We start from the raw sequence: 72,089 nt of genomic DNA, 5'->3' as shown, positions 1-72,089 counted from the left end.
AGAAGCATAGTGTTGTAGAGAACCAGGAATCAAATATGCATATAAGTATCCATCCCTTCGATATATAGAATAGCCTTGGGATAAAAATATAATCATTACACGTGTCATGTATTTGCATAGTTTCCAATTTTGGGTAATAACAAAACTCAGTTTGAAGAGACAGGGACTGATTAGGTCTTTCTGCAAAGCAGATGCCCCCACCCCCATGCCTCTAAAGCCTGTTTTCCTCTTTTTCTGAAACACCATGCTAATTTTAAAAAGCAAAATAATAAAAGACATTTGGGGTGGCAAATGGAAAAGTTTCAAAGCTAACAATGCAATTTCCCCTTGGAACAGCCCTTGGGGAGTGAGAAGAAATGGGTACACTGCCTTTTAAAGAGGAACCCTGCGCAGTAACCTTAGGAGACCCAGAGAACCATGGGGAAATAAATCACACAATTTTAGATAAATGGAGTCTAAAGGCTCCATTGATTAACAAGAATGATGTCAGCAGCAGACCTTGAGTCACTCAGAGGTGCCCTGTTCCCTGCTTCTGAAGAGTGTTGGCAAGAGCTGCAGAAGGAAGAAAGTCAAGGAGTCAACTCCCTCCTCAGACTGTGCTTTGGCTTCCTCTGAACTCCCCTGCCTCTACTCTGCACCCAAGAACAGGAAGTATGCCCAGTTTCACCATTGCATGCCTTTAATGTAAACTGGGCCTGTCTTTGGTAAGAGCAACTAAGAAATGCTTTTTTATTTCCCATAGGATTCCTCCCACTTCTAGTAAGCTCTGCATACATTAATTTAAATTACTGCCCTGAGTTCTAATAAAAATATTCCTTGTGTATCCTCCACTTGTGCTGCAACTATGTTTACAAACTCCATTTAACTTCTTCTTAAAAGAGTATCTTCTGGGCTAGTCAGTAAGCTGGTTGCTGCAAAAGACTGTGACCCTGAGATTGAATCCACACCATTCCTGTAAAAAGCCAGGAATAATATATAATAAATAATAATACAGGAATAGTGCATGCTGATCCCATCACTAGAGAAGTAGAGACAAGAGGATTCTTGGAGCTTGAATGCCAACCAGTCTAACTAAATCAGTAAACTTCATGTTCAATGAGAGATATTTTTCATAAAATAAAACAAGAGAGAAATAAAAATACTGACTGCAATGTCTGGACTCCTCTCTCACACACACATATGTGCATATACACACACACAAACACACATGCATGCACACATGCATGCACATACATAAAAAGAACACTTTGTAACCAAAAAAATGTAATTATGATATGTAAATCTTTTAAGTCATCAACAGAAAATAAATTCATATAAAGTAGTGATGAATTCAAATTAAATTATCCCTCTTCATTTCACTTTGGTTATCCACAACTTTGACATAAATACACAAAATAGTGGATTTTCTGAGGTATCAACGTGAGATAAGCTATGACTTGGTTTCATGATGAATAGTTACGAAATGTTACAGCATACATGTTCTTGTGTTCTAGTTTTTGCTCAGGGGGAATAAATAAAAAAAATCCTGAATGCACTGGGGTCTTTTCAGATTAGAACAGTTCTCAAAACTTTCTGAAAGGTTGAAGAAATACTGATGCCCCTCTCACTAGTAGCCATGTGACTCCTCAATTATCTCTTCTACAAAAACTGAAGCTGGTCATATCTGCTTCTTAAGGTAATTGAAAGGATGAAGTCAAGTTACCGGTTGCCTATGTATACTGCAGTTCCAATGTAAATAAAATTAACATCAATGGCATTAGGATTGGGAAAAATTCAGTATAATAACCATGAGGAATCTGTAACATACATGATGCAACTGAGGGTCAAACACATCAATATTGAACTGGACTGCTAGACAATATAAAACCAATCCAGAGTCTCACCACCAGATATGTTCTAACAGCCAGCCCTAAGCCTTGTAGTGCTTACTCCCTGTCTCTCTCTGGCTTCCTCATTTACAGTTTTAAAGAGTTGACTTTAATAGACTATAATGTACCAAGAGCACACATCAAATCAATTTTGTGGATACTCCAGGTTAACCATGGCTCTCACACAACATTCAAGATATCTAATATCTTGTGTGTGACCCAATATTTAACTTTGTAAGGAAATAACTAGATAGATCATATACAGACTTTTATAGACAATGGTGATGACAGGACATGATGTCTCCCTAGTGAACTGTCAGCAAGACCACTTGAACGAACCTTTTTCAAACCACATCCTCCTAGGCAGTTTGACCCAACCTCAAGTACATTTATTTCTGTTATGAGGAAGAGGCTACTGTGAAAGTAAATGATGAGCTTTATCTCTTAGGGCCCTGCCATGCTTCACAGATGCTATCAGTGCCCCACACTTTGTCGTTAAGAGCAGTTAGTGCAAAAAGTCATTCTGATGAGTAATCTAAAGCACGAGCAGTCAAGTGACTTCGTCTTTAGTACTAGTGATCGAAGTAGGTGTCTACTCCCTGTGCATTCCTTGAGCCTCCTAATTAACTCAATTGTTGCAGTCCAGGCTGATGATTGCTGTTATGAATCTTTCCTCTGGGGGCTGATGCAGGGGTCTTACTCTGAGGCCCCAGTTTCTAGCTATGCATCCTCCACCTGTTCCCATTCTACTGCCCTTCATCCATGCAGAAACGTCACTCTCGGCAGCACAGTGTTTGCCTTCCACACACTGCAGCCTAATCCAATGCTCCCTTGATATGTTTTGCAACTAAATCATTAGTTGTATTATTTAAATGGTTTGTCTTTAAAGCCTATAATAAAGAATTTTCAATTAAACACTATGTTTTGCCTTCCAGTATCTACCTCCTAATCTTTTATGACTTTTTCCAGAAATATCTGTGAGATAATACGTGGAGTTCAATGCAAATGAAATGAAAATGAAGAGGACTCTGTTTAAAGTATATTGAGAATTGTAAGAGACAGATAACAGGTCGTTGACCCTCAGGGGCCATGTGGACCATGAGTAAGAAGTGCCAAGCACTCATAGAGCCAATGTCTCACTTCTATGACACCTCTACAAGGGCAAGCTCTGGTGTCTTCCTCAGCAATAAAGCACTGTCCCTCTTTCAAAATAAATGACAGGAATGTCTTCACCAATATTTTGGCTGCAGAGTTTTGTAATGTAGTCTATTGATATTTGCTAGTTTTCTCTGTCAAATTCTCAGAGATAATGCCATGAACAAGATAACTCACTGGACCACATGAGTCTATCAAGACCTGGAAGTCTCATACCTATTGTCCCATTCAAGCATGATTTCTAAAATCTTGGCTACCTTTTTAAGTGATGAACCCATCCCTAGTTAACCAGGGAATTCCTGTTCACAGGGAGAGTGTGAATTGTTAAGTTACCTTGCAGGTGGTTCTCCTAGAAATAAGGCTTGACCCTGAACACAGACTCTTCAGATAAGTGATTGACTTCGTGGCAGACAAAACTTTCAAATTCTGGAGCGAATGGCATGTCTGTAGGCTAGAGCTTGCTCTGCCAGCTAACAGGGGCTACAGCCTGAATCAATAAATGGAACCTAAAAATAAAGCCACATGATCCTTTTGGGAAAATGCTTGACTTAAAACAGACCCAAGTGGAATATTCCTTAATTACTGCTGTTTTGTAATACTGGTTGACCCCTTCTGTTCAGGCATGTTGTGGCTCCCCGGGGTATTTCTAGGCATTATACTTAGTAATTTAAGCCTGCTTCCAACCTGCTGATAGCATCATTTCTTCTACCAAAAAAACTCTGGTTCTTGGCAGAAAGTAAAAATGAAATAAAGAGAAATATACTAAGTATATTATGCATTCTACTTTCAGATGCAATTAGGGTTTCGAAGTGCTAGAGTTACTTAGAAGTCTGAGTAGAATTTATACAACATCCAATTTAAATGGATGCTCTTTATATCTTGTCATTGAAATGTGAGTATCAACTGATTCATAACTTTAAGCTAGAATTCATTAAGGAATCTTGATGGGGATCTATCCTAAAATAAATCATATTTTGTTTTGTAGCGATCATTCCTGAGTCTCTATTTTCTCTCATGCAGTTTATTATTTTCTGATGTTAGTCAGTACTGCATTCCATTTAAGAACAGTGCTCCAATCTTTCTGCCTGACAAGTCATAGCTGAAAGTATATACCCTTCATTCAACCAAGTAGAGTCAAAGCAACAGCACACGGATCAAGAGACCATTGTCTCAGTGTGGAACTAAATTAACTACAACATATATGGCTCAGTGAAAGGAGGCAGAATTCATGTAAACCTAGGACTGGTGTCATGTCTCTCTGGTAAGAAAAGTGAACATATGTGAACATAGGTACAGACGGAGAAGGGCAGATGTGTTTCCTTGATTTTTTTCAAAGCAAAATGACAAACTTTGTATTTAAAAGCTATCAGAGCACCTTGGTTTTAGGGGGTCTAAGATCAACCTTACTTCCACCACAGATCCAATGAGCAGCAGGACAACACATAGGCTGGTTTTTTTATCCAACTACACTGAGCCTTTAAAGTCACTTATTTAAACTTTCTTCAAATTCTAAGTTTTTGGGATAAAAATTCTATTTTAAAATGGAGTTAGGAAAGCTGTTTCTGAAACATATTCTCCTGTTTCCTGATTGCACAACGAATGTTTAAGTATAAAAATACTCCCATTGTTGTAATAATCAACTCCACAAACCAGTTTCGTGAAGATGCAAAGAGAGCAGATAACTGTTAAAAATCTTCATTTCTATTTCCCTTCTGCCTACTCACTTGGGGTAAACTGGAGTAACTGTCCACCTAACTAGAAAGAAAGGGGGAATTTTCCTAAACTTCTACAGATGAAAATGTTTAATAAAGTTAAACTAATTTTATCTCTTGTTACAATTGGTTTCTGTGAATTATGTATCTAGGAAAAGTAAATATTTTCACTTTTTAAATTAAAGTCGCCCTTCTTGTATGTCTTGGTTGTTTGCCCTCACTCTACATTCACTCTGCTTTTCTCTGCTTTATCTGTAACACTAACTCGTGCATCTGCCCTAGCCACAGTGTGCATGTGGAATGTCTTAGGTGGCCTCAGAGTACCCCCAGGATCACGTCTCCTCACACAGCATTCAGTATTCATTTTCCTTTAGATATAATTTTATCTGGGCAAGATGTTTTTTCCTTCACATAAAAATTTTTGGACCACATTTTCTTCATATTAGAAAAGAAAAAAAAACATTTACTTAATGTTTAGTTTTAGTTTTAGAGCTGCTAAGGGGCAGGTCCCCAACTATTTCAACTGAAGGGGAAATTGTGTACATTTTAGTGAAAGAGTATTCCAAGTAAGTTTCTAAAGCTTTGAGGATTGCAATGTTTCCTTGCCTTTCCTAAATACTAAAGTTCTGTATCCAATTTTATTTGCCTATCATGTCCCTCCAGAGGTTTCAAGACAGAATTTCACTCTGTTATTTTCAGTCAAACACTGGCTCTGTGTTTTATTGTGTTTCCTTATTTGATAGTCTCAAGGACTCTGTTGTTCAAATTTGCATGCGTTATGAAAATGTTTATTTGTGTAAATTATACTTACAAAGTTTAGTATTTCCAAATGTGTGTCATAAAGACTACACGAATGATAGGGCATGAAAGATTAGAGCACCATAGCAGGAATATCCTCTAGGAGGGGATGAGATATGGATAAATAATCCTTCTCTAACCTCACTCCTAAATTGTTGTTATTTTTGTCTTTTTCTTTTTCTGGAGCTGAGGACTGAACCCAGGGCCTTGTGCTTGCTAGGCAAGCGCTCTACCACTGAGCTAAATTCCCAACCCCCTAAATTTTTATATAGGTAAAATGAGCTACAAATAATGTTTTCCTTTATCATGGGTGAATTCTTTAAAGGAGAAATGCCCATGTTCATTGTTCAAATGGTTATTGTGACTCAACTCTACCAGTCTCAATATCATATCCATATGTGCAAGGGACACATCACATTCATCGGAAGTGGGAGATTCCTTCTCCAATTACATTCTCCAAAGAGTTCCTTTTTTGCTATCCGCTTCCCTGAGTGAATGGGCACCATATGGGATTTCTAGAAAGGATGGGGTGCCCCCACCACTTATCTTTGCACTGAGGGTAAATTTCCTTCAAGTTTAAGACTGTAAATAGTGATCTACCCAAATTTAAAAAAAAAAAAAAAAGGAAATGTAGTGTGCATTTGTGCTACCTGCCTGCCTTGTTCTACATTGCCCATGAAAAGCAAAGAAAGGACAGTGAATTGATTAGGTCATGTGAAAACTGATCGGCCTAAGCTTCTAGCTACACATCACTGAGCCCTCTACACTCAAGCCATTTCTCACTTGAAGAGAGGAAAAATCCTACTTCCATCCATGACAGCCAGCAAGTGCTGGTGTTCCACTCTCCTTTATGTTTCACTGCATTTGGTCTTACTTAAAAGTAAATATATAACATTAGTTCATATAAAGTGAAATCCAGAGTTTAGAGGGCTTAGCATATCTTGTGACATCTGACTACTAAACACCTAAAATTACAAAAGGGAAAAAGTTCAGGGCTAGGAGATGACGCAAGGTAAAACACTTGTTTGGTGAGCACAAGCACCTGACCTGAGTTTGGGTCCTAACGTAAATGTTGGGCCATGGTGATGTAACTGCAATCCTAACACGTGAGAGGCAAAGACAGAGGACCCCCAGAGTGATGGGGCTAAGTAAAGGAGCTGAATCACAAGCTCTGTGATCAAGTGAGAAACTGCCTCAGTATGTAAGGTGAAATCACAAAGGAAGGCAGCCAATGTCAGCATCTGGCCTATACATGAACACATACACATGTATAATTTACTGCACACACGCATTCTTGTGCCTACATGCATATAAACACATATACACATATGAATACCACACAAATACACACATAAAATATTAAACATCGGGCGAATGTACAGTGAAGTTTGCAAAAGAAAAATGCCCTAAGAATCAGGATTCCTAATCCCAAAGAGTAACTTAGATTTAAAATACAGACGATACTGAAATATTATCCAACATTAAAAAATGTAACAGTCTCATCTGAGGTAAGCTGAGCAGTAAGTCATGTGTTCATTCATAGCTATCGACATTCTTGAATTACAGTGGCTTGATTGAAAATGTTGGAACCTTCATCTACGTTTAAAGCCATTGTTGTCAGTCAGTGAGTTACTTGATAACCCTGTTTCCAACTTCTTAATTTTCAGTTTGAATAAAAATTCAGGTTTCCTCATAGGATCATTGAGAGGGTTAAGTGATTTGACACAAAGAAAAAGCTATATAAGTGCCTGACATAAATGCTTACTGTGTTAGCAATTTTTATACTTTCATTGTTCTCAATGCTGAACAAATCTGTGGGACTTGATGATAGAAATTTATGTCATACTTAGTTCCAGTATCATTTCTGTTCAATTCTCTGAAATATTCTGCATAATATGTTTTCTTTTACTATTAAAATGTTTATTTGTATGTGCAAAAAAATAAAATACAGATGAGCTGAGCATTTGATAATCTCATTGACCAGAAATCCACATTTTAAGAATCTTTTGTACCCACCCCAGGCCAAATGACATAAGTCTGTACTCCCTCTACTGTAGAAGTTGAGGCCTGAGTGTCACTTGAGTCATGGTATTCAAAGCCAGTATAGTAAGAGAGCACGTCAAAATATATTAATAAAGAGAATTCCTTGCAAACCACAAAATTTGATCTAAGTATGATAAAAACTGACTTTAATATCCTTAAACTAGGGGACTGACGAGATGGCTCAGAGGTTAAAAGCACTGGCTGCTCTTCCAGAGGAACCTGATTCAATTCCCAGTACCCTCATAGCAGCTCACAACTGTCTGAAACTTTCACTTTCAGGGTATCTGACACTCTCACACAGACATACATGCAAGTAAAATGTCAAAGCACATAAAACAAGAACGTAAGTAAGTAAGTAAATAAATAAATAAATAAATTGTTATATATATATATATATATGCATGCATACATACATACATACATACGATTCTTAAAATAGGCTGGAAAGATAGCTCTGTATTTAATATTACACACAGCTCCAGCAGAGAACCAAAGTTCAGTTCCAGTAACCTACATCTGGTTGGTCCCAACTACTGTCATTAAAGTGCCAGAGTATCCAACACCCTCTTCTGGCATCCATGGGCATTTGCGCTCACATCCCCATACCACCAAAATGGGCAGGAAGAGAGAGAATTTTTTATTTTAAAATTTTAAAGTCCTTAAACTGTTATGCATTTAGTGAGAGAAAGACAGGGAAAAATAGGAAACTAACCTGCCAATATTGATGACAAAGACTCTGTGATCTTCTGAATTTATAATTTAACCTACCCTTCCCATGTGGTTCAAGAACTCTACAGCAAACGTAAATATAAAAAGTAGAAAAGCAGACTTCCCATGCTAATGCCTGTCTCCCTGGCAGAGCCAATGCAAATCATCTTCAGAAGGGCACATCCATGACCCAGTACTCTACCTCAGAAAGGAAGTCTGAGAGAACAGTGAGATTCTAACTAATCACCTAGCATCTGGTTACAGAGCCTGGGTGCTCTACTGAGTGCCCCAGAGAAAGTGGTAATTAAGTCCTACCATCATCATTCTTTGCAAGGCCAAAGGCCAACAGCATACCTGTGCTGGAAAGCCAAGAGAATAGCTTCAGGAGAAATTAAGAATGACTGGAGTTAGTGACTGATCTTTATGGAATGGTGTGATGCACGGAGCCATATTGGATTTGGGCCTAGCTGCTTTTTGACTGCATGGCTCAAAGTGGCTAGGTGACTTTGGGCTGTTTGGCCACAGAGACTCACCCCTAAGATGACTGCATTAAGTCTTAAGATTGTTGAATTAAAGCCTCTCCCATGAATTTAAGGCACAGGAAGATAACATTCAAGGGATGCCTCAGCTCCCTTAGCAGATACCTGTTACCTCCTGAATCAACACCCAGTGTCTCCACCGCCTGACCTCATCGTCTACCGCCTGACCTCTTTGCCTCCAGCTATCACTACCTGTATCCGCACCGCCCCCTCCTCTGTGTTTCACAAAGGACACTCCCCCTACCTGAAAGCCTTAAAAGCTGTAACATTCACCCCAATAAACGAGACCTTGACAACAGAATCTTGCTTGGTCTCCTTCTTCTCTCACCCCCCATTTAGGCCCAAGGGTAGCGCCCCTTCGGGACCCTGAATAACTGGGTCCCCGCTGGCGGGGACAAGTGGCGCCCGAACAGGGACCCCAAAGTACGGCCAACTACCGGACGACGGAGACAGGAGATCCGCGGAGAGATTGAGGATTCTTCAGGCTGCATCGCTCGTGCATCGCTGGAGAGGGAGGTAAGACCGGTCGAATAAGTGTCGTCCCATCGCCATGGGGAAGGTATTGTCTAAGGAGGCTTGATTCATAGGAGAGATCAAGCGCTCATTCAGGGAGAGAGGAAAGAGTTAAGAAAAAGGATTTAATCAATTTTTTTTGTTTTGTTGATGAAAAGTGTCCTTGGGGTAAGATGGGCTAGAAAAGGCCTTGATGATTTGGGCTAGCGTAAGTAAAACTTGTAATAAAAAAGGGACAAGGTAATGGTAAAGTATTTTTGTGTATGCGTTCTTTTAGAGTTATGTTTTAGTCTTTGGACCCTGACTAGAGATAGTTTACACCCTAGACATGAGAGAGAATGGGTTTGGGAAAAACAGTCCTCCCGGACTCTCCGCAGATGCTTTGGAGAAAGAGAAAAACCTTTTCAGAGCTCTCTTAGGAACAGAGGGAAAGCAGGAGACGTCCTGCCTCTCTGCTGGTTCCTATTGGAGAAATGCTTATTTCTGGTTCTGGGTTCCATAGGTAGGATATGTGGGACACCATCTAGTTTTTTCCCTCTATGTCTATTGTCTGTCCTTGGTGCACCAAGCTGTCCATGTCTGTCAGTTTATGTCTGTGGTTTTTGCTTCTCGTTGCTTGAATGTTTTGTGTTTCATGTTTAAAAGAAAAGGTTAAAATTTTAAATGCTGGTTGATTCACGCATTGATGTAGTTTTAACTCCTTTCAAGAAAGGTACAAATAAATAAAAAGTTTCAATTGGCTTTTGGAGCCTGCATCTGTAGCTAGAAGCCTAAGTCCACTGGGCAAGCTCCCCAGGGGGCTGGCTAAATGTTTACACTAGCCGATCCTAAAGGCACTAGGAGCTTCACAGCTTCTATGGTAATGAAACTGATAGCTGTTTCTCTTAGAAAAATCCCTGACTTATTATTTCACTTAGCAGGTGACAAGGTGCTTCTCTTAATATTACAGCTAGAAAAAGTAAAAATGGTGCTTGGTCTAAATATTAAAGATATGTATAGCCACTTCAATTTTGTTTCTGATTGGTTTTAAATGTATAAATATGCTCTACACGCCTTGGTTATGTACTATTGGCTTTTAAGTTATTAGATATGGTTAAAAAGGTGTAACATTGGTAACAGAAAGTTGGCTTAAAATTGTAATTTAGATGAAGTCATTCTAGATAACATGTGACATGGGCCTGGTTGCCTTGTCACTGTTTGGCCTTAGCCTTAGATTATAGGATCAAAAGCCTCTCCCTGTAATTTACTGCACAAGAAGTTTACATTCATGGAATGTTTTCAGCCCCAACAAGACCCTTCTGGGTCTCCAACAAGGTTTGACCCCTGCTGAGCCCTGCCCTTGCTTGTGGAAGCTTTTTGTTCCCAACTGGCAGTCTGGCCAGGTACTTCTCACCTGAGTCAGAATTAGGCTGGCCTTCCTGGTTATTTCCCTAATTTATTCAGGCCACATAGTCTGTCCTTTGTTACCGAAGTCTCAGCCAGGGTTCCCCACTGTGCTTCGCAGGTACCTGCTAAGTGCTGTACTTTAGATATATAGTTTGGTCCATAAAGAAACCAGAGGCCTTTTCCTCTTCTGGCTTGACACAAAAAAAAAAAAAAAAAAAAGAAAAAGAAAAAAAATCAAACAGGTAGAGATTGTTACAAGACTTAGGAAAGATTGATGAGGTTTTAGAACTTGTGAGAGCATTACAGCCAGTTTGCTTACTCCAACTGCCATTTCAAGATAGATTTAGAGGACTGATTTTATACAATTTGTTTACGTCCTGGCCATTGTGAATTTTCATTTCGTGAGCTTGCTTATAATTTTAGAGAGCCCACAAAGTGATATCATTAAAAATTTTACAAAAGAATGGCTAATAGCCTTATATTATGTAATTTTGTCGCTTCTTCAATGTAAGAAGTTAGAACCTTAAATCTTTCAGTGTATATGAAAATTTTACTACAAACCTTTGCTCTCAAAATGAGCTTTAATATTTGGGGAGTAGCTGTTGCAGAAAAAAATATTTGAAGCTAATTTTAAGCTTCTAAGGATATGTTAATTGGCTAACTACCTCACCTTACCAGAGGACTTAAGCCTTCCTTTGTTATCCTCATTGGAGATAAAGCTTCAGTTGTGTTAATACAGAATTGTAGACTAGAGTCATGGAAGTATTTTAAAAAAGAAACCTGGTAAAACATATCTTATTCCAAACAGCAATTAAATTGGTTATTACAAAATACTGATATTTGGCCTATCACATATACAAATCTCAGGCAAAATTGATAATTTTACTCTTTGCATGCTTTTGTATTTCCTATAAATTTGTGCATACAACCCATAGAAAATGAGCTTACTATATTTATAGGTGGTTCATCTAATGAAAAGGCTACATGTATGATTGGATCACTTGTTTATTCTCTTCAGTTTCCCCTGCTTTAGCACAGATTATTAAATTACGTGCTGTAGCCACTGTTTTAAAAAAAAAATCAAGCTTTTAAGTCATATACTGATAGCCAATGTATGGCTTATGGTTTACAGTTGATTAAAAAGTTTCCCTTTTTAGATACTACTAGCCCTCAAATTATACAATTACTTAATGCTATATTAGAGACAGGTTTTCTACTTAAAATGAATGAGTGATTTCAGTGTGAATTGTCTGACAACTCACTGGCCTTTCAGTGCTCTGGCTCAGACAACTAAACAAAACCATAGACCCAGCTCTTTAAAAATGGTAATAGAGTTGATAACACACCCTCTTGAAAAGAGGAAGACTCCATTTGCTTACTTTCAACTCCCAGCCTCACCCTGCCGGCTCAGGGATTTCTAGTGCGACTAAATCTGGACAATATTTATAGGATTTGGCATCTCTAATTAATGCTTATGTTTAGGTAAATAAAGCTGGTGAGGGGCTGGAGAGATGGCTCAGTGGTTAAGAGCACTAAGTACTATTCCTTTATAGGCCATTTAAGAACTCAAACTGGATTGCCTAGACCCCTTAACAAGGGAGGACAATGATCCAGGCAGATTATAGGCCTTACATAGGAATAATTAGTCAAATCTCATTCTTTATATCACCAAAACAATAATGCTGGAGATAATAATTTGGTATAAAAGTAAATTTATAAATACAAGTGCTCAGTGTCCTCAATTTAATCCTCAAGGACTTATCTTAATAAATAATATTTTAACAATATTTTAGTAAATAAAAAGGGGGAGTTATCCCTGTATGCTAAAATATGCTCCTTTTATTTCAATTTTAAAATTTGGATGCCAAGGAACACTCTGAGTTTATGGCACCCTACAGCTAGGCATACTTCTGCCTAGGTGAAATAGAAAGATCCACATATTGGCATGATCCTGTTCAGATATTTTATATGGGGAAGAGGGAATCTTTGTGTTTTTTCTATAGGAGGCTATAGGAGTGTGCCAGCTGCCCGAGTGGCTGGTGAGCCATGCTGATCCTGGGAGCATGAAGATTCAGCTCTCCTGGTTCAGGTCCCTGGAGTCATTCCTGTGTCCTTGGAGGAATATGGAGGATTCCCACTCATCTTTTGTCATCACAGAAATTCTGGCGTTGCTGCAGTCATTGTGTCCCGTCCCACCACGGCCTGCGCTCTGACCCTCTGTGCACTGTTGCTTGGTGGAAGCTGCTGTGGACTGGGGAACTCTGCCCTGGTTTTGCAGATCTCAGACATGGTTCCATTGCCTGCTGGTTGTTCCAGAGAAGAATGACCGATCCTGAACTGTCCTGGGAAAGACCTTGGCATTTTCGCTGCTATTGTAGCAGCCATTACTGCTGCAGCCATTGTGTCTACAGTGTCTGGAGCTACCCTTCCCCAATCTATTGTTAGGCAAGCACAGTGGGTGAACTTTCTGGAGTAGTTGCTAACAATTGGGAATTCTAAATTTTATTACAGGAGAGGCTTGACTAGGTCCTTGGTAGTATGGCCATAACAGCTGAGGAGAACCAGTGAGGTGCCCACTACTTATCGGGAGAGGCTCAATTTCCACAATCTCTTATATTAATGCCATCTGGCTCCTACTCTTTCGCCCCTGGGCTCAAGTAAGAGGAATGAGAAGATGATCCAATGTAGCTTTCCTCAGTGACGGGCAACTTCCTCTGACCCTTGACCAATCTAGACATGGAGCCTTGAGGGCGAGAAGGTGGTCCTATGACAGAGAGGCTGGGGTTTGAGAGGTCGATCCTAAGACAGAGGTGGCTACACCCCGTTTAAACGTGCGGGCCGGTCAAATGCTCCTCTGCCCAGTTTCTCCCCCAATAACACACACGTATAGCCCAGAACGGTGTGTTACAGCATAAGTTCATTCCTAGCCATTGGGGTGCAGTCCTAACTGCAAGAGTGGCTCACCATGGCCGAGCTGGGTACTCTGTGAGGCATATCTGATCTCTCTCAGACCACTACTTCCACCTAATGGTCTTTTATAAAAGAAAAATGGGGGAGATGCATGGAGCCATATTGGATTTGGGCCTAGCTGCTTTTTGACTGCATGGCTCAAAGTGGCTAGGTGACTTTGGGCTGTTTGGCCACAGAGACTCACCCCTAAGATGACTGCATTAAGTCTTAAGATTGTTGAATTAAAGCCTCTCCCATGAATTTAAGGCACAGGAAGATAACATTCAAGGGATGCCTCAGCTCCCTTAGCAGATACCTGTTACCTCCTGAATCAACACCCAGTGTCTCCACCGCCTGACCTCATCGTCTACCGCCTGACCTCTTTGCCTCCAGCTATCACTACCTGTATCCGCACCGCCCCCTCCTCTGTGTTTCACAAAGGACACTCCCCCTACCTGAAAGCCTTAAAAGCTGTAACATTCACCCCAATAAACGAGACCTTGACAACAGAATCTTGCTTGGTCTCCTTCTTCTCTCACCCCCCATTTAGGCCCAAGGGTAGCGCCCTTTCGGGACCCTGAATAACTGGGTCCCCGCTGGTGGGGACAGTGTGATAATGGTTATAATTAAAGGCACCTTTAATTCAAGTCTTTGGAGTAAATACAGATAAAACTGGCTGCTAGCTTGCATGCTGTTTATATGGATTTTGTGTAGTTAATAGTGTTGAATACCCAGTAACCTAATTATTGTTGCCACTATGTTTGATGTGTATACAAATCAGAAACCAAAATAAGTTACATTGTGTCTGTTTATCAATAAACCAGAGGAGACAAGACTAGAAACAAGTCTGTACTCTCCTGGGTCCAGACTTTCAGTGGCAATTGTTTGGGCCACATACTGAGCATCTGGACATCTGGGCAGTGTGTCAATGTAGACAGGCAGTAGTTGTTCTGAGAGATAAGACACTGAGAAAAAATATTCAGCAGGAGGAGCCAAGATTAATAGAAGGCTAAGAGGCAAGGGCCCAGAGTTCAGGAAAGCAGCAGATAGCAATCTCCTTCCAAACGTCAGCAGCAAGTGCCTGCTGGGTATAGCTCGCTAAGACGTCTCTAGTGTCTAAGAGCTTACACTGCTTGCAAAATCAGTTAAAATGTACTGAGGCAGAAGAATGGGACCAGGAGTGCGATCAAAAGGCCTTACATAAAGCCTCACAAAATTATCATATTAAACAAACGAGTTGACAAAGAGGAAGGCTGGAAAACCCCCTCTGCCAAGGTTGAATGGGTTCAGCTATTGACAGTCCCAGAGCACTCTTGAAAGTCTCAAGGGGATCCACAGCTCTATGTAGTACTATAACACCTAGCCTTGGGTAGAGAGGAAAGATGCTGGTAAGATATGAGAGGCATGAAATCGTATGTAGAACTACATGTAACAGCAGCCATGGAAGACACACTATACAAATGATCAAAAGGCCTGAGCTATGTGACATAAAACCCTCACCCTTAATGCTGTAAGTCTGCTGAGCTACTCAACTTGTCGTGTGCTTGTGCCCACTTTCCTCAAGCCTGGAACTGTGCTTTGCCTTTAAAGTCAGGTTCTGTTGCAGCTGTCTCTATTCAATTGTTTAAGCACAAGGGATTCATGAATCCCATTAGAGGTGTGCTCCACGCCCTGATACTAGCTGCTATCTGTGCTTTCTGTGGATGCCAGGCAAAACCTATACAATGTCACTAAAATGCACTGAAAAACGAGTTTATTTACCAATAAGCCACTGGTAGTGAAGTAATCACAAATCTCATTTTGATGTAATTGTTAAAAATGGCAAAGCTTGTTATTTATAAGTTCCCAAGGGCCATTATTCTGCTCTTGTAAAATCCACTTTAAATTCTAACTATATAAAATTATCAAATAGCCCCCAAGAGAAATATTAAACAATTGCTAATTGTACATGCTTTAATTGTTATGACGTTGGACTTGACTGACAGAGAAATAAAGGGCTGATCACTTGGGAATAGAAACAGAGTCCCTTTCCAGTCAACCACTGATCATCCTTCAAATCTTGAGGTTTGAGTATAAAACTTGGAGTAACCACAGAGGCCTGGAAAGCAAGCAGGGATAAGGGAGCAAGAAGAAGAAGCTTTAGACAGGAGGATGGTGAGATACGGGTCCCTAAATATTTTAAGAAGTGCTCATTGACATCCTGCTTCTTCTTGCTATTTTATTATTTTATTCCAGCATTTCTATAAGAGGGTTCTAAGAGCGCGCGCGCGCGCACACACACACACACACACACACACACACACACACACACACACACACACACACACAACATAAGACAACAGCTAGTCATCCCCTTATAGTCTGAAGCACTGTGTTCAGTTCAAAGTTAGTTTAGCTGGCATGTCAACAGACCGAATAACAATCAAATCAACAAACGAATGAAAACAGTCAAAATACTGGCTCAGAGGAACAGCAGGGAGAAGTATGAGGTTAAGCCAAAAAGAAAATAAAAGAGAGAGAGCCCTTAGGTTGTTTCAGATCCTTAATCAATTGACTATTGTGAACAGGTTGCTGTCCATAGTCCCCATGGCTCCATAATAATGGTAGTCTGTCTGTTCATTTGTACTCAGATTTTTTTAAAGGGGATTTTCCTTTAGGCTGCACACTGACAAAAGCTTGAAAAAAATTAATTATTCAGAGGAGAAGTTTTGACTACAGCAGTTGAAAATTCTCCAGAGCTGCTGCTCCCAGCCATCTGGACATGTCAGATGTTCTGATAAGTTTAGATAAAACCTCTTTTATCAGCAAGGCATGGCAATGCCACAGCACTAGTTTCCATATTCAAAAAACCTCTCTTTGCATAGATATGTGTCTGTAAAACTAGAATTTCATAGCACAGGGACCCGGAGTGCCATAGAAGGTAATTATAGAGACAGTGGCGTGTTTTTATGCCAGGAAAAATAAAATACTTGGTGTCTCGTGCAATTTCAGAGCCTGATTTCAAAAGGATCATAACAAGGAGTAAATAAAATGCAGCTTGGTAGACTGCTCCTCGGGATATATTTGTGAGTATGAGATTCAGTAAAATAATTCGTAAATAGAAGAATGTTTTCTTGATAAATAATTCCTAATGGGTACTGACTTCAGTAGCTGAGCTGTAGCAGTTCATGTAAGGTGGTTTTTGTTTTTCTGTTCCAAGAAATAAACAAAATTGTAAATACATATTTCTTTCTTGACTTAGATTTTCTGTACCTCAAAACAAGGATTGCTTTCTATAAAAATTAAATAAGCCAGCAGTAGATGTACTGCATTTTAGAATATGTTCTTTTCATGTGGTTTTTATGTGCATGACAGAGATATAAAAATCAGAAAATTTAGTATTCAAATCACTGATCGCTAAACTATTGCTTCTATCAGTTTATTAGCTCGATTAATTCTCGTGTTGTTGCTTTTTTTCTTTTGGATAAGGTCTGTAAGAAGCCCTGTTAAACATGGTTTATAGAGTATCTTCCTTCCTTGTGCTGTGCCTAAGGACAGCTTCACAAAATTACTGTTCCTTTAAGGGCAGGAATTCTTGTACTATTGTCAAAAAGAGTTTGTCAAAAGGTAAAGCCGTCCAGGTTTCTTTAAACTGTATTTGACCAGCTCAAATGAAAGAGAATGGGGTGAGATGTTCTGTTTGGTTGTTTGTTTGATGAACAGAAAAAAAAATTATTGATTACCTGTTAGGACTAAAATGGATACATTTTAAATTTATTTATCTTTATTTTGTTTTAAGACTTAATTTAAAGCCAGGAGGATATATAAATCTATTTACACCATAGTATATCCAGGACTCATACTACTAGCATTATATTTATTAGCAGTCTATTGATGAGATGTGCTCCTTTAAAAAAATAGTTATTCAAAGAAAATATGAAGAACGATATTTACCCTAAATGTAAAGAATTGTAAAAGTGGGGTTGAAGATTAACTCAGTAGTAGAGCACTTGCCTAGCAAGCAGAAGGCCCTGGGTTCAGTCCTAGGCTCTAAAAAAAATACAAAAGAGTTGTAAAAATATCATTAATTTTACCAACAGAGTATAGAAAAAGGTCAGCAAATTAATATATAATTAAAGTAATCACAAGACAATTAAATGCAAACCAATGAAGAGACAGAGTTCACTTCATGTATTTTAAAATTATGAAATAATGTAAAAGTTATAGGTTGAAAACAAAGGCAAAGTACTTGTAGAAACCCTTGTAAAATATTATATTTTCACACTAATCTTTCTACTTCCACTTATGTTTGGCATTACTTTATTCTTAGGTAAATGGTATGTTTCTACATCACTGCACCAACATGAGAAAAACAGGATCAAAGCTGATTTGAACCCTGGTGAGTTTATCCACAATACAAATCAGTCTCACATCACATCAATTTAGGTCATCCTAAACTGGGATCTCTCTCTCTCTCTCTCTCTCTCTCTCTCTCTCTCTCTCTCTCTCTCTCTCTCTCTCTCCCAAAATAGAATTCAAGTTGTGGGGAGAATTTGAGGTTACCTTTTATTTTTTTATTTGTGCTCTAATGTAAAAAATGTAATTTAACTAAAGATGTGCTTAGCTGGATTTATCCAATAAAACAAATTTAAGTTTACAAATGGAGTACTTTAAATGCTTATTACATTTCCTTTAAAAATTAGAATTTACCATTTTTTAAATACTGACCAAAGTTCCTCTATTGTAAATTTGAGAACACTTGACCCTGCCATTTCGTATTTTGGTAGAGACTAAAGGTAAAGATATATGATTTAATGACGAAAGATTGTCAGATGTGAAGTGAGCACAATTTCTTTTTATTTTTATGTTAAAAGTATTTAGAAACTACTTCCTTTAGCAAGTCTTTGTCCACAGATTGTGAGTTGTGTGTTCTTCATTTGGTCAAATGAAATTCCAAAGTTTTTCTTCTCACTTTCTTCTCACTTTAGAGGTCCCAGAATTTTAACATTACCCTCTATCTGCTTCCTAGCTTCCAAAACAAAGTATTTTGTTATTTTTCCTTCTTTCTTTACTCTGTTTCTTCCCCTTCATATTTAAGTATTTTATGTTCTTTATCTCTCATTTTACCAATGTTTTGCTTGGAAGAGTGTGAACCCAATTGGTCAATCTGACCGTTTTATTTAAAATTCAGTATTTGTAACTTGCTTCTTTACTTCGATCCAGAGAATATGGTGAGATATAAAAGTGTTATTCTCCATCCCAGCAAAGTTATGGTGCATGGTCATGAATCCAGTAACAAATAATATGAAGGCACACAGGCATGTGGGTAGGCATTTAGTTCTAGAAATCTTTTTTTTTATTGGATTTTTTATTTGCATTTCAAATGTTATCCTCTTTCCCAGTTCCCCTTCCATAAACCCCATATCCCATCCCCTACCCCTTCTTCTATGAGGGTGTTCTCCAACTCATCCACCCACCCCTTCCTGCCTCCCTGCCCTGACATTCCCTTACACTGGGGGGTCGAACCTTGGCAGGACCAAGGGTTTCTCCTCTCATTGGTGCCCAACAAGGCCATCCTTTGCTACATATACAGCTAGAAATCTTAATGTGCAAAAAAAACGACCAAAGGTTCCTAGAGGACTGGAAACAGACTTGCAATGCCAGGACTATATCCATCAAGTCCTAGCTTGATGAAAGTCTGAGAATATCATAGAACACAATTCTTCTGTGGTCTATGTTTTCTATGCTTAATATGTCTAAGTATTTTCTGAAATTTAATCATTGGCAATTTTACAACATTGTATTCTATTTATATTTTGTAATCTAAAAATCTTTGTGACTTGGAACACATAAATAGTATGAAAGCAATTGCTACAAATTTTTATTGAATAATATATGAAATTACTTAGAATAGTAACTGATAAGTTAGAACTTTAAATAACATGTAATATGTATATCCCTTCAAGTGTTGCCCAAGTAATGAATAGCTTGTGCCACAGAACATTGTTCTGTATCAATCATCTAACTGAGCAGAGGGTACTGTTGATCTAGACAGAGCTTTGCTAGGATTAGGAAAATTAGAACCACGTATGGGGTCTTGTAGCTTCTTGGGGTCCTGTAGCTTGGCAAGGGTGCCCATGTGGATCTAACTCTCTTGTTTCCCTTTGAACTGTGCATCTACATAGAAGAGACAACCTGCACAGTTAGCTTCAAGAGCACAAACTTAGGGAATTGTTATCTCTCACCATGCCACTCTAAACCATTCACTTAACCATCCACCATTCCACTTAAACCTCTGGCCTTGCAAATCCTATCTTCCGGCTTCTGTCCTTCATATGACACATTACTAGAAGATTCTAAATACCTGGAGCTGACTCATCCAACTCCATCTTTGAACTAATTTCTAAAACAGTAAAAATGAGATAGCAGTAAAAAAATAATTAATTAATTAGATAGATAGATAGATAGATAGATAGATAGATAGATAGATAGATAGATAAATGGGAAAAGAAACAGTATTTGCAGAGAGTATATTCACATGTAGAAGAATGAGCAATATTAATAAGGAAAAGTAGTCATCTGAGTTGAAATTTAAAAAGGAAGAAGGAATATAGTCTGATAGTATGCATACCTCCTTCCTACAAACGGGCTTGGGAAATACTTCCTGGGTGACAGAGTACAAGAAGCTAAAGGTCAGATAATCCGGAACAGAAACTTTTCACATGCATCTATTTTTCTAATCTTCATTGTTCCACTTCAGAGAAAAGGAAATAGATAATCTGAGAGGTAAATTAATACACCCAAGGTCACACAGCTAAGAAAAGCCTCAATTCAAGCATGTATTATTCTAGTTTCAGAAGCCTGAGCTATCTGAATATACCGCTCCCAGGAGCTCTGGGAAACCCCTAAAAGCAAGTACACTCGCAAAGTACCTCCACCGTGCATCTGACCTCAGTGACTGTTGTGCACTGACTGCTGTGGTTTTGTCTGATTCCATTATACCTACTAAGAATATTATAATGTATAATATATATATATTAGAATTACAGAGATGATAAAACTATGAAAATATGTACACATGGCTTTAGTAGATGGAGTGAAAAGACAATGAAACAAAATCAATTGTTGAAGAAGAAATATTGAGCCCTCGTAGGCGACAAGGATGAGTAGTTGCAGTAACAGTGAGGATGTGAGTCAAGAATAAGCAAGAGATGTTCGGTATGGAAACTTAGCTTCACCAATAGAGTTCAGGGCCCAATTATGTACAGCATCATTATAAATAGCCAGCCAATGCCCTGCTTCTCTTAGCCTTAGTTATTTCATTATTATCATCTTTAATCTCAGACTTTTTTTTAACAAAAAGACTTCTATTTTCATTGCTTTGATATCTTAACACTTTGGTGAACTACTATTAACCACAGTTTAAAATGCCACTATTCTTTCCTGCACTTACAGTCATCTAAAACCTAGTTGCGTACACAGATAGCCGCATAATAAACTTTCATGTCTACATATGTTTCTGTATTTGCAATCAATTAACCTCCCTCCCTCCCATTTGTTCCCTCACGTATATCTATTTGGCTGCACAATGTTTATTCTATTACTTTTCCCACTTCTCTCATGTTTTCTATTCCTGGATATCTTTTAGCAAGTTCACACTGTCACACTAACAAATTCACTGCCACACACTACAAACACACAAGCTAGAATACTCAAGAGAGAGATTCCTGCCTCTCTATCCCTGCTGTATCCTTCTTCAATAGTTTTTACAAAAGACGGGATGTTATTACTTTCTCCACCTTGTTGCTGCCCACTCTGATCCATGTTGTTCATGAATGACATTCTAACAGAACGAGCAGCATCTTCCTTCCTTTCTTCAACTAACCATTGCCTCCTAGTCGTTACCTAATCAAGGCCTCCTCTATTCTCCATCTCAGCATATCCCATTGGCCCCTGCTTAGAACGTACCTTACTGGGATGGCTTCACCGACTATTCTCAGCTCTGACTCAGTTCTCCTCCTACTATTGATACAGCCCATACAAGAGAATCCCAATTTTTTTATCTTGCCCATAATAACAGGAAGAGGAGAAAAGTGGTCTCTGTAGATCACTCACTGACACCGAGAGCTCTGGACACTTTGAATGAGTCAATAAAGTCACAGAAGCTCACTATTGATCCTCAGTGATTTACTTCATCAAACTACCTATGTATAGTCAGTAAACTATTTCCAGATTTTATATAAAACATGTATTAAATTATCTCTAACATGTTTTAGCTGTTTTTCTCAAAGTTCCAAGTTTTAAAAAGCCTACATGGCTATATATATACTCAGCCTAGACTGAGTCAACTCTGTCAGAATTTCAAAGTTACAATGTCCAAAAATGCCCAAATTTATGTAACAATTACTCTTCTCAGAATTCATTCTTAAGGAGTTTCTATTTGGCTGTTTATGCTATTTAATTTGACTAATTACAAAGAGGCAAGTTTTCCTCATATACTTAGGAGCACTCTAAAAATAAGAATTATCCCAAAAAGGAAACTTTAGAAGTTGGTAAGTTCACTGTCAGTGGCTTCTAATTAAAATACAGTTCTCAGAGCTCTATATTTAAAAAAAAACCTGTTATTAATGAGTAAGTGGGTAAGAGGAATTCCAAAGTCGCTGAGAAATCTAATCACTTATATTCTTATGGAATATGTATGAAGTGAGTCATCCCCCCTATTCTTTCTTCATGACCCCTAGTGACGGCTAGTAACTTTAAGAATTCATGGGTTTTGTGATTTATGACTTTATATGTTCTTTGAAAATTGACTCTCCCAAGTAGCCATTTTATATGACTAAATTATATACCTATATACTTTTTTTTTTTTTAGAAAAAATGAGCAGGCATATCTGTTGGATTTGTAAGCTATGCAGACATGAATCTAAGAGACTCCCTTCAAAGTAAGTAGCTCTCATATGTTATAGCCATTTAAAATAAGAATTCTTAGTCACATGATAAATAAGTACATATCTACTTGATTTCGCTCTAAATATATTTTGTTGAGAAAGTAAAATTTTCATTTACACATGAGAAACTCCACCAGAGAAACAATCATGTTTCACAATAAAATTTATTTCCATAATTCATGGTGCACACCTGAAAACTTGCTAACTTTAATGTTTTAGAGATATGTGATAAACATTCTTTACAATATAGTCTTGTGTTTATATTAAAGTTTTTTTAATCTAACATATTCTCATAATTAAAGCCCTCGCAAGAAGTGACAGACGCCTTTATTCCTTCCTGTGGTTTATGAGAATGGAAGCCTCTCAGTCTTCTCAGGATGCAGGCAAAGTTGTGATTTGTTTGTTTCCTTGCTTTTTACACTGTCAGTTCATACAGGACAGGCCATCTCCAGCCTTGTGATCTTCCTGTCTAAGCCTCCTGATCTGGGATACATTTTATTGTAAAGATCCAGCCTCCCCTGCTCCCATGATCTGGTAGATTAAAATGTAAAGGGTGAGTAGAAGGATAACCAACAGTTGGGTTTATCACAAAAAAATGCACAGAGTGTAGATTAACCTAGTTAGATTAACCATACATGCCTAACTGAAGGCCTCAGTTCTGAACACATCCTTGTAAATCAGAACTTTTGACCAGTCTGACCTCCCATTAAGTAAGAACGATTTCAAAAGGTCACAAACTATGACTTGGTTAATAAAAGTAGATATACTGGTGGGTGATAAATCCCAATGGCCAAAATTCTAGTGACCAGTTGAAGTTTTGTTAACCATGCGTGTATACCCATGAAGAAAGATATAACCAAATGACTGAAAATAACTTTCTTCTATCGATTATCCCTGGGGCCTGTCACAATCAGAACTTGGCTTTCTTCTTCTCTGCCTTGTAGATCCTCAGTGGAAAGGATGAGTAGAGGAAAAGAGAATTTATATTTATAAGGCTGCTTAAGGTCATTTGATAGGACATTTTACGTTCATAATAACTGTCGGATATAGAGATGATACAAATCTAAGGTGTGGAGATGTATTAAATCCTACACCAGGATTGTGTCCCCCAACCGTCAGACTCTAAGCATCAATGGCAAGAGTTTCCTAAAGCCTCCGTGTCTGCTTTTTGCTGCCTCCCCTGCCCAGAAAAAGGGAAAGATGCAAAACTGTAGAACTCAGATCAGGAGACTCAGGCTGATCTGGCAGCAAAGGTGGTTGAAATAAACCTTTAAATAATTCTGACGAGATCATCTCCATCCTGGGCCAGCGCCAATCTGTGAGACAGGAACTAAGCAAGGACAAAATGAAGTTCAATTTCTCCAGCCATGGTCTACATCGCTAAGTCTCATAAATCTTACAGGCAAAGACATTCTCTTCACAATTTCCCAGCACAGGGATATTTTGTGCCATCACTGGAGATTTTAGTCTTTCCTCTACAAGGAAATTTGTGAGATAGAAAAGTATGCAAGTAACCCGCCTCCCACTTCCCATCTCAATAAATTGAAAGTGTTTTTTTTTTTTAGCTTATTTCTCTGAAGTGCTAGAGAGCGAAAAAGACAATGAGTCAGAAATAATTTCACGCAAATGTTTTTGATAGCACTCAGCACAGTGCACTTTTCAGCCTAGAAACTGATATGAAAGTCTCCATGGAGCTGCCAGGACCATCAGAGTTGTTACAGGATGAATATCGTTCCATGTTCAGGATTACTTAACTTCTTTAAGCTTTTGTTATGTTCATAACGAGTCAATACTGATGCTTACTCTTGAAGAATTAACATTCAGACTGATTCGACCATGTAGCAAGGAGTAGGCCTGGCTCTCATCTTCAGTTTCCTTATAGCAGTGCAAAAGGTGGGAAGACACAGGTGAAACAGGAGCTGGATGCTGATAAATATATTAGCAACCTTGATATAGAGAAGTAAAGTTACCCAGGTGTAATGAAGCAAGATCACTTGCCAGTCACTTCATGAAGCTCATCAACAGAAACCGAAATGAAGCATTCAAGCCACCACCTCCAAGTGTGGCTTTGTTCATTCCGTTAGGTCGAATGTAACTTGACATAAAGTTAAAACCTTCAGAATTCAATACATAAGTACATACATATCAAATAAGAAACTGCAAGCATAATAGACAAGACAGTACATGAAAATGTGCACATAAGCTTTGTAGATGAACTCTGCATTCATTAGGTAAGTGGGTGCACGTGTGAAAAACATGAGACAATCCTTAGGAGAAAATGTGGGAGTCTGTGCCTGGAACTTTCGAAGTGTGTGCCTGCTATCAGTTTCCAGTCGGTTTCTGTTACCCTACAAAATTACCAGAGCTACACTGCCATATACGCTTGACTGCACATAGCTTTAATGGTGGAAAATAAGAAATAATCAGAATTGTTTAGACTGACTACATAATCTCTAAAAGGCTCCTTGTAGAATATTAGAGTCATCAAGATGTTCTAAGTATGACTAATTTATAATTATAATTTAAAGAGTAAGATCAAGGTAATCACATATAAAATGAGTACAAGACGGTCATAGACATGGAAAGTAGGTATGAAAAATATAATTTCTTGTTAAAACCATATATATATATATATATATATATATATATATATATATATATATATATATAACAAAAGCTAAATCTACCACAATTCTAATAGAAAATAGGAAAGGAGATTATACAACTATCTTTAATATTTATTTTATAATCTCAAGCATATACGTCATATTTTTCACAGTTCAAAATTTAGTGGAAAATAAGACATAGAAGGTCAAAGGGTAATAAGCAATGTAAATTATATTCTTCTATTATTCTCAATATAGCATAGATTTATTTAGTTTAGCAAACTTTGATAGTAATTTAGCCCAATCAGTGCTCTTGTTTCTTTTCAAAGCCTTACTTTGGATGAAGTTTTAAAATGGGCCCAATCTTTGGAAAGTCTGATGGCTACAAAATGTGAGTATGATGTACATGTCATCTTTTAATGAGTGGCCTGTTTCACATTCATAGCGCTGGGGGAGGGGTACCAGATGACAAGTGTGGCTCCGCTTATGGCCTCCTAACTAGTAACTGACACAGTTAAAAAAGGAAAACCTGAAAATAGTCTGTCATGCCAACCACTGTTATTTTCTTTGGTGTTAATTAAAACAAGATTAGTCACTGTGGGTCTCTATTCTTCACAAGTATATGCATAAAGCCCATTGGGAGAATTCTGAAATAGTAACACATACTGAAATATACTGCCTTCCCATGGCTTGCTAAAGTTAGTGCTTAGAAACTATTTAAAAAGTTGCTGTTCTAAGTGCTGTCAAAAGTAAGAACCAATTCAAGCCTCATTCTAAAACTCAGTGGAGCCCTTTGGTCTTTAATTATAGTGGTTCTGGGTATAATGGAGCAAACATCAGAATTCAAGTGATACAAATGAAAAGTCATAGCTATGTAGGCAAAAGCGTATCTTGAGAAGCTCAGTGCAGTTAATGTAAAAGATGAGGGGCACTCAAGGAAACTATTATTTGGAACAAAAAACTGGTAGATGACAGAAAATGATAACAAGAGAACAACTTAAAAAAAGTAGAGTGTACTCAAAATTCTACTGAACTTAATTTCTTTCCAATAGTGTTATCCCTATCAAATGTCTGCTAATTTTTATGTATGAACATATCTCTTTATTAGGGACTTGCCTGTGTGAGGCTCTCTGGGAATAATGAATTGTTCAGATCTCCTGACTATGAACAGGAGATAACGGTAGTACTATGGTATTTCGATTAGTGGGTACACACAGGGTTATTCTAGACAGTACATTCTGTCACTCTTGGGGACTTCTGTGTTCCTAGGACACTATCTACTCTCACAGCCTCAAGAACATTCTTTAATACAACATCTGTTATTTCTGACTCACAGGGCAATGGTGGGAGGTTTGAAATTTTGACTGTTGGCTTTTTCAATTAGAATTCCTTGGTCCGTCTAGCTCTGACTCTGGGGCTCCTTCACTCATGTTGAACATCTCCAGATCTGTGCACCACCTAATCACCTTTCTTGAACTGTAAGCCATTGCATTGAAAATGTGCATGTCATAGTTTCTTTCTTTCATTCATATAAAAGGAAATTTGAACTATGCCTTTTACCTATCAAGCATGATTCATAGTTCTCTGATGTAACTTGCCAGCATGAATTAAATTTTAGATCCTTGCACTAAAATTTTGCCCACTTAAATGGAAGAACAGAAACTTGCCTGCTAAGTCAACTGTATTGATTCTTCGCCAAAGAGTTTTAATATCAGCGCTAGCCCATTTCACAGCATTGCTAGGTTAATCTCACTTTCAAAGTTACAGACATCTCTTCTTTAGAGTGAGAATAACGTCATCTCTCTATTCAATATTATTGTACAGGTTGAACATAAAAAGACATACTTTGGTGCAGGGTACAGCTTGAGCACAATAATTGCCATTTGCTCTTATTGGTTACAATGTGCACCTCTCTGAGTAGAGTCCTTTTTTTCCTCTTTTTCCTGCCAAAAGTCCAAACTCTTAGTTTTCAGGATCCATGATATCTTGACCCAATTTGTTTTCTGAAATTTGTCTCCTGTTCTGTCGTTTATGAAACACAACTTACACCAATGTGGCAACTGCTCCATCCCTTCCTTGTACATCAGCAACTGCCCTGCTACATACAGGCTTCTGCTCATTGTCCATTTTGTTCTCACCCAGTCCTGCACACCCGTAAAAATTAAGGTTCAAGTTCTACCTTTTCTATGAAAGGATTTATAAATTTTCTTTGGTTCTATTTTGTTAGTACATTAGTTATCCATCTTTTCATTATGACTATTTGGGGTAACGAATTTATTTCCAAAGGAGCTTGCTCAATAAATTGTGAAGTTCTTTGAAGAACAGATATTCTTTACTCATTTCACATTCCACTAAGAGACTAACAGTGTCACTCGTACCTAGTAGGTGTATACTATTATTCAATGGAAGATAAATATAAGGAAAGATCAACATACCAAGCTATAGTTATTATGTCAGCTTATGTGCCAGTGCTGAAGACCTGGCAAAATGAATGAAATGAATAGTTAATGATTGGACATAAGTATCAAGTGGTCACTTGTCTAGACTCAGTAATTTAGAAATATAATGACCTAAGAATAAGCAAAGTTTACAAAAAAAAAAGATGAGAGCAAGAAGGCATCACACTGTTCTTAATAAAGCCAGTAGAAACACAAAGTCAAACTTAGTATGAAGTTCATTTAAACAGGCTACAGCACATACTCAAAGGTGATTTTAAAAAACAAATCACCCCACAGATAGGACCAGTCAACTAGAAAAGCTACTATAGCAGACACTTTAATGTTTGATACAGCAAGAATGCTTCAACTGACAAAGGACACTAAAATGTTTCCACTACACTAAGATATACAAACTTCAATTGCTACACAGATTCAAACACAGCCACTTAGAATATAGACATGGGAATCCCACATGGAAATGAAATGTGTTAGTCTGAGCCTCAGGAAATGATGAGAAGTTAATATAGGAAATATTTGTTGGAAAACCATTAATTAATAGTTAACATTAATTCATTTAATGGCATTGTTAACATTCAACACAATGAAAAAGCTTTATAAAAAGTAGAAACTGGAAAGGACCAAGTTTATGCAGCCTCTTCTAAGAGAGACTGTTTCATAGGAGACTTCCTGCTATTCTGACATTTGCAATCTTTCTGACCCATCTTGTGCAATGTTCCTTGAGCCGCAGGTGTAGGCGTTGGAATGTAGACACATCCACTAGCTCTGTTCTGCCAAAAGCCTGCTAATATCCATGCTGTATCCAGTTTGGGTTTTCTGCCATTTGCTGTAAAGAGGAGTTTTGTTTTGTTTTGTTTGTTATGGGGTTGTTAGTGACATTTATCTGTGGCTACCAGGATAATAAATATATGGGTATAAATAATGGGGAAGGAATTAAACTGTCCTAACATAGTAGTGACAATAGATTCCTTTCTAAGGCCCATGACCTCCCTATCCCAGAAGCTGGCTAGGTTCCCAGTACCATGATTTCCTTCCTGTTGAGTGAGCCTTAAGTCCAGCAAGACTGCTTTTAGATGCTACCATCACTTAAGTGCTACTTATTGTACCTTAATACATTTCTTGCCAAGACCAAAACAATGTAAATATCAATGGAGGAAAATGTTGTAGAATCCCATGCATAGATGAAGAAGCACAGACCACTATCAAGTGATGGAAAGAGGAACATCAGTCTCTCCCAGGAATAAGCCCCTTATTGGTTTGTCCAAATAAGAGTGATCAATTCTGAAATCATAACCACACTAGCAACAAAAATGGCCTCAAAAGAGTGGACAGACAGATAGATAAACAGATAGATAGATAGATAGATAGATAGATAGATAGATAGATAGATACCCATATGTATACACACACATATATATGTATATATATATGCAATAATAATTAAAGATTGGAACATGGGAAAAGTTTAAGAAATACTAGCTGGGAAGGGCTAAATAAAAATGGAAAGAAATGGTGAAAAGTGATATTTTTCTATTTCAGTTAAAAACATTTTAAAGAAAGCGAAATGAGAAAGAAGAAACATAAAAAGGAGAAGAAAATGAGGAAAGGAAAGGAGAGGAAGAAGAGGTGAAGGAGGGGGAGGAGAGAGGGAAGAGGGGGGCAGGAAAAAGACCAAGTTGACAGAGTTATGGCAAAGTTAGATGTTAATTTGAAATGAAGAATGTTTGTAAACTAGACAAGTTCTAGATGTAATAGGAAGATACACTGCTGGCAAACAAGTTTTCAAAGCATTGAGGATACTTTTAAAATATACTGTGTGCATATTCACTTAATGAGTAGATACTAAGCTTGTTTTAGTTATTAGACAGCATGCTTGAGAAAACGATTGTGGACCTATAACACATATAAAATTCCACAGGGGGGAATCTGAAAATCTTTTTAAAAAAGAATAAAAAATCACCATTTACGGTAGACTATGGAAAAATGGAAAGTAATTATTGCACCAATTTTTAAAGCAATGTGAATAGAATTCCAAAGGCAACAATGATACTTTTTTAAAATAACATCATTTGAGCAAAAGCCTTTCTTAAGGCTATATAAAGGCATGAATGGCAGTAGTTTAAATGCAACATATTATTTAAGAACTAAGGCTGATACAGATAAATTATGTCTTTTAAATGGATAAATGCAATGTATTGGTTCCTTGGATTTTGATGTGAAAGTCGGTGTCAGTTAAAAATCAACCACACTGAGTGAAGCAGAAAACACTCTATACTTTTCAAAAGTCTTTTCAAATATCTAAATTTTTAGAAAATACTTTTAGAATTGACAGGAGTATAAATGTGACAGAAAAAAAGTTTCATTTATCCAACAAAATACTGGAGAATTATCTAAGATTTCCCCTCAAATCATAGCCACTAAAATAAAAATTGCTATCAAGACATCAGGTTTCAAAAACGTGAATATCAGAAAAGTAGTTCTGTGGGTGCTATTGGTAACTAAACACTAAACAAGATTAGCAAAAGCAGAAAAGATACAGAATGATAAATTTTAAATTATAGAAGACCAAAATCACTTAAGTCTAAGAACTCTTCAAACAAGAAAGGTCAAACTTTAAAAGAATCTATAATGTTTAAAAATATAGAAAATATATTACCAATTCTCTTTTTGTCTTTTCAGTGACAGATGCTTTGTTAACTATTTCTTTTAGTTTTTGAGATTATAATACAGTTATATCATTTTCCTTTTCCTTTAGTTCCTCAAAACCATATAAACCTCCCTTTATTTCTTTCAAATTCAGGGTCTCTATCATGTCTTCAGGACTGACCATTTGGCAGTGGATAACCAGTTTGTGTTCTATTCCTTGGGAAAGGCTATCTCTCCAGCTTTCAGAATTCTTTTTTGCCTGTAGTCTTTGCCTAGCATTGAAGTCACATAGGCTTTTCCTCACTCACTTTATATGTCTGTTGTCATCCTTATTTAGCAGTCATCCTCGTGATACTTTATGGATGTAACTTCTGAAATTCCTAGAAGACACAAAAATCACTTACAACTCACTGTTCCTCTAGCTCTTAATCTTTCTACCCCCTCTTCTGATATGATATCTGAGCCTTAAGTGTGACAATTTTATAGATGTATCCATGCATCCATGCATCCATGCATCCATGCATCCATGCATCCATGTATCTATGGGGACTGGGCTCCAGAACTCTGCATTTAGATTGGTTGTGGTTTCTACAGTGGTATCTGTTTTAAAGAGAAGTTTCCTTGATAGAGGCTGGGAAATACACTTGATCTGTGGTTATAAGGACAAATACTTACAATGTAGATAGAGAGTATACTGGTTTAAGAAAGTAGCAGTTGTAGGTTCTTCTCTAAGACTCATGACTTCATTAGCCCTGGATAATTCATCATGTTTCCAGTACCAGATATGATTCACTCATATTGTGTGGGTACTAAGTTCAATTAGAAAGTTGATGGTTATTACCAAGATATGCATCCCACTTCTGCACCCTTAGAATTATCATGCCTTACTGTTCATTGATGTGGGTCATAAATGACATAGCCAGACAGTACTATTGGATGCATTCCTCTTATGAAAGCTCATGGTACCTTCTTGTACCACAAAAGCCAGTCCCTCAGCGAGGTCCTGTGTCTGTAGTTCATGGTGTCTTCGGTCATAAGAACCTACCTTCTACCTCTAGGAACAAACTAATTTTCAAAAGATAACAATAGAAGGTATTTGCTGATGTATCGTGTTTTATACAAATAAAAAGACTACTTGGATGACTCAAACATCCTACCAAGTATGTGGAAAACATGAGGATGGAGATGAAATGAAGGAAGTATATATACACTCACCCCATGCACTCCACTTAAATAGAGAAGACAAAGAACAAGAATGCATAGATAATTCCATAAAGTGGCAAGTGCTTTGAAAAAATTACATCAAGTGATGTGGGAAAAAAGGTGCAAGATTATAATAACACAACTGAGAATTGTTGACAGGGGGAAGAGCTGTCAAAACGAGTAGAAGTGCCAGAATCTCCAAGAGAGAATAAACTGTCAGAGGGGAAAAGACTTGAAGTGATTAGTCATAAGAAGCAGACATCCATGCTGAGGTCTTGGATATGAACCCAAGAAAAACATAACCGAAAGGTCCAAAGATGTGAGAGAGGTGCCTGCAAATAACTGAAAGGCATTTTAATATTTCAGCTGCCAAAGACCTCATGAGGCCATGTGAATGATCTCACCCTGAATATTAACCAATTTTTTTGTAAGCAAGTAAATATATTTTTAAAAGATCCTCCAGCTTTTTCTGAAGAAAAATGAAGGGAAACTAATTATAAAGATAATGCAATAAGTCAGCTTAAAAGCAGAACCCAGGAGAAAAGTCAAACTTGAAAATAATTAGCAGTGAGAGCCAAGGATTACTAGAAGAGTTGAGATAAAAAAGGAAAGGAAAAGAGATGGTGCTTGGGAACAAGGTGATATTCCAGATTTGGGGAATAAGAACCAGTGAATACAAAGAAACATCAGGTAAACTAAAGATGAACAAAAATAGTGTGTTACCATGGAACCCAAACGATACAGCTCTTTCAAGGAAAGTGCCACAAATTCTGCTGAAGACTGGAAAGAAGTCAGGCTATAGGAAAGCCCATTTTTATAGTTAAAAAGAAGCATTTGCAGTGGCATGATGGAAGCAAGGTAGAATATATAAAGTAATTTGCATAAATTTTGGTTTAAAAATAAGAAGATGAACAAAGATTGGGAGGTGGAAGCAAGTCTTTGTACTTTCCTCTGTAATAAACTATGCTGCAAAATGTCAAAACTAGAGGAACAAAATTCCATAAATTACAAGAGGCTGGCTATAAAGATAAAGGGTAGAGCCTTGGCATATCATACATGAATCTACAAATATAGTTGCCAGCACCATTGGTGTGTGTGTGTGTGTGTGTGTGTGTGTGTGTGTGTGTGTGTGTGTGTACAAGTATGTGCATATATGTAAGTATATAAGTATACATGTGTATGTGTGCATGTATGTGTATGTGTGTGTTAATTGTGTTTGTTTTTAAGCAAATAAATAAATAAATAAATAAATAGCTTTTCCCCAAAAGCAGCAAGGCATGTTAAAAGAATTCCCATCAGAATAATGGATAGCATTATAAAACTATAAAAGAAAAATTTCAACCAAAAATATTGTACCCAGCAAAGCTATCCTCCAAGGATGAAGGAGAAGTAAAAACTTTCCTAAAGAAAACAAAAACTCGAGAAATTTGTCAGCATTTTATCAGCACTACAAGAGACACCCAAGGGAAGAGTTTACAGAAACTGAAGGATAACTACCAACATAAAAATGGACAAAACTACAAAAATTCCACAAAATTGTGCCAAAATGAAAGGTGAAAGGTGAAGAGGAATCTAACTCTACTGGTACAAAGAAATCACCAAGCCACAAGAGAGGGGGAAACAAACAAACAAACAAACAAACAAAGATACATAAAACCAGGGGGAAAATGACAGTAGTGTCTTTATTCATCAATAATGTTAAATATTGCCCCAGCAGTTCTTATTTCTTTTTCTGGTTCTTTTTGAGGTAGCAGAAAGGGAAGAGCATCAGCAAGGGTGATACTTGATCTTACAAGATATTTAGGGTTGCTGCATAAAACATTTACTTTTCCTAAGTCTAAGTCAGTTTGCTGCAATAGCTGAACTGCCTGAGTGTCTGAGACCAGAAACTGTTTAGCACCCCATCATAAAACAGCAGGAGGTTAAGTAAAGTAGCCTTTGCTCTATCTCCACAGGAACTGAGTGGCTCTAACCTTTCAGCAAGCTAGTTGAAGTAGCAAGAAAAGGGAGGGGGACTTTAAAAAGTGATTTTAGCACTTATTTCTAAGTTAAAGTTTCTTATAAAAGCTCTCTAAAAAAACAAGGGAAAGAGCTTGTAAGTAAAGGGAGAAAAGAGGATAAAAAAATGAAAAGATAAACCAAGAAAAATAGAGATTACCAATGCTAAGAAGTGGGGGGGGGCGGGTTAGGAGGACCCTCCTCTCCTTGTCTTCAGCATTTATACATATCTTTCAGAATACATGATCACATGGTAAAATGTTCATCACAACTTTACACATAAATTTAAATCATAAATCGAATAATAAGTTTACAACAGAGAATGTTTCCATGCATATCCCTTAGGAGTAATATCTGGCTAAATATTCATCACCTGTGACAGCTCTATAGGTTTATGGAGAGTTAAAAACCATAACTTGTGTAACAAAGTAATTAGGGAAGTTTTGTATAGATAAATCCAGTCAATATTTTAACTTCTGTAATTGTACCTATAGTAAATCCTTAGTCCCCTTTTTAGGATCTTTGGTTAATGGTTTTACAACCTCTTGAAATGTGCTCTGACTAGTACATGCCTGCTTGCTATCTCAAAAGCAATTAATTAATGACAATTGAAGACTGGCAAAGTTTCATTGCAGTTTTGATTATCAGAGAGATCCTAAGAGCAGTTCCACTATAAAAAAAGCTTAATATTTACTAATATAATTTTAGCAATCCTATAGGATCATCATTAAGAAGTAAGAAGTCATCTATCTATATAGCATCAATACAAGACAGTACATCTTTGTTGTTCTGCAGAGATCTGCTCAAAAGTGTGCGTTAATACCTACTGATTGTTCTAAATATTTAAAAATAACAGAAAAAGCATATTAAGAGCTGGAATCTTTCCTAAAATAAATATCTCATGGGACTTTCTTGCCAGAGCAAATCCATGATAAATTTTAATCCAAGGAAGACCCACCTCAGCAAGATAACCTTCTTTTTAGCTTTTCCTGTGATAGCTCCTGACAATTCCCCAACTAGAGGTTTTTAAACACACACACACACACACACACACACACACACACGCACACACACACACACACACATACACACACACACACAAAAAAGCTAGACCCAATGATATGCTTCCTTTGAAAGTTATTTTAGCAATAAAGAGATAGTACGAAGACTGAAAGTGAAAGAAGGAAACAATAAACCACGAATGTTAGACTTAAAATCAGACAAAAATAGTTATGCACATGACAGATAAAATATACTAAAAATAAAAATCAATGTAAAGAACAAAATGATCACTACATAATGATGAAAAGATCAAGTTATCAAAAAGAAAAATGCAACTATGTATGGACCAAAGTTAGAACAATTTAATGTATGAAGTGTTACTTGAAGAATTGGATCCTACTGTGTTTCACTTTTATGAAAAATTAACCAAAAGACAACCATTGACACTGACTACAATATAGACTGATAAACAGAAGTTTATAGGTAGATGCATCAAAGAGCTGCAAAATACATAGTTCTTACCATAGCATAGGGCAATCTCCAGAATCTTTTACATATTTACCTGCATAGCTAATTCTCAACAAAGTCTATAAACTTGAAATCCACAGTCCATGCCCTTCAACAGAGGAATAGACTCAAAAAATGTGGTACCAGCTGAGGAATGCCGAATGGCTGAGAAACACCTAAAGAAATGTTCAACATCTTTAGTCATAAGGGAAATGCAAATCAAAACAACCCTGAGATTTCACCCCACACCAGTGAGAATGGCTAAGATCAAAAACTCAGGTGACAGCAGATGCTGGCGAGGATGTGGAGAAAGAGGAACACTCCTCCATTGTTGGTGGGATTGCAGACTGGTAAAACCATTCTGGAAATCAGTCTGGAGGTTCCTCAGAAAATTGGACATTGAACTGCCTGAGGATCCAGCTATACCTCTCTTGGGTATATACCCAAAAGATGCCCCAACATATAACAAAGACAAGTGCTCCACTATGTTCATCACAGCCTTATTTATAATAGCCAGAAGCTGGAAAGAACCCAGATGCCCTTCAACAGAGGAATGGATACAGAAAATGTGGTACATCCACACAATGGAATATTACTCAGCTATCAAAAACAATGACTTTATGAAATTCGTAGGCAAATGGTTGGAACTGGAAAATATCATCCTGAGTGAACTTATTCAATCACAGAAAAACACACTTGATATGCACTCATTGATAAGTGGATATTAGCCAAAAAGCTCAAATTACCCAAGATGCAATCTACAGACCACAGGAAGCTCAAGAAGAAGGATGACCAAAATGCAGATGCTTCCACTCCTTCTTAAAAGGGGGAAAATATTCATAGGAGGGGATATGGAAGCAAAGTTTACAGCAGTGACTCAAGGAATGGCCATTCAGAGCCTGACACACATGTGGCCCATATATATATATATACAGCCACCAAAACTAGATAAGATTGATGAAGCGAAAAAGTGCATGCTGAAAGGGATGGATATAGATCTCTCCTGAGAGACACATCCAGAGCACGTCCAATACAGAGGTCAATGCTAGCAGCAAACCACCGAACTGAGAGCAGGACCCCTTAGGGGGAATTAGAAGTATTGAAAGAGTTGAAGGAGCTTGCAACCCCACAAAAACAACAATGCCAACCAACCAGAGCTTCCACGGACTAAACCACTACTGAAAGACTATACATGGACTGACCCAGGGCTCCAACTGCATATGTAGCAGAGAATAGCCTTGTTAGGGCACCAGTGGAAGGGAAAACCCTTGATCTTGCCAAGGTTGGCCCCCCAGTGCAGGGGAATATGGGGGAGGGCAATAAGGGGGATTTATAGGGGGAAAACCCGTATGAGGGAGGGGGAGGGGAGGGAATGGGGCCTTATGGACAGAAAACCCGGAAGGGGAAAAACCTTTGAAATGTAAGTAAAGGAATATATAATAAAAATTTTAAAAAAAGAAAGAAAGAAATCCACAATCCAATACTTGGCTGTGAGTATCTGCATCGATCTCAGTCAGCTCCTGGTAGAATCTCTCAGAGGACAGCCATGCTAGGCTCCTGTCTGAAGGACAACATAGCATCGGTAATAGGGTCAGGGTTTGGTGCCCACCCACTATGGGATGGGTCCCAAGTTGGGCTGGTCAGCCATTCATTCATTCTCTGCTCCATTCTTGTCTCTGCATTTCTTTTAGACAGGAAAAATTTGGGGTGGAAATATTCGAAGATGGGTTGGTGTCCCCATCCCTTCACTGGGGCCATGTCTAACTACTGGAGGTGATTTCTTCAGGTTCCATCTCCCCACTGTTGGGCATTTCAAATAAGATTACCCACATTAAGTCCTAGGAGCCTCCCCCATCCTAGGACTCTGGGCTCTCTAGAGGTTTCCCCCTTCCATCACTCCCAGCAGCTACTTATTTCCATTTATTCTCATGGCCCTCTAAGGTTCTCTCCTATCTACCACCTCCATACCTGGTCCTGCCCCCTTCCCTCTCTCACTCAGGTCTCTCACCTCCCATGATTATTTTGTTCTGCCTTCTAAGTAGGATTGAAGCCTCCTCACTTGGGCCTTCCTTCTTGTTTAACTTCTTAGAGTCTATGAAGTGTATCATGGGTATTCTGTACTTTTTGCTAATATCCAGTTACCAGTGAGTACATACCATGCATGTCCTATGGGTCTGGGTTAGCTCACTCAGGATATTTTCTATTTCCATTCATGATAGCCTGCAAAATTCATGATATCCTTGTTTTTAACAGCTGGATAGTATTCCACTGCATAAATGAACCACATTTTCTGTATCCATTCTTCACTTAAGGGACATCTGGGTTGCTTACACTTTCTATGCATGTGTGCTTGTGGTATTTTGGAACATCTTTTGGGTATATACCCAGGAACAGTGTAGCTGGATCTTCAGGTAAAATTGTTTTTATATTTATTAGGAACTGTCAGATAGATTTCCAGAGTAGTTGTACCAATTTGCAATCCCACCAGCTATGGAGACATATACCCCTGGAGAACTCCTGTGGTAGAGTTAGGGGAAAGATTGAAGGAATCAAAAGGGATGGCAATCCCATAGGAAGACCTACAGTGTCAATTAACCTGGATGCTTGGGAGCTCCCAGAGACTAATATGTAGCAGAAGACTGTCTTGGCTAGCGTCAGTGGAGAAGACACACCTAATCCTGTAGAGACTCGATGCCCCAGGGAGGGGGGATGCTCACGGAAGTCATCCTCTCAGAGGGGAAGGGGAATAAGGATAAATGAAGAAACTTCAGGTGGAGACCAGGAAGGGGAAAGCAACATTTGGGATGTAAATAAATAAAACAATTAATTAATAATAAAAAATGTTGAAATTATAACATTTATCTTCTCTGATCACAGTGGAGTAAAACTAGATACCTATAACATTTGGAATTTTGGAAATTATAAATAGATACATAGAAACTTTTTTAAAAGCTCCTTATCAAATTATCAATTATATTTCACATAACTAAATAAAAACACCTCTAGAATTTATATGGAATCATAAAAGATCCAAATTGTCAAATCAATCATGAAAAAAAAATCCCAACTAAACAAAAGGCAAATCTTTATAACACCAGTCTCAAAAACATACTTCAGAGGGATTGCTTGCACCCGAAACAAAAATGGACTGGTATTGAGAATAGTTCAGAATCTTATAGGACAGAATGGAACATTTCAGAAATAAATGGATGCTTCTCGGGAGATTTAAAAACAGATATCTAAATACAGAAGAAACCTGCTCCCCTGCCACCCCCCTCTCTCTCTCTCTCTCTCTCTCTCTCTCTCTCTCTCTCTCTCTCTCTCTCTCTCTCACACACACACACACACAATCATCATCATCATCAACAACAACAACAACAGCAAATAATAATTCAAAGTGGACCAAGACATGAGTGTAACTCAACCATAAATCTACTAGAATAAGACATAGGAAAATACTTTAGAATCTTGGTATAAACAAAAATTTATGAGTATAGTCCATATACACATAGAATTAAAAAAAAAAAGCAAAAGCTGACAAACAGGATTATATCAACCTGAAAGGCTTCAATTCAGCCAAGGGAACAGTAAAGAAAGTAAGGATCCATCCTAAAGGATGGGATAAATACTCACAAACTATTTATTTAAAGAGGGTTTGATTTCCGAGATACATAAGAGATCACTAAAACAATAATACTAACAACAATCCAACTTAAATAAGATTTGTATAGAAATTTCCCAAAATAGAATGCACAAATCATTAACCATGATATGAAGAAAACTCACCATTACTACATATCAAAAGGATGCAACTCAAACAATAATGGACTATTATCACACAGCATATCCATTATCAAAGGACAATAAATAAAAGGTCCTAGCAAGAATCTGAAGACAGGGTACTGCTTGAACATTGTTGATGGTAGTATAGATTAATTCAAGCATGTCTGAAGTTTAAATGAACAAATAAATAAAACTATGGTATATCTGGTAATCTCACTATTGTCTACATAGCCAAAGGAGTTAGCATATGAATGTAAAGAAACCATCAGTACTTAAACTTTTTCACAACACTATTCTCAACCAGCCAGATGTGGAACCAATATTAGTGTCAAGGTGTTTAAATTGGTTAAAAAAAAAGTAATGTGAACATATTTGTAATAAAATATTGTCTAATCATAAAAAATAATAAAATTTTGTTGGTTGTGGGGACACAGATGCATCTGGAGATAATTATGAAAAAAGCCAAGTGAGTATAAAAATATCTTTTATTCGACTGATTTAATCTCTGAAGCATACTGCCTCCATCTGTTAATCTAGGACTACTCTTGGAAGCTTCTAGCCTCTGTACAATCTTATCTGTGCCGAGGATGTTTTCAGCCTCTGAGACCTACTGTGGAATAAGCTCACCCTTTCTTGTTCTTTCTGAACTCAGGCTGAGTGATTCAACTCAACTGCTCTGGCTAAAACTCCTCTCCAAGCTGACTAATCCCATCTTGCTTCTCTCTAAGTTTGTGACCTGAATTTCTCTGCTTGGCTTCAAATTAACTCTAGGTAACTGTTCTAATCTTCTAGCTCCTTCTCATTTCCTGGTTCATTCTGTCTTTACCTGTGTCTATCTTTTTCTCTCTTCAACCTGTCTCTGTAGAATTCTCCTGGTAAAACTGCCTCTTTCCCTCTCTGCACTGCTCATTTTTAAGTCACTTCCCTTTCCTCTGTCTTCTCGAGAGAGATGGGCACATCCTGTTCTGTCAAATCTTCCTCTTACTCGTTACTTTGTCTGCCACTGAATTAGGCATCCACTGTTTGTAATTAAAGGCCTGTATAAGGGAGTGTCTGTATTCCAGCCAGAGGGATTATAGGTGTGTGCGAAGAGCTGAGATACACAACGAGAAACAGGTTTTTCCGGTAAGTTCCACAACCTCCAGGTTCACGATGTGATCAAGTATCCTATAACAGATGGTTCAGTGGATTAAGTGCCTGTCATGTAAGTATAAAATCTGGAGTTCAGATCACCAACACCCAATAAAGGCAGAAGCAGTGGCACACATTTTTAGTTCCAAGCATGCCTACAGAAAAACGGAAAATGGAGACAGAAGGATCCTTCAAACCTTTGCGGACAAAAAGCCTCTGACTTCCACTTGGCATGTTTGATCCAGCACTCACACACATATTACAGACAGCAACATTTAAGAAATGAAATTAGTCATATTCACACAGACAAATACTTTATGACCTCATACACGTGGAATCTAAAATGTCATTCTCAAAGTAGTAGAGAATACAATTTGGTCTCCAATTTCTGAGAAGTGTATGAAACAATGACAGAGAAAAGGTGAGGAAGGGGCACAAAGGTACGATTTGATAAGAATAACTTCTAAGGCAACACACTAGAATAACTATGTGTGAAGACAAGGAATTTAACATTTCAAAATAGGTAGGAGGAAAGGTTTTTGAGTGATCCCACATAATACTGTCTGAAGTGATACATATGTCAATTATCCTAATCTAATCATTACGTACAGTACATATAAGTTAAAATATCACATGTGTACAACATACTAAGAGCTGTCACTATTTGTCATCTTAAAAAAAATAGACTCTCAAGAAAGCTAGGAGTATTTATAAAAATACTTTAGTCAGTAAAATGTCTCGCAGGCATGAAAACATGATCTCAATCCCCAGAGCCTCCAATTTTAAAATAAGAAAAATGTCTGGGCATAGTGTGCATACTTAACAATTTTCCCAGTTTAGGGACGAGTAGAGGGATAGAGTGCTGGAGGGTGAGGGCTACTCAGCCTATCCTACTTTGCCAGTTCCAGTCTAGTAAAAGGCACACATGTGAACACACACACACACACACACACACACACACACACACACACCAGAGATGGGAAAGAGACATAAGGTCAGGATCAGGAACAAGATCAATAGCTGTTTTAATCGCAGTTGGGAAACACAGCAAGATGCTCGTCTGGTGATGACAGCTAACAGTGAGGCAGACATGACAGAGAGGAGAGGGGATAATGGGGTAAAAGCACCTAGGAAAGGTACAGTACTAAAAGAAGCAAAGGCACAAGAGAACCTGGAAAATCTTTAGCCAGTACAAAAGGTGCCAAAATCACTCTTTGGGAAAACTCTAGGGCTATGATATCAGAGAAATAGCAGTTGACAACTGCACATTGTTGAGTGATCGTTGAAATGATTGCAGAAATCATTTTTAACTCAGAAAGCACAGAGGTGGGCTTTCTGTGTCCTGCTCAGCTGCCTAGCGCTAATATTCTGGATAGGCAGGAGTTCTGAATACGAGCTAGCATTAATGCTTTACTTTGGGGCAAAATTATACTTAAATGTACTTTATTCTCCCCCTTCTAATATATCATAATTACAGTTAAACAATCTTTGAAAATACTGAGTTTAACAGTATAGGATTGGCAAGCTGCTCTAGGCAATGAAGTCTTTCCCTACTCATGAGCCATGGGGCAGGTGGTGCATCTTTATTGACGTAGTGACACGGGGCTGACATGAGAAGTAACTGGTGGTTTGGTTGCAACCTCTGTGCATGGTCTCAGGTCTCTGCATCTGTGAGTGATTTCCTGCCTCCCACTCGGGATTGGCAGCTTCCCACACTACCATTTATCCTAATGTCTGCTAACCATTGCTGTTGTCATGGTTACCTTCATCACACCTTATATTACTCTACGACATTGCTTCAGCCCTTTCCATTTAGCACTTTTTGTCTTCTCCAATTTCTCAGGCACTTTTTCACCTGCCAAAGTGAGAAAAGAAATGGCCTTTTATAGACACGGTTATTCAGCTAGCACTTTCTTCCCCACTGTCGGAAAATGAAAAGCAGTAGTATACTATTATAATCCCCGGGTCTTCTGTACCTCCCGCGTGGGGAATGACTAGAGCCTACCTTACTTTTCAAGATATGTAAGAGGGTCTATTAAAATGTAAAGCACGAAGGATACAGAAGCTTAGATTATAAAATATTTTAACCACCAGGACCTGCCATTTAACAGTGAATAGGAACCCTATAGACAGTAGTTAATAACTTGCAGTCCTCGTTCTCATAGCTTCTCAGTTGAACAGAAGGAGATCAATAAATATAATAGACCATAATATACTTATCAAAATTATAGATTTTCTTTGTACTAGGTGTATTTGTCAAATAACAGAATATTTATGCAACCATGAAAGTTCAGAGAGCTCTTCCCAGAGCTGTGATCTATAAGCTAAGTCTTAGATCAAGAATAAAGTCAACCCTGGAAAGAAACTATATAAATGAGTGACCAGCCGCATAGCCACAAAGTGTGCTTAGAGAAGAACATCTGAACAGGGTTCAGGCACTACGCTTATGAGTGACTAAACGTAGGTGGGAGGGCAGAGTACTGTGTCCAGTAAGCCGGGCAATTACAGCCAAGAGCTCCAGCCTCTGTTATTTGAGTCATAGGAAGATATTGGGAGGGTATAGAATTTTTTCCTCTAGCAAAACTCCTGACAATGCTAAAGGGAGCATTTGGTAAACTGACTGAAGCTTTCTGATTGAAGATGGTTACAAATGTACCTCAAAATAATGTGCAAACGACGGAAGGTGATGCAAAGATGTAATCATATCTTTAACATTTAAAGAGAATAGAAAAGAAAGAAAAACTCTAACTACAAAACACAAATTGTAGTAAAACAGAAGATGTGCTACAAAAGAATATAGAAATTATAGTAGAATTATATACTCTGGTGTGCCCAGTGATGTAGATTGATAGTACAAACATTAAAAATTAGTTTGCATATATTTCAGCATAAACCAATGTCCACATATCACCTGCCAGATTTAATGTATGATTAAGGCTTACCTTATGTAGAAGGCACAAAATTGGAAAAATAGGACATACTCTGACTTAGTTCAAAAAATCCCCCATGTCCTTTCCCCATCAAAGTAACTGTCACTTGTTTCTTTGTGTGTCACAGACATACTAATCTCAGTTCTTTTTAAAGAGCAATATAGAGATTATTAAAGGTACCACCCACATTCGTAAAGGAAAATACATATACAAAATATGACACAAACTTATTTTCTTGTCCTCTCAAATAATCAGTCCTGGTCTTTCTTTCATTGGCTCTTCTAAGCACCATCAGGTCTCCTGAGTACCATTTCAAACTTCAAAATGGGCTATTTGGAGCACTACTGCCTAATTTAGGAAAAATGTTTCACCTTGTAATTCACTCGTGGTATGAGTCCCCAGAACTATAAACTCAGCAAATCGATTTTCCATTTAACATTTACGAAGATTCCTGAAATGTTTTTTGTACAGATGTTGTTCTAGTTGCCTGCTTAGGCAGCAAGGTAGCATTTTCAGAAAAAAAAAAAACTTACCTGATTTACACAGATGTCTGTAAAATAAACATGTAAGCACAGTCAGTCTGCACAATCAAGCCTGTCTGAAACATTATATGGGGTCCAGTATTCTGGGTCAGCTTTTGTAAAATCATGATAAAATAATTAGTACCACTAAAATCCTACTTGATTATAATAAAGAAGGCTTTCTTCTCATTCATTAATATATGACAACTAAGGTCAGTTACAACCCTGTTCCATGCCTTAATTATGGCATTTGGATAAAGAGTAGCTTTCTTCTAGATTTATTAACCTTGTGACAAGGGAAGAAAAGAACCACCTGAGGGTAAAAGATAACTTTCACAGGCCAGCACAAATCCAGTGGCCAGTGCAGAGGTGAGTGGGACAAGGAAATATGGGCCCCTTAAAAGAGCGGGACTGAGAATAATAGGTCCCACTACAGCAACTACCCATACTTGGTACGTTTTGTATACCACCTATAGGATACTGCAATTTGGGAAATGCAAAAAATAATTCAGAAAGTTTTATTAGCAGGCATGTGGCTATGTTAGGAGTTATAAAACCATTAGTCCAGCCGTGGAGTAAAAGATATTAATTCATCTCTCAGAAAAGGGAAGCTTAAGAAAGCAGGAATTGATACAGGTAGATTGTGGAGTAAGAATTGAGAAACATTTTAGTACAAGTTCAAGATTAAAAATAAATACACATTTAAACGTAATATAAAACCCAATATTGGCTACCAGACCATATTCTTGCCTCAGTTGACTAACTTCTCCAACTGGCCAGAAATCATCTCATTCAATGACCTGTGAACTTTACCAATATCTGTTTTCTGATTTATGGCTTATTTCTCTATTTAAAAGTCCTTGTTTCCTACTCCTACTTAAGTCTTCAGTCATCATTCCTCTAAGTGCCAATTATATAAATGTATTTGTGCTAATAAGACTTTATTTCAGTGCATGCTGGGAACTTGGGGCTTTCAAATTTTCTTATTAAAGAAGTAATGACTTTTGGTTTTGTTTTCGTCCTTTGCCCAGAGCTTTAACTATGTCTCTAGCACGCATTAGTAAACACAACTGCGTTTCTCGGCTCCTAATTTTCAATGCTTATGGCGAGGCACAGACTATCATGAAGTCATGTCAGTGGGAAAACAAACTTATTTGAAATGTGTTACGATATATTTCCCCTTGGGTAGTAATGTCTAACTATGTCACTTCCTAGGCTACATATCTATATATACTGTGCCCTCATCTGATCTGTACTGTCAGCCAAAGCGAAGGGTCTTTCAAACCCTTCCGTTCATTGTACTACAGGCTACATCTGCCCACATAACTGTCAGCCATGCTCTATGGCCCTGTATCACCATGCCACATTTGCAGATTACCCACTTTCCCCCGAGGGCTTCATACTGGTACCTACCTCTCTGTTATTTTCCTTAAATATAAAATGTCATCTTGCTTCTTATTTCACTGCTGATATAATCAGTGAAAATCAAAGGAGCATGTAACTTGATTTTCTTTTCTTTTTTTCTTTTTTCTTTAGCTTTGACACTTACTGGACATAACCCCTAATTTACTCTTCTAACTGCTGACCTGGTTACTTCCCCAGCATTGTACCCCAGATACTTGCTCTTTCTTCTAGACTTGTGTTCATCATCCATCTCCCCTCTTGGTGGCTTCCCCTCTTCTCTCTTTTCTCGCTCCTTCTCCTCCTGATCTCTCCCACAATCAAGTCACTCCAAACCCACCTACCTCTAATCCCTCCAGTAATTGGCTATAGCCAATTTTATTTAACCAACAGTTTTTTTTTTTGGTTCTTTTTTTTTTTTTTTCGGAGCTGGGGACAGAACCCAGGGCCTTGCGCTTCCTAGGTAAGCGCTCTACCACAGCCCCTTAACCAACAGTTTTAAATCAAGGAACAAAATTTGTAGAACAAAGGCTTTTAAGCATCGGAAGTCACTCTTAAGCCTAGATCTTCAGGCATATTACAATACAGCAAAGAGAACCAACCTCAACACCCACCCATGTGTGCTTTAAAGAAGAAAGACAAGGTCTTTTCTTCCAAAATGTTATCTCTTCCAAAACGTGCCTTTCACAGAACTCAATACAGTTTCCTATGGCATAAAGGGCAGTGAGGATGCATATGTGTAACTGATGGTCCTAATGTCTCCAATGGTGTTAGCATTAGGCTTAGTGTCAGGGTTTAAGATTGGGATTGGGATTGGGGTTAAGGTTAGGTTTAAGGTCAGGGTTAGAGTTATAGTTAGGTATCTTTCTTTATCCATATGTGTTTTAAAGGAGAGAGGCAAGGCCTTTTCTCCCAGAACATCCTGTTTCACATTCAACTGAATTTAGTAATCTCTGCTATGGGGATGGCTTGTTTTAGTGAGGGAACACTGTTCTTTTATACTTTCCTCTACATATGTGTTTCACAAAATGCAATACAATTTTCAATGGCATATATACAATGGCACTGCAGATGTGTAATAGTTCATCCCAATCTCTTCAATGGTGTTAGGTTGGTTACTTTTGTGTACTTTGATGGATGCATTTCAAAGAATGCAATACAATTTCGTATGGTCTAATTGCAATGAACATGCATATGTGTAATTGTCCTGATATCTCCAATGGTGATAGGGTTAGAGTTAGGGTTAGGTGTGTGTGTGTGTGTGTGTGTGTGTGTGTGTCTGTGTGTGTGTTTTAATTAATTTATTTTTCACTTATTCACTCTAAATCCTGCTCATCATCCCCCTCTCACTCTCCCCTTCCCACAATCCTTCCCCTATCTGCCTTCTCCTCTGAGCAGCTAGACCCCCCCGCTAAGAATCCCCCAATTCTGTCACTTCAAGTCTCTGAAAGGCTAGGAGCTTCCTCTTCTACTGAGGCCAGACAAGGCAGCCCAGCTAGACATATACAGACATATACATAGCCCATATACAGACAACAGCTTTTGGGAAAGTCCCTCTTCTATTTGTTCCAGCCCACATGAAGACGAAGTAGCTTGATATTCTAATGCTAGGAAATTGATGTAATAATGTCTTCTATGAAGATGTAGGAAAATATGACTTTATTCATTAGTTCTATTCCATTTGATTATTACTCTTTCCCATGACAGTTAATCAGATACTAATCAACATTGTTTGTTAGCAAAATCCCATACTTTAAGAAATAATGTGCACTATGGCACAATTTATGGTTAACAACTTCACGGAGAGGTACTGACCTCAAAACTCATCACGTTGCAGACTTTAGATGATGCAGCAAGTGTTTGTAAAAGAAAAAATTACACTGTCAGTCTGTAAGTGGTCTCATACTCAGTCTGACTAAGCACCATTGTAGTAACATTAATTAAAAGTTGCTTTGTCATTTTAGCATTTAGCAATTACATGTCTCATATATTCCAAAAGACTTCACAGTAACCAAAAGGAGTTTAGTGTCAATCTCAATGTATTCATCTCAAACTTTGATGCTTGATGGTCCCAGGGATGATGAGTAACAAGCTGCTCTTATGAGAGCATGACTAATCTATGAGTCCAAGCTCCTGCAAATTGGGTCAGAATCAAAGTCCTCCCATTCTGTAGTTATCTGCTCACCCCAGGGGCTGTTCAAGACCAGAACTGAAGATAACCATCTGAGCACCAAGGGCCATCTCATAGTCATGTTCAACACAACACATTGCCCTGTGTTAGGGTCTGAGAAGATGTTCAACATCCCCCTGGACTCCATTCCTTATGTGGTCCCTATTTCTGGCTTGAACCATAAACTATGAATATGATGTTCAATTCTTCATTGTCCTGTTCTCCTGCTGATTAGACATTGAGAAACACTCCAGAAAACTCTAGCTCATCAAAGTATCACTCATACATAGCTTGGATAGTTCCCCCAACCCTGACTTGCCAGATTGTTAACTTAGTTCTTACCTATTGCTTTATTGTGATGTATAAAATATTTTATAACTTTGTGAGGAGAGTTCTGTCCATCTATGTAGTTTAAGTCATTTGTGTGGGTTCTTATGACATCTGGTGGCTTTTCTGTCATGGGTACATCTAAACTGACAAACACTTTCCACTGAGTGACTCAAAACAAAGGGGTAACTTCACCAATTAGTGGCATCCTTGAACATGCGTCACATATATAGACCTGAGTGTGTGATGGTAAAGTTATAGTTAGAAGGTGTCCACTTGTTTTGTATCTTTAGAGCTCTTCTTTAGGCTTCTGTATTAAACTGTATGAATTGCTGTTTAAATTCTAAATATTAACCCACAAAAACTATCATATTTTTTTCTACTTTTAGATGGCCCAGTAGTGTACACAGCATATTTAAAATTGGAGCACAGTGATGAGAACATTAAATTCTGGATGGCATGTGAAACCTACAAGAAAATTGCTTCACGGAGGGGCAGAATTTCTAGAGCAAAAAAGCTTTACAATCTCTACATCCAGCCACAGTCTCCTAGAGAGGTAACAATGACATGACAGTTGGGGCATCTCTTGGAAGACATTAATAACTTGAGCACCATTATATGTCAGTCATACTCCATCCCAGTATCTCCTTAAAATTATATAAATTAAGAATTACTCATCTTATTCTTCAGTCACAGAACCTATGAACTAGATAACTTAACGAATTCTTCCTGTGTGGAATTATTTGTAACCACAGAATTCAAAGGTGAGCTGTTTGACCCAAAATCCTCTACTCATTAGCCTATCTTAATGCCCAACACAGTTAAAATGAGCAAAGGATTGTTGGGAGAATTCTCTGGCATCGTAAACTTGAAATGCCACGAACGAGCACTCCAGGGAGGTTGGTCCTCTGAGCCATTTCACATTAGCATAATCCAACCACCGCAGCTGACATCCAAGTTACCATTACTACTCTCAGGCTGCCTCACACTGAGGCTCCTGAAAGAGAGACAACCGAAACTTCCAATTCATGTTAAATGCAAGGGTGGAGGATAGCATGAGAGATTTCTATTACTCAGCATAGCCCTCTTTTATTCAGTGAATCCCAAACCCCTTCTGAAAATTTTAGGTTTTCTGTGATAACCACTTCTCCCCTCCATTTCTTCACTTCTCCTCACTTGCTTCCCATTTCAGGACCTGGTTGGTTAACACAGCATTTGTGACTACTAAGGAGAATCAAGTTTAAAGCAGCCACCAACTTCCTTTTTTCTTTAAAAAAAGAGCCCTCCGGTTCATAGAATCCCATGTTTGCAGACTACCACTGTCAAACCACTGGCACGTCCCAAAGAAGCAGTAGTTTGTGGAGTTCCCTGGTCACAGATGTCATGCTTTCAATCTACTCCTGGGTGCTAATGGTGGATTTTTTTTACTTTTAAAAAGAGCATAGACTTCATTTCCTAAACGTCTTTTTAAATACCTAAGAATAGTGAGCCTAAACTGTGACTCTGAAAAGGAGGGCAGCAAATCAAAGCTTTCCATTGCAGGCATGTGCATTTGTTGTGCTTAGTCTATAATTTCATTTTTCAGATCAACATCGACAGTACAACACGGGAAGCTATCATCAAAAGCATTCGAGAACCCACTCAAACGTGCTTTGAAGAGGCCCAAAAGATCGTATATATGCATATGGAAATGGATTCTTATCCCAGATTTTTAAAGTCAGAGATGTACCAAAAACTATTGAAAACTGTTCAATCTAAAAGCTGTTGATTACTACCCAGAAGTTTAAACTGAAGATGGCATGTTGCAAGTGCCAGCTTTATTTAGAAAAAAGACATGAAATGAAAATGAAGGTAGAAATGAAACAGAAACCAAGCTATAAGTTGATCTCTAGCTCCCAAGGGAAATTCATTCCAAACCTGAAGAGCTCCCAGATTCTATAACACAATTTACAGCATACGTACAGAGAGGAATTAACAGAGAAGAAAAAGGCGCTTCCTTTATCATATAAACACTATAATATTTTTATTATACTAGGCAACTAATGGTATTTTTCATTAAAGAAATTTGGCTGTCGTAGCACAAATAACTGATTTCAAAACCATTGTTCTGTGAATTTTGTTTCTATGTATTCTATAGATATGCTCAGAATATCTTGAATTAGTATATAAACATATTAGTCATAATATAATCGGTTGAATTTTAAAATAAGCAGTATTGAAAATATATTAAGAGGGAATTTAGCTGTTAAATTTTCCCTGTAGCACGCCCATGATTAAACTTAGAAGGGCAACTGACTTATATGTTGTACGTCTTCTACAGGTTAAATCTTCGGGATAATTGTAAGCTTTTACTATGTTTGGCTCTTTTTTTCATTTGTATTTTACATTTAAAATGTCATTGGGCTATAAAATTGGTCTTTTATTTGAAATTAACTTCTTTAAAATATGAACCCAGCATAGTGTTGAAAATCAATAATAAAAACTAAAACTTGAGTGCATGTTTTTCAAAGACACTTAATTGTAACTTACAATGAACATCTCAAAGAGCCTAAAGTTTGCAAAAGTGAGAAATTAGAATAAAGCGTGTTAACTTGTTTGTTTGATGTCACTGTATGTCATTTTAAAACATTAAAAGAATTTAGACTCAACCTCCAGATCTAGAGATCTGGGAGGTCAACAAAACACACACAGGAACAAAATTTGAACCGTTACCTTAAAATGTCAAGCAACACTTGACATTTTTAATACTGTAAAAAATGACATTGTGTTACTGACGGGCAGGAAGTATTGAAACTGACCCTCACCCTAGCCCAGATTGATTTTTCAACCCTCATGTTTTGTCTTGGTTTTGAAAAGCACCTTAAAATAGATTTTACCAAGCTTCCAATCTTCCCAGGAACTCACAGTACCACGGTTCTTACTCCTTGAGTGATTATGTTCTATTAAACCTAAAGGAATAAAGTCCGTCAAACTCCATGGTCCACAAGGTCCTGGGCATTTTAATTATTGCTTGCTACGTTCAAAGAGGGCAGCAAGAGTGACTGCATAGCCAACCCCAGTGTATTCAGATGCTGAGAAATGCTAAGGCACCAACCACCTGCCTCCAGCCCCTGAGAAGTCAGCCAAACAGTAAGTGAATAAATGAAGAATCACTGGCGATAGAGTAGGGAAATGGATGCTTTGACTCTGCACATAGAATGAACACTAAATATAGTATAAGAGACTTAAGTTTCACTTTTGGGTTTATCAAATTGACAATCATATGAATTTATGTAGATCTGTGTGCACTACAGAAGTTAGAAAAAAATGTCACAGTGTCTCTGCTCTTCGGTTTCCTTACATTTCAGTGTACTTTACATTTTATTTATCGTGGGGTGTGGGTACATGCATGCAGCATTGCACATACAGAACTCAAAGGACAACTTGTAGAAAGGAGTCAGCTCTTTCTTTCTACCTTGTGGGTCCCACGAATCACCATCAGGCCATCAGGTTTAATGGCAAGCACCTTTGCTCATTAAGCCATCTCTTAGGACCAAGTTTCCCTTTCTAGGCCCTCCCTTTACGGTCTAAGCCACCCACCCTAGCCTTCAATTCACTCTCAAACCAAGACAGACTTTGAACTCATAAACCTCCTGCCTCAGTCTTCGAAACAATTTGGATCCAGTGGTTTGCTATACATAACTTCTTTTTTTTTTTATTAATGAATTTTTTTATTAACTTGAGTATTTCTTATATACATTTCAAGTGTTATTCCCTTTCCCGGTTTCCGGGCAAACATCCCCCTCCCCCCTCCCCTTCCTTATGGGTGTTCCCCTCCCAACCCTCCCCCCATTGCCACCCTCCCCCCACAGTCTAGTTCACTGGGGGTTCAGTATTAACAGGACCCAGGGCTTCCCCTTCCACTGGTGCTCTTAATAGGATATTCATTGCTACCTATGAGGTCAGAGTCCAGGGTCAGTCCATATACATAACTTCTTACATGTCAAAGTATGTTCCCTCCAATCCTGTTTTCCCTAGGATTTATCATAAAAGCATGTTGGATTTAATTGTTTGCCCAGATTTATTGCTGCTCTGTTTATAATGTAAATGCCCTTCAACAGAAAGATGGAAAATGAAAATGTGGTACATATGCACAGTGTAATGCTATCCATTTGTAGCAAAAGTAAAATCATGAAATTTGTAGGTAATAGGTGACACTAGGAAACATTACACTGAGTGAAGTAACTCCCACACGGAAAGACAAATGTCTCTTATTTGTAGGCCCTCGCACTGAATCTTTAGACATGAGTATGTAACCTGAAGTAACCACAGGAACCAGAAAAAAATCAAAAGGGACCAGAAATAAGAAGAAAGCCTAGAGAGGTCTAGAACGGGGATAGAGTAGAACACAATGCTGTGAAGGAAGATGTGAAAATGGGAGGCAGGAGGGAAGGAAATATTGAGACAGACAGACAGACAGACAGACAGAGATAGAGACAGAAAGAGAAAATAGATGATAAACAACATTAAGGATGATTGAAAAAGTCATAAGGAAAACTACTGTTTACTTAAACATTATATATATGTGTGTATATGTATATGTGTATGTGCATGTACATGTGCATATGTAATAAATAAAATTGTGCCACATGGGAGTGAGGATGCTCTCCACAAGAACTATAAACTATCTAATGAAAATCCAGTGCTGGGCAGGGCAAATCTCCCTCTGAGTGGCTGATCGTAAGTAACCAGGAGACTCCCCAACTATGTACACTATTGACATTGTCCTTAGTTGCTTCCCAGACCTTGAAAGTAAGACCTTACTACTAAAGACACCAAATGCTTCAGACACAGACCTTGGAGGCATCAAGCTACAACAAAACTGGAAGTTTCTCTCTGAGGAATAGCTCTCACAGTATGTAAAGGTACTAGACGGGCTGTCAGTGGAGACATATGAAACTATGTATAAAACTAGCTACCATATAAAAACTAGGTACAGCAGTGACCAGCTATACACCAAGGACTAAGGCAGGGGGAGAAACAAATGGATCCCCGAGACTTACTAGCCATACATCCTAGCTAAGTAGATGAGTTCCCGGTTCAGTGAGAGATCCTGTCTCAAAAACTAAGGTGACAGCCGCTGTAGATGCTCCACAGTTAAGAGCACTTTTGGCTCTTGAAGAGTACACAGCACCCACCTGGTGGCCCACAAGATTCTGTAACTCTGGTTGCAGTGGATCTGATGCCTTCTTCTAACTTCTGCAGCCACTGGGCATGCACATGGTGCATCAATATATTCTGGAAACGCATTCACATATTTTTTAAACATATAAGAAATTTAGGGTTGGGTATTTAGCTCAGTGGTAGAGCACTTGCCTAGCAAGTGCAAGGCCCTGGGTTCGGTCCCCAGCTCCGAAAGAAAAGAAAAAAAAATTTAAACCATAAAGTGGAGAGTGACCATGAAAGGTACCTGACACCTCTGGCTGCTACATGCACACATACACTTGCACGCTCATATACACATGTGCATACATTCACATGGGCGCACACACACACACACACACACACACACACACACACACAAGACTTCATTATCGCTAAGTAAAGGTGCAAGCATTTCAATATGAAAATAGTGATGAAGAAATGGTTCAGAATCCATGTATCCTAGCACAGATGACATTTTTCTATTTATACTTCATCATTCACACAATTTCTTTACAAAGGATTTTCTGTCAATTTTGGAATAATGACTATAGAAAAAGCATACACAAGGCATAAACTATTATAATTTAGAGAAAATGGTAATTTCCCACTGCCTAAAAGTATCTTTCATCCATTAGGACTTGAAATTCCCACCACTGATCATAAAAATAGTATCTAAACTCACACAAGAATAATGAGTCACTAACGCTAACACATTAGCTGTTGCCTAGCAGAAAACAAAACCTGCAAAAATTAAATACAGTAATATAGTATAGTATAGGAAAATATCTAGGCACAGGAAACAAAGACATTAATTAGGAAAACTCTGGACTCGAGAACAAGAGAGGGGGCAAACAAAGTATTTTGTTTATAAAAGTTTCCCAGTGTTGTTAAAAGAAAAATTAAAGAGGGGAAATAAGTTTCATGAGAGTTATACATCTTGGTAGAAAAAAAGAACTGTAAAAATAGAAGAGCAACTATAAAATTATTACATAAATGACATTTATAGAGGCACCTATTTAACCTGCTCCCATAGCACCAAGACACTGCCCAGACAACCATTAAATTATGAAATGCTTCCCACTCTCAGTGACAGGTACAGTGATAACTAAAGCCTGTAGCAATAATGGCCAAGCATTCATGGAGAAAGGCTGCTTTGGAAACCCAGAAGAAGCACCTTTCTCTACACAGTGGAACCCGTCAAAAGACAGGAGACTCGCTGTTTGAGAAGGGCCATGAAGAATAATTGAGAGATCTCCCAGGAAGGAGGGGAAGGCTGTGTGAACTGGAAGAAGGACTGAAGACAGGAGAACATGTGTCACTTGGGAAGATGCAGAAGATGGTGGGAGTTCTTCTAAGGGGCTGCTCCAAGTTCACAACCAGCTGCAAAGTCTAACAGCTATGCATACTTCAGAGCACTGTTCACTCTCATTGAAATCTATTTTATTTTTATGTAGGAAATGATACGATTACTTTACTGATGCGGGCTTCTTTTTTTTTAAGATTTATATTATGTATATGAATACAGTGTAGCTGTCTTTAGACTCCCCAGAAGAGGGCATTGGACCCCATTACAGATGGTTGAGAGCCGCCATGTAGTTGCTGGGAATTGAACTCAGGACCTCTGGAAGAACAGACAGTGATTTTGCCTGTTGAACCATCTCTACAGCCCCTAATATAGGCTTCTAGATTTAAAAATAGAACAAAAAGTAGCCACATGAGTCACCTAAAAAGCCCAAACAAAAGGTAATGCTAATGAAGCCTTGCAAATGAGGAAAAGAGAATGTTTCTGAGAAAGGAAGTGTGAACAGATTATATCTGAACAATGATGGAAAGATCACAGACCACCAGTTTCCAAAGCAACCAGCATGGTAAGTTAAGGGATTTGGAGACCACGCAGAGGGTGCAGTTATTGCATACAGTGGAAACCTTAAGTGTGTTGGTTAGCTTTGTCAACTTGGAACAATCTAAAATCACTTAAAAAGAGAGTCTTCATGACTTCATAGTTGATGTAGGAAGAGCCAGCCCACTGTAGGTATCACCATTCCCTATGTGGGGAGAATGGAAGGGATTCTGGAGTGTGTAAGAGTAGAGAACTGGAGTAAGCAGAAGCAAACAAGCAGGCGTGCATTCATTCATTTCCTTCTGCTCTGACTGTAGACATAATGCAACTAGAAACCTTAACTTCTTGTCACCCCGACCTCCTTGCTATCATAGACTATAGCCTGTAATTGTGAGCTGAAATAAGCCTCTTTTCCCCTAAGTGGCTTTCTGTGCAGATATTTTATCAAAGTAACAGAAATGAAACTGGAACCATTTGTAGGACCAAGTAGCCAAGTAAGTGGATCTTAGAGGGCAGCAGTGCATGAGAGTAATCAGAAACTCACAGGAACAAAACAACAGTCTAATAATTACCAGATGCTCTTTGTAGGCTCATTACGATGTCACAGCAATGATAAAGATAATTTGGTGTGTTTTAGAGAATAGCATGTGTTTTGACACATTCATTCATTCAACAAATAGTTAAGTGTCATGTGTACCACCAATAGGGTGATCAGACATAGAAATAAACCTATCACCAACAAACCAATCAGAAAAATGCCTTCGTGAACCTTACCATGTCATTAATAAAAGAAATAAAAAAGCACATAAGATTACAAAAAAAAGTTCTGTAAGCAAAATAAAAACTAGATAATAAAATAAGAGAAGAACAGATGGATGTACTGGAGAAAGTTGTTGTGCTCATCTTTATGTATTTCACACACCTCACTCCCTGACAAAACTAACCAAAGGCGAGGAATCCAAGGCTTTCAACATGTATATATGAGCAGGTATATCTTTTTTTTTTGAAGTTCAATTTATTTTATTAAATACATATCTTTATGTGTATATATAGACACATAAGTCTGTGTGCACACATATGTGTGTACATAAATACACATACATTCATAGGCACACATACACATGTGTTTGGAAGTCAAAGGTTGATGTCATTTGTTTCCCTCAGTCACTTGTCCACCTTATTTTTCGAAATTAAACCTGTGTCAAATTCTATTATTTGACTAGAGTGGCTGGCTGCCCAGCCCCAGAGATGATCGAGCAGGTATATCTTAATAACATAGAGCAAAGCTCTACCCTCTTAGCATATTTTAACTTTATTTTTAAAGCTCAGTATTGTTACATATAAATAAAATTTTATACAATATATCTTTGATTTTCATTCATCTTACATAACTGAAAATTCATGGTCATTGATTAGCAACTCTACAGTTCCTTTTCCCCTCCAACCCTAGAAAGCACCATACTATTTGAGTTTAATAACTGTAGATAGACATTTCAGGTTCCTAGAATCATATAATATGTCCTTCTTTGACATGCTTCTTTTGTTTAGCATTATGTTCTGAACATTAATCCATATTGTTACAAAATATAGGATTTTATTTATGTTGAATAATATTCTATAATGAGAACAGAACATATTTAATATATCCATCCATTTGTGTCATAATGTCTGTGTTCCCTTCCTTGCATTTCCCTAATGGTTACTAACACAATGTTATTTTGTATAACTTCTTGCTATGCATATATCTTCTTCACAATATACAACTTACTCAAAAGCAGATACATGAACCAATAAAACTAAACACAAAAACTAGAAGTGTACACATATTGAGTCAAGTGATTTGACAGAGGTGCCAAGAATACATGTTGGAGAAAAATATATCTTTCCACAAAACAGTGGAGGCACAAGAAAAGATAATTAGCACACCCATGTTTATTACAGCACTGTTTATGATACCTTCAATGGGTAACCTCCATTGTCAACTTGAACAAATTTAGAATTACCATAGAAGCACATTTCTGGGTATACCTATGAGGGTATTTCCATAAGGCTTTAATGGGGGGAAGGAAGACCTAGCCTAAATGTGCCATGCCATGCGGGTGAGGTCTGAGACTACATAAAAAGGAGAAAGCAAGGTTACCACCTACACTCATCCTTCTATGCTTCCTGAATGTGCCTCATGCTTCTGGTTCCATGACTTCGCTATCATGATGTACTAGACTGTATACTAAAACCTCGAGCATAATTAAATAACTAAACAAATAAACCCTTCTGTAAGTTAATTCAGTTGGCTGAAAAATCACAGCAATGAGAAAAGTATGTGATGGGGTTGGGGATTTAGCTCAGTGGTAGAGCGCTTGCCTAGCAAGTGCAAGGTCCTGGGTTCAGACCTCAGCTCAGAAAAAAAAAAGGAGAAAAGTATATGATAACCAAGATGTAGACTTAGCCTAGCTACCTGACAACTCATTAATTAGATAAAGTCTGGGAATATATGGATGTATGTATTAGTCATAAATAAGAATAAAATACAATTGTTTGCAGAAAAAATATGAATGAAACTGAAAGACATCATATTAAGCAAGATAAATAAGACACAGAATACTAAATATCACATTTTTCTTTATATGTGGAAACTTTCAAAATGTTATCTAGTAAGAATAGTCTCAAAAAGGTAAGAGGAGGAAGAATAGAGAGGGCAGTAGAGGGAAGAAAGGATAGCAGACAAGATCTAAGAACAATATCTTCATGTAGAGAAAAGTCATTGATAGAATTAATATTTGTTACTAAACAGAAGGGGAAAGATGGTAATGACAAAAATGATAAATTAATACAGAAGGAAGCATATGCTAATCTCACATCACAAAAATCAACTCAAAATGGATAAAAAAATAATAAGACAAACATGGAACTTGAAATTGCAACTTTTCCCTCAAAAACAAACAAACAAACAAAAACCGAAAAAAGGGCAAGTTTCATGAAATGAGTTTAAACAATAGCCTTCTTCATATTAAAAACATGGCAACAAAAGCAATAGTAGACAAGTGAACCTACATTACATCTACAACTTCTATAAAGCAAAGAAAATAACAAGAAAACAGTGAAAGTCAGGCTAGCAAATGAGAGAAAGTATTTGCACATCATCTGATAAGAAGTTAATATCCAAATATATAACTCCTAGAACTTGGAGAAAAACAAAACCTAATAACCTATTTTTAACATTGTTTAAGGACTTGAATAAATAACTTTTCTTCCATGTGCCCACACTAGATCCAAGATTGTTTACTGAATTTTAGTTCCTCGTCCACTAGAAGTGCAGCTTACCATGAACAAGCAAAGTGTATATACTTAATATGTTATGAACAGAATGCCTTGAGTAGTCTCATTTGATTTCAGTGTTAAACCAAATCCGTTAAAAATGTGTCTTTATCCGTGACATACGTAGGTGGAGAGTGATGGAGTCCAGGAGGCAGAAAGTTCGATGCTCTGTGGACCAGCGTGAAGTGGTGCAGCTCAAGCCACTCTGTGATCATGGAACCTGTTCTGCAGGGTGCTATATCAATAAGTGAGGCGAAGGATTTAGATCAGATAACAGACAAGTTAACATACGATCATATTAACCACCAATAAACAATCTTAGTCATTGTCATAAGCAATGCATGATGGGAGGAAAGCTGGAACAGAAAGAGACACAGAGCACTAGGTACCCAGTATGCAACAGAGAATTATAATTCGAAAAGTTCCTAAAACCACAGTTATTAAAGGAAAGCATGTAGATTTAGAAAGAAATGCCTACTGAAAATCTAAATAGATTGCAGTATTTGTTACAAGAGAAAATAAAACAGTGAACTATACAAAGAGAAACTGGAGAGGTAGAGGGCTGAGGAGTGCAGCAGCCTCAGGTATCAAACAGTAAGCACAGAGCCAGTGCCTCTATTTATTGAGCTCAAACTCATCGGTTCCTTCATTAGAACTGCATTAACATTTTGTACGAGCTCAGAATTTGCCTGTCAGGCATACAGGAAATAAATGAAATGAGGTCCAAATATTTAAGATGAAAGAAGAAAGAAGGAAAGATAGATGAATAGCCACAATGCCAAAATGCACTAATAGCTAACAGGTAAATATTACTGAAAATCCATCTTTGGCAAATGTCTAGACCCAGCAAGGAAAAGAAACCCAAAGACAAGGAGAAAGTATGGTAGATGTATGAACAGCAAACATGAAATGTGTCCTTTAAAATAAGCCGGCATGCAGGGTACAACCTGACTGCTGGACACAATTAGAGCACGAACTGCTGTGTCTCATAATGTATTTGCTGTGACTGCACACTTAGACATGCTCCTCAGGCAGCTCTTTAAACGAGTTCTTTCTCACAAGCTCTGCAAGTGAGAAAGATCAGTGACGGCTAAGGTAAATAGAATCTGCCTTGAGTTGGCAGCACTGCCCTATGAGTGATTCATACGCAAAGCCCATCTCAAGCAACTCCATCTAAAATTAGAGAATATGTGTGAGGAGTTTTTATGCCTCATTTTGGCAGTTGTGTATCTAGACTTGCCACGATGCATTTTATCGTTAGCTGAAAGGTTTGGTGAAACGTGTCACGAGAGCTTATTTTTGAGAAAAGAATGAGAAAAAATATAAGGTTCCGAAATCTCGTTTCCAGGAAAAGCTTGGATGGTATTAGGTGCCAGGCACTACAGATGGTCACTTCACTGTTCCCATCACCTGTCTGGTAATAAATGTATAACAATGTTATTATTAACTACACTTTAACGTTGAGAACACAGAGGACAGAGAGATTTAAACCTTATCCAAGCTCATTCAAGGAAATAAAAAGTCAAGCCAAGTCACTGGACTGTCTAACTCCGAACTTATGCCTTCTCATAAACAAAATACAAGGTAGCACAGCAAAGACTAAAGTACAGCCCTGTTGAGTCACTGCATGGAGAACAGTCTCTAATACTGATTCCTTTTTATTTTTTAAAAATTAATTTATTTATTCACTTTACATCTCAAGATCATTGACCCCTTTACTCATAGTCCCCCTTCTTGCAGATCCTCCCCCATTCTACCCTCTCTGCCTCTGAGAAGCCCTTCTGGGTATCATCTACCACCTATACCACAGACACACAAGTACACACACACACACACACACACACACACACACACACACACACACACACACACCCCTCCATGCCCCCACCCACTCACCTCTACCTCAGGCACATCACTCACTGCCCAACTAGGCACATCCTCTCTCACTGAGGCTAGACAAGGCAGCCAACTATGGGAATGGGTTTCACAGGCAGGCAACAAATTCAGAGGGAGGCAGTCCCTGCTCCAGTTGTTGGGGATCTGCATGAGCATCAAGCTGTATGTACTGGGGGTCCAGTCTATGCTTGTTCCTTTCTTGGTGGTTCTGACTGTGGGAGCCCACAAGGGTTCCGGTTAGTTGACTCTGTAGGCCTTCCTGTAGAGTACCTAGGTAGCTGCTTGTATTACAAATGCTAACTACATTTCCCAAAACACCGCTTGCACAACTGTCTAAACATAGCTTCTGGGAACATTTCTTTAAGAGTTTCTCAGCCATTAGAAATTCCTCTGTTGAGAATTTTCTGCTTAGCTCTCTACCCCTTTCTTAATTGGGTCGTTTGGATTGTTGGTGCCTAACTTCTTGAATTCTTTATATAGTTTGGCTATTAGCTCTCTATCAGAGTTTGTTAATAAATCCCAAGATGGCTATTGCTGGTGTTCCAGTGATTATTACCTGAGCATTTTTGCACTCATCATCTTAAACATAGACATACAAGAAAATTCTGTGAAAAAAAACCAATAGGTATCACCTAAGGAAAAAAATCATAAAGCCCTAACTTTAAAAATATTTTTAATATTTTTAAATATTTTTATTTAATATATTTTAAAGATTAATGTTGTCATCCCATAAGGAAACCCTTCATCTGACCCAGCCCTGAATAACCATGCAGGTTAGGGATATTTAGAAATCAAGACAGTTTTTGCAAACTGCCTTTGACCAGATGTAGCTTCTCTCCCCATTAAGTACAGCATGTGATGTATTCCTGTCACTCATCCTCAGAACCTGATTGCCATTTTTCAGGGATGCAGTGTACAAGCATGAAGTTACACCCTCACAGGTGAAGATCCAGGCAGTGAAACCCAGGCTAGTTTTCATTTCCATGGTCCCCATTTCCCCTCACCACAACCACAAACCCCGCTTTTTCTAAATATCTCTCAGTGGTTTTTATACCCAGAACTCAATGTGTTCATCCTCTACACTCCGTGTCTGCTTTATTTCCATATTATATACCATAATGGAGACTGCCCACAGTAGTGGAACCCTCAGTCTCACCACTCAGTAGGCAGGGGCAGGTGGATCTCTGTGAGTTTAAGGCAAGCCTGGTCTACAGAGTTTGAGTTCCAAGACAGCCAGAGCTGAATAGTGAGACCTTGTCTCCAAAAAAGAAAGAAAATAGTATTGTTAAAATAATAACATGTCTATTTATCTATATTTTCCATTAGATTGTTATTTTTGTATGAGCAGAAACAGTCTGGAAAAAATAGTGTTAGGAAATGCATTCTTTATCAGCAACAAATGCCCGTTGAAGTAACTTTGTCATTTGGGAACAAAGAAAGAGTCCTCTGTCACAGACTCCATAAAGTAAAACACAGATGATGATAAAATTGGCTCACGGCTTTGATGAAGAAATAAACATGTTATGGAAAAACTAAATCATTCTAGCAAAGTATAAAGTGCATGAGAACTCCAAATAATCAGGATTTCACAAATATTAGCTAATCATCATTAAAGTACCAAGCTGGTGGTGATCACAAAGAACAATGAGGTGATCGAAAGCTGGAACTTCGTGAAAGAGTTACTGTCACCTAACACATGAAGACACAGTGGAGTGGTTTCCTTTTCAATGAACTCTTCCTAATAGAATGCAAATTTGGCAAAAATAATCATCTACGTGAATCAGAAATAATGAAAATAAGAACAGGGAGATTTTAAGGCACCCCGAGTGCAGTACTATTTGTTCTTGGTTTACTGTTCCAGATAGACACAGAAAAAAAAAACTTACCAGCCAAGGGACTATGAAATGTCTAAGGAATGGCAGTAAATAATCAGGGTTCTAAGAAAATGTTTCTAGATTCACGTCCCAAAAATAAATTTTATCATCTCCAAACCTGTTTTACCCCATTTTACCTGGTTGCAGAAAATACCACTTTAATACCCAAACATGGACTCTGCCTAAAATTCCCTCTGTCACATCTCATATGCTGGTAATCAATCTGTCTAGTCATCTCATTATTACAATAGGGTCCTGAGTCGTCTTCCCTCTTCTACCTCCCCAATCTTACTTACTTCAATTCTGTGTCCAACACCTTACACGCACATAGACACACACACACACACACACACACACACACACACACACACACACACCCCACAGTGATCATTTCAAAATGTGTCGCACACTCCAAAGTTCTCAAGTAATTTCTATCCCACATTACAGAAAAATATCCTAAATCCTTGCATATAACAACCAATACCATAACCGATGTAATTCTCTCACATCTGCAAGCTCGAGGACTTGTATTCAGTTCTTGCCCTCCCTCACTACCCAAAGTGCACACACTTGATGTGCTTGTGCCTGTCCTCTGCTCAAAAGTCCTGACTACTCTTTGACGGCTCCATTTAAAGTAAAACTTCTGCATCCACTCTTTCTAGCCTCTGTCTTTACTCTTCACAATTGTCACATATTTTCTTTGCTTTCTGTCAATCTCTATTGTATACAAGTCTCACTCTCCTCCCAAAAGGAAAAACTTGTATTTAAATAACCAAGTCTATATTTTTAAATGTTTCTTAGTTTCCAATATGGCATATTATGTGAAAATAATTTAAGACTTGGACTTTTCTCCTTAATACAATGATGATAGAAGTTTACAATGCAGATAAAAATAGGTAATAAAATATTGCTAAGTTGAAACAAGCTAACAAATTCTATCCAATTATTTGGGAACAGAAGAGTCTAAAATTTCAATCTAGGGCAAGAACAGTTAAAGTCTATTTATTTCACAAAAAGCCCTAATGCCATATAATTTTATTTACTCTCTGTTTCAGGCTAATAACTCTAGCTTTCTTCGTCTTACATACCTGTGACTTTGTGTCATTTGAACTACAATTATTGCACTGCCTAATGATCAATATTTACTCTCAATCTAAATATTTGGAAATTTTGTGGGTAAAGGCCATGAAGATAATACAGAATGAGAGTTTTCAGGATTTCAAGATGGGGAGATGACTAGACAGATTTATTACCAGCATATGAGATGTGACAGAGGAAATTTTAGAAAGAGTCCATGTTTGGGTATTACTGCTGTGAACAGACACCATGACCAATGCAACTCTTATTAGGACAACATTTAATTGAAGCTGGCTTATGGGTTCAGAGGTTCAGTCCATTATCATCAAGGTGGGAACATGGCAGCATCCAGCCAGGCATGGTTCAAGAGGAGCTGAGAGTTCAACATCTTCATCTAAAGGCTGTTAGCAGAATACTGAGTTCCAGGCAGCTAGGACAAGGGTATTAAACCCCACACCCACCATGACACACCTCCTCCAACAAGGCCACACCTCCCTGGCCACTGTCACTCCCTGGCCAAACATATGCAAACCATCACATTACACTCCCTGGCCCCTATAAGCTTGTTCAAATATATGGGGCCACACCTAAATATAGCATAATGCAAAATACACTTACTCCAACATGCAGAGTCCCCATAGTCTACAGCAGTCTCAATAATGTTAAAAGTCAAAAGTTCAAGGTCTCTTCTGTGATCTATCCAATCACTTAACTGTAATCCCCATAGCAAAAAAAGAAACCAGCTAGGCAAATTCCAAACTCTGTATCTCCATTGTCTGACATCAAAGCAGTCTTCAGATCTCCAACTCCTTTTTCATTTCTGTTGACTGCAACAAACTTCTTTCCCTTGGTTCCCCTCCCTGATAGCAGTTTTCCTCAGCAGATATCCTATGGCCCTGGGATCTCAAACATCTCCAAGGCAACTGCAGGAACTTCACAGCTTCTTGTTTCAGTGTCTGGGATACACATGTAATCTGGGCTCCTCCAAAGGGCTTGGGGCACATCTCCAGCTCTTCCCTCTGTCTCCTCACCTTAGCCTCAGACAGACTCTTCAGACTAGGGCAAAAAGCAGCTATGTTCTTCACCAAAATACTATAAAAACAGTCTCTAGGCCACATACTGAAACTTTTCTCCACTGAAACGTCTTGGGCCAGGTTTGCACAGTTCAAATCATATTCAGCAACAAAGTCTTTCATATTCCTACTAGAATCGCTCATTAAGGCCTACTTAAAATACTCCATGACTTTGAAAATCTTAAGTCCCTAAATCTACATTCTTTCAAACAAAAACAGTCGCCATATCACAGCAAAACCCCAGTCCCTGGTACAAACTTCCTGCTGTGAATAGACACCATGTACAGCAACTCTTATAAGGACAACATTTCATTGGGGCTGACTTACAGGTTCATAGGTTCAGACCATTATCATTAAGGCAGGAACATGGCTATATCAGTGTTCTACATCTTCATCCCAAGGCTGCTAGCAGAATACTGGCTTCCAGGCAACTAGGATGAAGGTCTTTCTTTTTTATTTTATTATTATTATTTTTTTTTATTAACTTGGGTATTTCTTATATACATTTCAAGTGTTATTCCCTTTCCCGGTTTCCGGGCAAACATCCTCCTCCCCCCTCCCCTTCCTTATGGGTGTCCCCCTCCCAACCCTCCCCCCATTGCCGCCCTCCCCCCATAGTCTAGTTCACTGGGGGTTCAGTCTTAGCTGGACCCAGGGCTTCCCCTTCCACTGGTGCTCTTACTAGGATATTCATTGCTACCTATGGGGTCAGAGTCCAGGGTCAGTCCATGGATAGTATTTAGGTAGTGGCTTAGTCCCTGGAAGCTCTGGTTGCTTGACATTGTTGTACTTTTGGGGTCTCGAGCCCCTTCAAGCTCTTCCAGTTCTTTCTCTGATTCCTTCAACGGGGGCCTATTCTCAGTTCAGTGGTTTGCTGCTGGCATTCGCCTCTGTATTTGCTGTATTCTGGCTGTGTCTCTCAGGAGCGATCTACATCCGGTTCCTGTAGGCTGCACTTCTTTGCTTCGTCCATCTTCTCTAATTGGGTGGCTGTATATGTATGGGTCATATGTGGGGCAGGCTCTAAATGGGTGTTCCTTCAGTCTCTGTTTTAATCTTTGCCTCTCCCTTCCCTGCCAAGGGTATTCTTTTTCCTCATTTAAAGAAGGAGTGAAGCATTCACATTTTGATCATCCGTCTTGAGTTTCGTTTGTTCTAGGGATCTAGGGTAATTCAAGCATTTGGGCTAATAGCCACTTATCAATGAGTGCATACCATGTATGTCTTTCTGTGATTGGGTTAGCTCACTCAGGATGATATTTTCCAGTTCCAACCATTTGCCTACGAATTTCATAAAGTCGTTGTTTTTGATAGCTGAGTAATATTCCATTGTGTAGATGTACCACATTTTCTGAATCCATTCCTCTGTTGAAGGGCATCTGGGTTCTTTCCAGTTTCTGGCTATTATAAATAAGGCTGCGATGAACATAGTGGAGCACGTGTCTCTTTTATATGTTGAGGCATCTTTTGGGTATATACCCAAGAGAGGTATAGCTGGATCCTCGGGCAGTTCAATGTCCAATTTTCTGAGGAACCTCCAGACTGATTTCCAGAATGGTTGTACCAGTCTGCAATCCCACCAACAATGGAGGAGTGTTCCTCTTGCTCCACATCCTCGCCAGCATCTGCTGTCACCTGAGTTTTTGATCTTAGCCATTCTCACTGGTGTGAGGTGAAATCTCAGGGTTGTTTTGATTTGCATTTCCCATATGACTAAAGATGTTGAACATTTCTTTAGGTGTTTCTCAGCCATTCGGCATTCCTCAGCTGTGAATTCTTTGTTTAGCTCTGAACCCCATTTTTTAATAGGGTTCTTTGTTTCCCTGCGGTCTAACTTCTTAAGTTCTTTGTATATTTTAGATATAAGGCCTCTATCTGTTGTAGGATTGGTAAAGATCTTTTCCCAATCTGTTGGTTGCCGTTTTGTCCTAACCACAGTGTCCTTTGCCTTACAGAAGCTTTGCAGTTTTATGAGATCCCATTTGTCGATTCTTGATCTTAGAGCGTAAGCCATTGGTGTTTTGTTCAGGAAATTTTTTCCAGTGCCCATGTGTTCCAGATGCTTCCCTAGTTTTTCTTCTATTAGTTTGAGTGTGTCTGGTTTGATGTGGAGGTCCTTGATCCACTTGGACTTAAGCTTTGTACAGGGTAATAAGAATGGATCGATCTGCATTCTTCTACATGTTGCCCTCCAGTTGAACCAGCACCATTTGCTGAAAATGCTATCTTTTTTCCATTGGATGGTTTTGGCTCCTTTGTCAAAAATCAAGTGCCCATAGGTGTGTGCGTTCATTTCTGGGTCTTCAATTCTATTCCATTGGTCTATCTGTCTGTCTCTGTACCAATACCATGCAGTTTTTATCACTATTGCTCTGTAATAATGCTTGAGTTCAGAGATAGTGATTCCCCCTGAAGTCCTTTTATTGTTGAGGATAGCTTTAGCTATCCTGGGTTTTTTGTTATTCCAGATGAATTTGCAAATTGTTCTGTCTAACTCTTTGAAGAATTGGTATTTTGATGGGGATTGCATTGAATCTGTAGATTGCTTTTGGTAAAATGGCCATTTTTACTATATTAATCCTGCCAATCCATGAGCATGGGAGATCTTTCCATCTTCTGAGGTCTTCTTCAATTTCTTTCCTCAGTGTCTTGAAGTTCTTATTGTACAGATCTTTTACTTGCTTGGTTAAAGTCACACCGAGGTACTTTATATTATTTGGGTCTATTATGAAGGGTGTCGTTTCCCTAATTTCTTTCTCGGCTTGTTTCTCTTTTGTATAGAGGAAGGCAACTGATTTATTTGAGTTAATTTTATACCCAGCCACTTTGCTGAAGTTGTTTATCAGCTTTAGTAGTTCTCTGGTGGAACTTTTGGGATCACTTAAATATACTATCATGTCATCTGCAAATAGTGATATTTTGACCTCTTCTTTTCCGATCTGTATCCCCTTGATCTCCTTTTGTTGTCTGATTGCTCTGGCTAGAACTTCAAGAACTATATTGAATAAGTAGGGAGAGAGTGGGCAGCCTTGTCTAGTCCCTGATTTTAGTGGGATTGCTTCAAGTTTCTCTCCATTTAGTTTAATGTTAGCAACTGGTTTGCTGTATATGGCTTTTACTATGTTTAGGTATGGGCCTTGAATTCCTATTCTTTCCAGGACTTTTATCATGAAGGGGTGTTGAATTTTGTCAAATGCTTTCTCAGCATCTAATGAAATGATCATGTGGTTCTGTTCTTTCAGTTTGTTTATATAATGGATCACGTTGATGGTTTTCCTTATATTAAACCATCCCTGCATGCCTGGGATGAAGCCTACTTGATCATGGTGGATGATTGTTTTGATGTGCTCTTGAATTCGGTTTGCCAGAATTTTATTGAGTATTTTTGCGTCGATGTTCATAAGGGAAATTGGTCTGAAGTTCTCTTTCTTTGTTGTGTCTTTGTGTGGTTTAGGTATTAGAGTAATTGTGGCTTCGTAGAAGGAATTCGGTAGTGCTCCATCTGTTTCAATTTTGTGGAATAGTTTGGATAATATTGGTATGAGGTCTTCTATGAAGTTTGATAGAATTCTGCACTAAACCCGTCTGGACCTGGGCTCTTTTTGGTTGGGAGACCTTTAATGACTGCTTCTATTTCCTTAGGAGTTATGGGGTTGTTTAACTGGTTTATCTGTTCCTGATTTAACTTCGATACCTGGTATCTGTCGAGGAAATTGTCCATTTCCTGAAGATTTTCAAGTTTTGTTGAATATAGGTTTTTAATAGTAAGATCTGATGATTTTTTGAATTTCCTCTGAATCTGTAGTTATGTCTCCCTTTTCATTTCTGATTTTGTTAATTTGGACGCACTCTCTGTGTCCTCTCGTTAGTCTGGCTAAGGGTTTATCTATCTTGTTGATTTTCTCAAAGAACCAACTTTTGGTTCTGTTGATTCTTTCTATGGTCCTTTTTGTTTCTACTTGGTTGATTTCAGCTCTGAGTTTGATTATTTCCTGCCTTCTACTCCTCCTGGGTGTATTTGCTTCTTTTTGTTCTAGAGCTTTTAGGTGTGCTGTCAAGCTGCTGACATATGCTCTTTCCTGTTTCTTTCTGCAGGCACTCAGCGCTATGAGTTTCCTCTTAGCACAGCTTTCATTGTGTCCCAGAAGTTTGGGTATGTTGTATCTTCATTTTCATTAAATTCTAAAAAGTTTTTAATTTCTTTCTTTATTTCTTCCTTGACCAGGTTATCATTGAGTAGAGCATTGTTCAATTTTCACGTATATGTGGGCATTCTTCCCTTATTGTTATTGAAGACCAGTTTTAGGCCGTGGTGGTCCGATAGCACGCATGGGATTATTTCTATCTTTCTGTACCTGTTGAGGCCCGTTTTTTGACCAATTATATGGTCAATTTTGGAGAAAGTACCATGAGGAGCTGAGAAGAAGGTATATCCTTTTGCTTTAGGATAGAATGTTCTATAAATATCCGTTAAGTCCATTTGGCTCAAGACTTCTCTTAGTCTGTCGACATCACTGTTTAATTTCTGTTTCCATGATCTGTCCATTGATGAGAGTGGGGTGTTGAAATCTCCCACTATTATTGTGTGAGGTGCAATGTGTGCTTTGAGCTTTAGTAAGGTTTCTTTTACGTATGTAGGTGCCCTTGTATTTGGGGCATAGATATTTAGGATTGAGAGTTCATCTTGGTGGATTTTTCCTTTGATGAATATGAAGTGTCCTTCCTTATCTTTTTTGATGACTTTTAGTTGGAAATTGATTCTATCCGATACCAGAATGGCCACTCCAGCCTGCCTCCTCTGACCATCCGCCTGGAAAGCTGTCCTCCAGCCCTTCACTCCGAGGTAGTGTCCGTCCCTGTCTCCGAGGCGTGCCTCCTGTAGGCAGCAGAATGCAGGGTCCCCGTTGCGTATCCAGTTTGCCAATCCATGTCTTTTTATTGGGGAGTTGAGGCCATTGATATCGAGAGATATTAAGGAATAGTGACCATTGCTTCCCGTTATATTCACATTTGGGTGTGAGGTTATGTTTGTGTGCTTTCATTCTCTTTGTTTTGTTGCCAAGACGACCAGCCTCTTGCCTCTTCTAGGGTACAGCCTGCCTCCCCATGTTGGGCCCCACCATCTATTATCCCTTGTAGTGCTGGATTTGCGGAAAGACACTGTGTAAATTTGGCTTTGTCATGGAATATCTTGGCCCCTCCATCAATGTTAATTGAGAGTTTTGCTGGATACAGTAACCTGGGCTGGCACCCGTGCTCTCCTAGGGTCTGTATAACATCAGTCCAGGATCTTCTGGCCTTCACAGTTTCTGGCAAGAAGTCTGGTGTGACTCTGATAGGTCTCCCCTTACATGTTACTTGACCTTTTTCCCTTACTGCTTTTAATACTCCCTCCTTATTTTGTGCGTTTGGTGTTTTGACAATTATGTGATGGGAGGTGTTTCTTTTCTGGTCCAATCTATTTGGAGTTCTGTAGGCTTCTTGTATGTCTATGGGTATCTCTTTTTTTAGGTTAGGGAAGTTTTCTTCTATGATTTTGTTGAAGATATCCACTGGTCCTTTGAGCTGGGAGTCTTCACTCTCTTCTATACCTATTATCCTTAGGTTTGATCTTCTCATTGAGTCCTGGATTTCCTGTATGTTTTGGACCAGTAGCTCTTTCCGCTTTACATTATCTTTGACAGTTGAGTCAATGATTTCTATGGAATCCTCTGCTCCCGAGATTCTCTCTTCCATCTCCTGTATTCTGTCGGTGAAGCTTGTATCTACAGCTCCTTGTCTCTTCTTTTGGTTTTCTATATCCAGGGTTGTTTCCATGTGTTCTTTCTTGATCGCTTCCATTTCCATTTTTAATTCCTTCAACTGTTTGATTGTGTTTTCCTGGTATTCTTTCAGGGATTTTTGTGTCTCCTCTCTATGGGCTTCTACTTGTTTATTTATGTTTTCCTGGAATTCTTTCAGGGATTTTTGCGATTCTTTCAGGCATTTTTGCGATTCCTCTCTGTAGGCTTCTACCTGTTCTCCAAGGGAGTTCTTCACGTCTTCCTTGAAGTCCTCCAGCATCACGATCAAAAATGATTCTGGAACTAGATCTTGCCTCTCTGGTGTGCCTGGACACTCCATGTCCGCTTTGATGGGAGAACTGGGCTCCGATGGTGCCATGTAGTCCTGGCCTCTGTTGCTTGGGTTCCTGCGCTTGCCTCTCGCCATCAGACCATCTCCAGTGTTACTTTGTTCTGCCACTTCTGACAGTGGCTAGACTGTCCTATAAGCCTGTGTGTCAGGAGTGCTGTAGACCTGCTTTCCTCTCTTTCAGTCAGTTATGGGGACAGAGTGCTCTGCTTTCCGGCGTGTGGTTTTTCCTCTCTACAGGTCTTCAGCTGTTCCTGTGGGCCTGTGTCTTGAGTTCACCAGGCAGCTTTCTTGCAGCAGAAAAGTTGGTCTTACCTGTGGTCCCGGGGCTCAAGTTCGCTCGTGGGGTGCTGCCCACGGGCTCTCTGCAGCGGCAGCAACCAGGAAGACCCGTGCCGCCGTTGCCGGGAGCTTCAGTGCACCAGGGTTCCAGATGGTCTTTGGCTTTTTCCTCTGGCGTCCGAGATGTGTGTGCAGAGAGCAGTCTCCTCTGGTTTCCCAGGCTTGTCTGCCTCTCTGAAGGTTCAGCTCTCCCTCCCACGGGATTTGGGTGCAGAGAACTATTTATCCGGTCTGTTTCCTTCTGGTTCTGGTGGTGTCTCAGGCAGGGGTCCTGCCGCTCCTGGGCCCTCCCCCACGGGAGCCCAGAGGCCTTATACAGTTTCCTCTTGGGCCAGGGATGTGGGCAGGGGTGAGCAGTGTTGGTGGTCTCTTCCGCTCTGCAGCCTCAGGAGTGCCCACCTGACCAGGCGGTTGGGTCTCTCTCTCACAGGGTCTGGGGGCAGAGAGCTGCTGCGGGCCGGGATCCGCGGGTGTGGGACTTCCGGTAAACACAGAACATGCCCGGTTCTACAGGAATTCTGCTTCCGTGTGTCCCAAGCTCACCAGGCAGCTTTCTTGCAGCAGAAAAGTTGGTCCTACCTGTGGTCCCAGGGCTCAAGTTCGCTCGTGGGGCGCTGCCCACGGGCTCTCCGCAGCGGCAGCAACCAGGAAGGATGAAGGTCTTAAAGCTCACATCCACAGTGACATACCTATACCAACAAGATCACATCTACTCTAAGAGGGCCATACCTTATAATAGTGCCACTCCCTGGGCCCATATGCAAACACTCACAATATCCTACATGTATAATGCAAAATAAGTGAGATAAAAGAAAGAAAACATTTCATAATAATCACCTGTAGAATCTACTATTCCTTTTAAGTTTACCATATTCACGGAAGTTGATAGCTGTGAGCCTCGATTTTCTCATAGGTTGAAAAATAAAAGATTTCAAAAGATTGAAAGACACAATAGAAGAAATGATTACCAGAGGGAAAAGTGATTTACCATGAATTTCACTTAATAAGTGGAAAGTCGCTTCTCAAAGTTGAAATGAAGTGTGAATGCTATGGCTTAACTTCAGAATGTCTTACAATCTTGGTTGGCAGCTTTTGAGGGGCAACTGAATAAAGAAATATCTGATGCCATCAATGGATTAATCCATTATGAATTCCTGGCTCAGTGGATTATGAAGAAGGGTAACATAGTTGGAGTATGTCTCTGCAGGCTTTGATGTCCATGTCTTGTTTCTTTAGACCTTCCTATCTATCTCTCTGTTCCTTCCCATAATGAAATGAACAGCCTTACTCTACCCAGCAGTCCCCATCACAATGCGCTGCCTTACCATAAACCTACAACAATGGAGGCAAAAGAGCATACATTTAAAATCTAGAAATCATGAAGCAAAATAAATCCTTCATCTTTTAAATGACCTATTTTGTCATAGTTACAAAATGGTGACTTCGGATAAACACACAGTTTGTTTCTACTCTGCCTTTCTGTTGTTTGTAAATGGAAAATTCAGCTGATCAGGATAAGCTTATTCAATATTATAAACTGAAAAGTATGAAACATAATTAATTTAGTCTGAAAATTGAGAGATATGTTGGTTTATTGGTCTGCATTTTTATGAAAAATAATTTCAGATGATCATCTGTACTTGTAGAGTAATATAGAGTAAGCAAGTGACCTCATAAAAAAAGCTGGTTGTTTAAACCAATTGGTGGTGGTCCATGCCTTTAATCTTAGCACTTGGGAGGCCGAGGCAGGTGGATCTCTGAATTCAAGGACAGTCTGGTTATTTTCATTACGTTATAAACAAACTACTCTCTCCCACATCACACCTCCATGATGCCAAGGTGTTTAAAAGACCAATTTTTAGGATAACTTTATTTCAGTAAATATGTTTATATAACAGCATATCCTTTTGCTTTGAATATTTCCTGGAAACCAATCATTTAGAAAAAAAAGGAGCAGCTGTTATGTCAATAAGCCCAGGATAGTGTGTGTGTTGTCTAATGTTTTAAGAATCTTTGAGTATTTTCTGATTACATTCCAAATTAAATGCAAACATTTGTGTCACAGAGCGCACATTAT

At 38.5% G+C, this 72,089-nt stretch overlaps 1 protein-coding gene across 1 annotated transcript; it reads left to right on the top strand.

Annotated features, from left to right (window-relative positions):
* Positions 1 to 16,554: 16,554 nt before the first annotated feature.
* On the top strand, positions 16,555 to 49,873 carry Rgs13 (regulator of G-protein signaling 13). The gene is made up of 6 exons (NM_001427229.1): positions 16,555 to 16,736; positions 17,981 to 18,049; positions 22,523 to 22,592; positions 25,534 to 25,595; positions 47,669 to 47,835; positions 48,865 to 49,873. The coding sequence occupies exons 3-6, from the start codon at positions 22,528 to 22,530 to the stop codon at positions 49,045 to 49,047; spliced, it is 477 nt and encodes a 158-aa protein (NP_001414158.1). The 5' UTR covers positions 16,555 to 16,736; positions 17,981 to 18,049; positions 22,523 to 22,527; the 3' UTR covers positions 49,048 to 49,873.
* The last annotated feature ends 22,216 nt before the right edge of the window (positions 49,874 to 72,089 follow it).

Source organism: Rattus norvegicus, chromosome 13 (assembly GCF_036323735.1).
Source record: "Rattus norvegicus strain BN/NHsdMcwi chromosome 13, GRCr8, whole genome shotgun sequence".
NCBI classification, from domain to species: Eukaryota; Metazoa; Chordata; class Mammalia; order Rodentia; family Muridae; genus Rattus; species Rattus norvegicus.
Note: the sequence above shows the minus strand (reverse complement) of the source record. Positions and strands in the feature narration are given on the sequence as shown.

What these genes read in the sequence shown, in the direction of transcription:
- Rgs13 (NM_001427229.1), top strand. Translation starts at nt 22,528, where the DNA reads ATGAGCAGGCATATCTGTTGGATTTGTAAGCTATGCAGACATGAATCT. An exon ending in TCTAAGAGACTCCCTTCAAA is followed by an intron (nt 22,593 to 25,533) that starts GTAAGTAGCTCT and finishes TTCTTTTCAAAG; the next exon opens with CCTTACTTTGGATGAAGTTT. An exon ending in AAGTCTGATGGCTACAAAAT is followed by an intron (nt 25,596 to 47,668) that starts GTGAGTATGATG and finishes TTCTACTTTTAG; the next exon opens with ATGGCCCAGTAGTGTACACA.